Below are 72089 nucleotides of genomic sequence, written 5' to 3'. Positions count from 1 at the left end.
AATTTTAGGTACAGTCGTAGACTCTGCTACATATCCTACAATTTTAATTCCAGGTACAACTGTAGTTCAGGTATAACCAATAAAAATACCAGTAGAATTACCAGTGAAATTACCGAGATAACAGTGGCACAAAAAGCATATTTATCTGGTAGTGTTACCTGTTCTAGCTCATGATATCGGAAACACATGGATTTCCTCATGAATTTATGTCTTCGCTGACAGAACTCTGAGCCATACGAGTCAGCCAAGTAAGATTCCTAAGGACCATCCAGCCACGACAAAACAAGGAGGGACATGCTTCTATCCCTCAACTTTTTCTATTTCAAGTATTTCAAGTGAATAATCAGGTAAGCAACTAGCAACAAAAGCATAGGCATGTGAAATTTACCCAGAAGCCATATTTCCAATGGTTGCTAAAGTGGAGGCATCAAAGCAAAGCAACAGGCAAGTGTAGTTCACTGAGAAGCCATTTCTAGCGGCTGCTAAAGCAAAGGCATCAAAGCAAAGCAAAAGAAGATGCTCAGAACTTGTATTAATCATTTATCACTACATCCCTTGACCAGTTTAATCAGATATCTTAGAGTCGCCTTAATCAGAAAACCAAATATTTTTATTTCTAGGAAAAAAAACCAAATATTTATTATTTACTATCTGCAATTTTTACTATTTACTATTTATTATATGCAAAGTGCTTGTGCTTTTTCTTTGTAGGAAAAAAATAGATATTTACTATTTACTATTTCTAAATAGAAATGCAAAGGACAAGCTTATTCATGAAGCCGCCAAACCAGATAAAAAGACTCCTCCTCCATCATCCCTCTCTTGCAAGAATACCAAGACATTTTTGAAAATCCTCAGGGTTTGCCAACATCCCTTCAACTCCCCCTGCAAGAATACCAAGATTTTTCTGAATATGATCAGGGTTTTGCTCCTCTGTGCCACACTAAACATTAAATCGAGTTGCTCCTGGGGGTTGTCCTCCCAAACGCACCCCATAATCCTTTATTCCATTTGTTTCCCTTTTGCAGTTCATTAAAGAATGCATGAGTACAATATGTCTTCTTTCGGGCTAGCCCGATGAACCAACTTCTGAACCACCTACACAACTAAATAGTGCTTTTGTTTAGTCAAGACCCTATACAAATTCACTCTAAGAAAAAGGTGAAGAAAAAAGTTTGAACCTTTCTCCCTTTCTCCTTGCTTCTCCCGAGCTAACAAGAGCATAAAAAAGGAAATTCTAAACAAGCATTCTACAACTCATCCCCTGTTGAATCAAAATGGCTTTAAAGGGCGTTCACAAGCATTCTATGGTAACATCATCGCCTTGATCAATAGATTTATTTTTTTGTTGTTTCTCAATTTTTTTTTCCCTATGGTTGACCCTGAACCAGTGGTTCCAACAACAGTAGATCCAACATTTAGAGAGTGCTTCGTGCTCACGCTTTGCAACTCCATTATGTACAAGAGTATGGAACTCCACTTTGTTCAAGAGTATGACGACAAGAGCATTCAATTCATTAAAAATGGAGTCTGGAAAGCACAGTTCGTTACCAAATTGTTCAAGACTTTAACCTTATGTGATAACGCCTTTTCATAACTCTAAAGCTGCCACGAGACACCCATCCTAGATAAACAAAGATGATTGCCATGTGTCCTAATTCTGTCTTCAAAGAAGGCAGTCATCTCTTGAAGCTCTTTGTAACAAAAAAATGACAAACATGACCATAGCCTTACCCTTTACATGTTACAGTGTTTATAAAATGTAAAGAAATGGGCTCCATGTAGTGGGGGCAAGTGGATTGCATCAAGCCCGTGTTTATAAAATGTAAAGCAATGGGCTCCACACAGTGAGGACGAGTGGATTGCATCCAAGATCACATCCCTGTGTGCCCAATGGCTGTTCCTTTTTTAATTGACCACAGTTTTATTATGAAAAGGGCATAGCGAGCATTGCATGCAGGACACATGTCTACATGACATTTTTTTCGAGTTTGAATGACAGTCGAAGTCTATTAATTGTAACGCAGGAGTTTATGATTCACCTGTTGGAGCTTCTACATTTAGATAATTCGTACAAATGGCTTCAGAAGTTTACCATCATTGTTAGTATATGATTATGCTCCACAATCCAAACAATTCAGAACTCAAAGTATATATTCCATTACCAAGCTATATGTACAAACCTAAGATTAACCAATTATTCGATATCTGTCCCGTTGCAGGTTTGCAAAGAGACTATCTATAGAGAAGATTTCGTTTAAAACAATCATCCAATCAATACCCTTGCGCATTTAATGACTACTAATTTATAATAAGCCAGTTTGTCCCAAGGCTCGCGAAACAATGTCATTGTGAAACTGAAAACATTTGTAGCAATTTCATTTGGGGGTACTGAGGATCTTGTAGCATATGGGAATTGGTGTCCATTGCAGAGTTGGGGTCTGATACCAACAATAAGCTCAACGCTCCCATTGCCAACATGATGAAAACCAATTTATCTACCCAATTTACTTGAATTATTTTTCTGTGAAACCCTTTAAGCCCTTCTTGTTATCTTTCTTCTCAAACATTCACCATATCGCCATATATTCCATCTGTAGACCATCTCTTATGACCTGTTGTCGGTAATTGGTGGAAATACCCATATTCATTTCTCAAAATTGCTTGAGAAACATTCTCTTAGCATTTACCTCTGTTCTTAACTGTGAAAATATGCTTAAAACGATTGACCCACATTAAATTATGTTATTGTTCCACATCCATTTCTAAAATTTGCTCAAAACCGTTAACTCACATCCCTTTACTGAAAACTATCGACCGACATCAATTTCAGTCAAAATATGCTTCGCAGCAAGCTTCAGTGAGCCTCTGTATCTCGTTCCAGCCTCCCCAACACTGTTTGTAGGCATTGACCCACATTAATTTTTTGTATTTGTGTAAAAAATGAGTTTGCAACAATATTCTATAAGTCGTTTTCCTACTTTTGTATCGCTAAAATTTGTTGAAAGTAGAAACCATTTGTAAAACACATTCTCGAAGCCAAAAAATGTCTGAAAACATCATCTGAATCTATTTTTAATATGTCTATATCCACGCAGTAGTAACTAATTGTCAATTTTGAAGAACCAAAACCATTTGAGTTTCGAAAAAATTTCATTTCATTGACGAAATGCATTGCAGTTGGACATGATGCCATATTCAGAAATGGGTTCAGGGGAGGAGAAGAAAATCCCATGGGCAGAGTCACTAAAAGCTATTAGATTTCTTCCAGAGGGCACCATTAGCAAAGACCATTGCATATCATCCGGATCAAGAATCCGAAGAGGTAACAATGACTGGATTATCCACCCTTGAACTAGGAGGCTCTTCAAATTTAAACTCACACTGGACATGTTTTTCTATGTGAGCCAAGAAAGTGTCCAACTTGTTCATATTGTCCAGCATCTTCCACTGATTCAGCTGGAGTTCATTTAAGAAAGATATGACATAATTTCTATCTTCATTCTTCTCGCAGATGAAATATCCCAACAATCTCTTTAGCTTCCAATGAAGGGTGACAAATTCTACATATTGATCCCTTCTTCCCCTAGTGTGACTAGGGTCAGGAAGCCAGTAAGATAACTCATTAAGAACCTCAACGTGAGATTGAGCAAGATACCCCTTTGAAACACGGCCTTCCCACTTGCGAATGTCCTTTTGAATGATTGGTGGGGGGGTCACTGAATGGAAGGCTACAACAATATCCATGGCTTGAACCTCTACACGAGACTTATGAGGTTGGATCGATCCTCCTGCACCACAACACCCATTACCACAAGGACGGGCCATGCTACCAGATAACCAAATAGATCTTGAAAAAAGACAAAATATCATGTACCCACCACCTCATAGGTAACATAGGAGTAAAATATCCTCCTCCTTCGGTAGTGCAACTCATGTCACTAGAAAGATGCCAGACCTAAACTTCATAGTCCAAGCAACAAGCAACAACCATAGAGAAATAGTTACCAGGGATACAAACACCATGCATTGGGGATGAATCTCGGACCCAGGCCAACTGTCATTCTCCACTGTGACCAAGCCCTGACGAGTACTCACATTAGCCTGTTAAACCCCCGAGGTGGTAGAGTCTTCATGTAATACCCTTGCTGACTTATGATGTAAATATAAATACTTTGATATTAGGCTGGTGAGACGAATGTACATAACGATTAGGTTGATGATTCAGAGTCATTTTTGTAGGCCTGCGTGCCTATGTATATGTGTAAATGGATTTTGGGGCTATTTGACCCAGGGACATGTATGTTATGTTGGAAAAATGGTCGGATGGCCAAATTGTAAATATTGTAAACATTGTACATATTTTTATTAATAAAATAATGTTTAGTTGTGAATCCCACTACATGGAAAAGAGTACGGGGGAAGTGAAACTCCATGTAAAAGAGTATGGGGGGTAGTGCAACTCCATGGTAAAGGAAATGAATGGATGTGTTCGGTGTTGGGTGAAAGGGGCACCTGGGGCCACGAGAATTCTAGGAGTGTCACATGGCAGTGGAAAAGCCATGCATATATAAAGGTGTTGCATGTGAAGGCATTCATTCAGTCATCTCATTCATACCTTCATCCATCTTCATTATCCATTGATTATTCCATCATTTTGGGACACACACATTCATGCAATTACTCAATTGGATAGTGGATTCAGTTATGAACTAGTTGGTGAACCTGGTGAGGGGTTCTAGAATCGATAAGGGATTTTTGTTGGTGAGTTCTATGCTCGGACTCTAGAACCAACTAGATACTAGTGACCCATTGGTGAGCCTTGGAAGGTGGGCATCAGAAAGGTATTGGTAGGTTCCAAAGAAGGGTGCGCCACTTAGGTTCTGGAACTGATTGATCGAGTTATGGCCTCAAAGCCCTAGATGCAGCATGAGCTCCTAGAGCCCTATTAATAAAAAAAAATTGGCTAGTCATAAGGCTCCATGGAAGGTTGGCATCACAGAGGGACTAGTAGGTCCCGGGGAAGGGTGTTCCACTTGGGAAGAAAAAAACACTAATTCAGTTATGGTTGTTAGGTTAGCACCTTGTTCATGGACATGTTGATATTTTGGTTCTCATCATTTCCTATGGACTTGCAATCCCACCTCTATTGAGATTTGTAGCTTGGGAGGTGCTCTAAGCCATAGGGTTTGGGTTTTTTGAGGAATTGGCACCACAAATGGACTTTTGTGGGCTAAGAATACAAGCAAGTTAGCTTTGCACCCAAGGTTATGGGTGTGAAACCAGTAGGATTTTTGTTGATTTGACGCTTGGAGATGAAAGAGCACCCTTAAAGGAGCAATGAGAAACTTCAAGCACCAAGAGAGCATGTGCCAAAGTGGAGAAATGATTACTTTTTGTATGGATATGGGTTTCTTCAACAAAAGACAAGTTGACCTAGTTTTAGGACAACCCAAGAGAGGGCTATTCATTTTCACATACCTATTCATATAAATAAAGGATTGTGAGACTCCATTTTAGCATCCAAGCAAAAAAGAGAAACTCACATGGGGAAAAATAATCCTGTCTTTGTCATAGACCTTTGGAGCTTAGCGAAGAAGATAGATTGATTTCTTTTACGACTCATTTATCATAACTCTCTAAGCCACGTAGGATGCATATCATGCCAAGTGAAGGAGGAGCAGTTATGTGCATCATTTGTGGAGGTTTTCTCTCATAATACAGGTCGAGAAGCTCTATGACCTAAGGATATAGGGTTGAGCCACTATAGTCTCAATTGGGAGGGCTGAAAGGCCTAAACAGGTAGTTGTAGCAATCTTTTAGGGAAGTTGGTTGTCATAGTTGTTGAAAAAAATCCCTAATTTCTATTCTTGTATCAATGGATGTATGAGGGCCATTATCCATGGTATGATAGCCCTATATAGTTGTATTACAATTTGTTAATATAAAAAATTGGGTTATTGAAAATTGTAAAAAGTTGTCTATAACGCGCACTAGTAGATTTACTGTTCTTTATATTTAGTTGTGCAAAATAATTTGTTGTGGTATTTGCAGAGGGGGCTTTGCACCCAAGGTTGTGGGTGTGAATGCACTAGGAGTTTTGTTGATTTGACCCTTGGAGATGAAATAAAACCATTAAAGAATAGCGGAGAGGAAAGGTGATCACACTATTTTAATTTACGCCATCCGTGGGCGTTACTTGTCGACATAAAGAATAGCGGAGAGGAAAGGTTATCACACTATTTTAATTTACGCCATCCGTGGGCGTTACTTGTCTATGGATCGTGTCTCCCCACCCGGCAACATGCCAAACCAAGCCAAGCAAAGAGTGGCATTTTATATATAAATTCAATAACTCAGTCTGTTGCTTCTACCGACATGAAGCAATTAATAAGATTAGAGTCAGATTTAACCAGCACTGCAACTTGTCTCTGCACATGCACATAGAGGGCACGGCAGCTAATTCACATCGTTTCAACTTATAAAAGTGATAAGCAGTCTGTCTTAGGGGCAATCGCATTTATTTATGATATTCCCACTGAATAATGCAGCTGGTTGGCCACTGCAAATGGTATCCAAAAAAACTCGGGCAGGAAGCCAAAGGGAGTGGCAACATTAATTTTGTACTCGACATATCTTATTATCGGTGATGCCCGTAAAGAGTGCATAAGGTGACCAGGGGACAAGATTACTCCATCGCCCTCCCTCCATGACATTCAGAGCATTAATGACGATGCAATGATTATATTTTATGATAAAAAAGATGTCTATTTAATAAAAAGCGAAAGGGCCTGCTGTTCTCTTGGTAAGGAGCCGCATGGTTTTAAAAAGCGCGGAAGAATTCTGCAAGATTTCTATTTTATATAAAAATTATTGGTGTAAGTTGAAATATTTTGGAATTGATACGCCTTATCATATTATTAGTGAACTGCAGAAACAAAAATGTTAATGCTCTATAAAATATTTATATTAATATTGATTTTATCATAGTTGCTTTATAGGTTCCAGATATAGTCACAGATATCGGCAGTTCATGGACCAATAATAAAACCCGTTCGAGATTGGAATCAAGATCCAGCGTCATATCTACCCGTTGAATAGCCCTTTATGGTTTGATATTTTGCTTTTTCTGTTAAAATTTTACTATATAATTTGTTTTTAAATGTATTTTCAAATTTATAAATAGATTAAGTATTCTTAAAATCCTCAAGATACTATTAGACAGATGATTTATTATAAAAATAAATAAAATTAGATATGATAATGTTTTAAAAAATTAAACTAACTTAAATACATTTTTAAAGTAAAATTTATGAAAGATTAGAGGCCGTGGTACCATTGGCTGCAACTGTTACTTTCACGTTGGGAAAGTTACTTTCACGTTGGGAAGGAATATGATATGTTCTTTCCCAACGTGAAAGTAACTTTAACCATTAATGATTATTATTTCACGAGGAGCAAACATCAAAGAAAGGAAACAACATATGGGGGCCCTCAATAAAACCAGGATCTGCAAAAGGCTATGGGGAAAGTAACTCTTCCTTTACTTTGATGGATCAACGAAGTGGTCTGCAAGATCATGGGTGCAAAACTTAGATAGATATTTCCAACTTAATCCCATGCGTGAGAGAGTTGCCATTAGATATGCCACACTTCATCTTGATGGAGAAGCACATGAATGGTGGCAACATGGGATGATGACTCTAGGACATAATCTCTTTTACGAAATTCACGCAAATATTGATAGAGATATTTGACAATGACCTTGATTTGTACTTTCGGATTTTAACCCAACTCCGACAGAGAGGAAGTGTTAAATCTTATATCGTAGAGTTCCAGAGGCTTTCAGTAATCGTCATCGACCTCTCAATGTCTCGGATGGTAATGTTGTTCATAGAAGGTTTGTCAGAACCCCTATGTGGTTGGGTAAGATCCTACCAACCCATGACCTTGCAAGACACAATTAGTAGAGCAAGGGATATGGAAGATGCAGTGCCCAAGGAAAGATTCCTACCCAAACCAACCATTTCTCAAAGGGGAAAGGATGTTAGGAAACAAAGGGAGTCGCCAAGGAAGAGCAAGTTGGATGATGAAACCATGAAAGATCTTAGGAGGAGAAGTTTATGCTTCTCTTGTCAGGAACCTTGAGCACCAGGGCATTAGTGTACTAAGGGAAAAACCCACTATATTGAAGTATTTTTTGAGAGCAAATATGAAGAAGAGGAGCCAGAGCCGGGTCAGGGAGAATCACAAGGCATGGGGGCAGTACAAGAGGAGACACAGGAAGGGATTATTGCTTCTCTTACAGAGGTCCCAAGATACCACACTCTTCGGGTCAAGGGCATTATACAAGGATAGAAGGTGACCGTGTTGATTAATGGTGGGGCCTCCCACAACTTCATTGATGCAGAATTTATAGCTAGAAGAGGATTGGAAACTGAAGAATTTGGAGGATTTACAGTTTTGATTCCTAGGAAGAAGGAGCACAACCGCATTCCATGCACCAAAATAGTCCCTAATATGAGTCTAATAATGGGAAACTACACGGTTACAAATAACTTTTTTGTTGTGAATTGTATAGACTCCCATGTAGTATTAGGGGTTCACTAGCTATATTCAATTGGGACTCATATAGTGAACTATCACGAAATGGAACTTACATTTACAGGTAAAAATGGTAAGAAGGTGATGTTTAGAGGAATGCATTCATACCCGCCCAAAATTGTGACATCCAACAGGATGGAGGTAGATCTTCGACATGGGGATATTGTATGGGTTGTGGAGTGTCGAATCATGGAGAAGAAACCAACAGAACAACATAAGGTTTATCCCCCTCACATCATGGCATTGCTGCAAAAGCACCAGAAGGTTTTTAGAGATATACCACAAGGACAACCACCAGATAGGGAATTTGAGCACATCATTGAACTAGAGGAAGGAGCCCAAGTTGTCATCATTACCCCTTACCAACATACCAAATCATATAAGGATGAGATAGAGAAGGAAATCCAGGAGTTGTTGACATTAAGACACCTTCGACCAAGATCAAGCCCTTTTGTTTCATCTGTGGTTTTGGTAAAGAAGAAGGATGGGTCCCTAAGGATGTGCATAGACTATCGAGAACTAAAAAAAGGACCATAAAAAATTGATACCCAGGATCGATGTGCTAATGGATGAACTGAAGGGGAACAAGTACTTCTCAAAGATTGACCTCCACTCACGTTATCACAAAATCAAAGTTCGATATTAGGACATTCCAAAGACAACTTTTAGATGCCACTCTCGACACGATTAATTCCTAGTGATGCCTTTTGGCTTAATTAATGCCCCTGTGACATTTCAGTCATGTATGAACCATGTGTTTAACAAGAAGCTACGCAAATTTGTGTTGGTCTTCTTCGATGACATATTGATTTACAGTCGAACATGGGAGGAACATCTACAACACTTGGACGAGGTTTTGGGAATACTAGAGGCACAACAATTCTATGCCAAAATCTCCAAATGTAAGTTTGGCATGACAGAAATGTTATATCTGGGTCACATAATCGGAGGCCAAGAAGTCAAAGTGCACCAAGAGAAGATTGAAGCCATTCTCAATTGGCCCACTCCAAAAAATGTAACAAAATTAAGGAGCTTCTTGGGTATTTGTACTTATTATAGAAGATTTGTTAAGGGATATTCACAGCTGGCAGCACCTCTTACTGACCTGACTAAAAGGGGAGCCTTTGTATGGACAAAGACATCACATGAGACATTTGAGCGAATGAAGGAAGTGATGAGTTCATGCCCAGTTCTAGCCTTGTTGGACTTCTCCCAACCATTCGTATTGGAGTGTGATGCTTTTGGGGAAGGAATTGGGGGTTGTTTTAACACAGAATCATCATCCAATTGCTTTTGAGAGTAGGAAGCTCTAGGATTATGAGTGCTCTTATTCCATTTATGACAAAGAAATGCTAGCAATTATGCATGTGCTAGCCAAGTTTCAGCCATATCTAGTGGGCAATAGGTTCAAGGTCAAAACTGATCATAATAGTCTTAGGTACTTCTTGGATTAGAATGGATTGAACAAGAGGCAACAAAAATGGGTTAGAAAGATCCAAGCCTATGACTTAGAGATCAAATACGTCAAAGGAGAAAACAATGCAGTAGAAGATGCCTTATCTAGGAGACCAACTACCTTCTCACTCATAAACATTGTGGAAGACTGGAAGTCCCATATTTTGGTGGAATACTCGAAGAACCAGTCATCCTGTGAGATTCATGATGGGTAGTCATTAGAAAACCGATATAGAGTTTCCAATGACATTATCTATTATAAGGATTGAATCTATATAGTACCAGAGTCCCAGCTAAAGATGAAGACCATACAAGTAGCCCACAACTCCCCTCTAGCACGACATGCGAGATTTTTGAAGACTTACAAAACCATTAGGGAGAGGTTCACATGGAAGGGACTCAAGAGGGACATTATCAAATACGTCTAGGAATAACTGTTAAAGCAATAAGGTTGAATATACACACCTGGCAGGTTTGTTACAACCGCTGCCCATTCCGGAACAAAAATGGGAGAGTCTCTCCATGGATTTCATTATAGGGTTACCCTCATCCCAAGGAAAAGATTGTATCTTCATGGTGGTAGATCATCTAACCAAGTATGCCCACTTATTTGTGATTTCCTCCAGAAGCTCTGCATCTCAGATAGTAGAAATATTCTTCCAAGGAGTATTCCTTCTACATGGTTTTCCAAAAACCATTGTCAGTGACCGTGATAGCAGGTTCATGGGAGCATTCTGGCAGGAGTTATTCAGGCTAGCAGGTATAAAACTCACTCCTAGTACAAGTTACCACCCACAACTAGATGGATAGACAAAATAAATAAATAAATGGGTGGAAGGTTACTTATGGAACTATGTCACAGGGAAACAAAGAGCATGGGTCAAGTGGTTGTATTTAGGAGAATATTTCTATAACACAACTTATCAAATGTCCATAGGGATGTCACCTTTCAGAGCCTTTTATGAATATGAGGCCCTGTCTTTTGCAGACACAACATTTGGATATAGCAAGGAACCATTAGCGAAGGATTGGATCCAAGGATGTTAGGATATTCTCCAGGCACTCAAGGATAACCTATAGACAACTCAGAATCGACAAAAGTTATATGCAAATCGACAAAGGCTAGAAAGGAGTTTCGAAGTGGGAGATGTATTTTACCTCTGGCTACAACCGTACAGATAGTCTACCTTGAAGTAGAAAGGAGCATAAAAGTTAAAGCCACAGTTCTACGGGCCCTATCGAGTTATCCGAAAAATAGGAGAGGTGGCATATGAATTGGAGCTTCCAGCAGAGAGCATAATTCATAACATATTTCATGTTTCTTGTTTGAAGAAGGCGGTAGGGGAGAACGTCAAATCATCACCTGATTTACCCCCATTAGATGAGGAGGGACATCTTCAACTAGTTCCAGAGGAGGTGTTAGAGGTTCAAGAAAGGAAGCTTCGAAGCAGGACCATCCGAGAATATTAGGCACGATGGAAAGTTTTGTCTAACGAAGACGCCCGCCGGGAAGGAGAGCACATATTGTAACATCCAACAATGAAATTCCTTGACGACGACAATTCCAGGCAAGGGGAATTGTAATATCCCCAATTAGTTGACCCAGTTGGACTGAAAAAAATAAAATAATAATAATAATAATAAATAAATAAATGATGGAATAAGGGGCGAAGAGCACATGGTTTTGGCTCGAGGTAATTCTCAATCAAGATATTTTCTTGTGGTTTCTTTCAAGCAATCAAGCTTTAAAAGGGTGGAGGAGGAATGATAGCGGACATGGATTTGGAATTTATCTTAACATTAATTTGAGAGCTTAAAGGAGTTTTCAACAAAGAAGGGTTTCAAGATATATCCTTCCAGCTAACTTCGGTGGGGTTCAACTTCACCCTAGTCGGCAAATCCAATTTCAATGGTTCTCGAAATCACCCTAGCTGGTCCAATTTTTATTTTATGCATTATTGTGTTTCTAGTTGTGGGTATTGGTTTCTTGGGTTCCTTTGCAGATCTCATAATGAACTTATCTGGATCAAAGTACTAGGCAGTGGATAGAGTTGCTTGCACACCATCTCATCAATCGTTAGGTACATAGCTAGAAGGTAGAGGCGCTGAAACAAGTGAAAATCAAATTGTGAGGCTGTGAGGCCATTCTCTGTGACATAGGAGATACAGTGAGATCATTCCTCCCATTTGCAGTGTGAGAGAACCATACAGGGAGTTGTGGAACTTGTTACCAGAGGAGCCATCGTTATCTGCCAATGCTGGATGGGACCCATTGAACAGTAATTTTCAGAATCAGGACATAACCGGTCGAGGGGTCAATTGATCTCCCTCTCAATCACTTGAGGGACCTACATGAAGAGTAAGAAAAGTCTCAAGGCCACAGGTGGAAGTATTGGAGAGTTGTGAGAAAAATTCCAGGGCTTGACGTGCTCGCTGTTGCTGCAAAAGAAAAGGGTCTGCACTAGTGGATTATTAAGTTGACCAACTGCGTGGTGGGTGAGATTCATATCCAATACGCTGTGCAGGAGCTCCAAGGTTGTGGTACCATACATCCAACACACCAAACATTAGAGGGCTACTAGACCATACATGTCGTGGGCCATCAATTCAATGCTGATTTAATTGCACATGATCGTGGAGTCAGAACACCATTAGCTCGTTATACAAGTATTGGGAGACATCATTATACTTAACAATATTTTCCCTCGGCTCATCAGAGGTAGATATCATTATTCCTGTGTAATATATCCGCATAGTATTCACCTTGGTGATATCCAATTGGAATTATGTGTTACCCTTGATATTGGTCATCGTATGGATGATATGGTGTTCATATATTAATAGCTCCCTTTGGTTGGATTATATCTTAATTGTCCCTTTGGTTAGATAGGCATATAAAGTTTCATGCTATTTTATTATGGCGCATCATGTGGCTTTATTACATAATAGTATATGGTATGGTCATTATCCTAATAAAATAAAATAAAATAAGTAATTAAAAGGGTGGGTTTGGAATATTTTCAAATATTTTGTTCGCATAATTTTACACATTAAACTACTATTTTCCTTTCAAAATCAATTTCTTAATATTGATAATCATAAGTTTCATATTACTAACATTTTTATTACCAATAATCTTAATACTATTCAATGTGTTGATAAATAAACAAACATGTTACAACATAACATAGTCACTTATCCTTTCATCCTTCATTCTAACAATTCTACCAATGCACTTGGCCCTTTGAATCCCTTGTGACACATATATACTATGTTTGGTTAGATATGAACTCACTAATGCATCTAGATCCTCCCTTATTAAGATCCCATTCACTACAACCTCTTCTCAATCCTTTGATGCATGTTAAATACTAAATCAAAGTGCTATGTTCATTGCAATTGTTAAGTCTAAGTATGAATTGTGGCTACTAAATCTATGAGCGTTGCAATATTTAAGTTTTTGATTCTAACAATGATCTCCATAGTGTTTGAATAAGTTTTCTAATAAAGAATTTAAAATAATTAATTGTAATTAATATGCAGTTTGAACAAAACTCTAAAATAAAATGTTTTAATAAAGAAACCAATACAATACAATGTTTTCTCTAATATCCATGTTACAACTTAATTATATGTGATCATTCATAATTTATTTAACAAGCTTGTTCCTTCAGCAATAGAATCATAACAAATGGTAAACCTAATTGCTTATAAATGGTTTGACATAATCTTATGTGTTGAGGTTGCAGATGGTAGTGATTATTTCAACTACACAAACAACATAAATCAGAACTTCATGTATACATGAAAAAATAGCAAGTGATTTGACATATCTCTTTTAGTAAGGATACACGTGCATAGACTTTCTAGTATTAGATTTGTGGTGGAGCTCGCCTCATCAGGCGGCTTTGCCAACCCAAAGACAATGGTTATTGACGCTCATATATAACAGAGATAGCATTAATACCATGGGGCGGAGTGTTATTATATGGCAACGGTTATGTGGAAACATAAACATGAATTATATGGCACGTCAATACACCATCAGAGATATGTAACCACTGGGAAAGCAGATCCGGTCACATGCCATGACACGGGTTGAAGCTGGGTTCCACCGCCAGAGTTTGGTTACAATATATAACACATATACACGTTCCGCTAACATAATAGATTAATACGATATCCTATGTATTAAATACAATGCTCCAAAATAAAATACAGTTATGACATATGGTTTTGAACGAGATGAAAATGCGCCACATTTTATTTGTTACAACTAAATGTCATCTTTTCCATTCAAAGCCCGGGAGGTCCGCGGGTTTGATCCCAGGACCTGCCCGTGGCCCTATAAAAAAATCTACCATTGCCCCATCAAAATTTTTTTTACAATATGTAATATTTGTGCCTGCCTTTTTTTTGGGCATAACTCGGTCATCCTTGGGGTTTTTTGAGAATGAAGAGTTTCGTTGGAGAGAAGAGGCCGAGGCCTTCATTATAAAAGTAACCAGCACTGCCTGCGTACACATCCAGATTGGTGACATTTTACGTAAAGAGCCTTTTTGAGCATTCCTAATATAATGGACGCCCATTGGAAGTGGACCCGGAGACATAGTCCAGGAGGGATGAACTTCGTCATCAATGTTTGTTGTGTTTTATTCTTTTCTTGTTGTTGCTCATGTTTATTTTCAGTTCTCAATTTTATTTTTAAGGCACTTAAAAACTCAATTTTCTCTCATTCATGCACATAAAAGCAAATCTTAATTAATGTTCGATGAAATTGTGAAAATAGTCATCCTGTATGTTTTCAAATCATATTTTGGTATCAGAGCAAGGCTGATCATGTATAAGCAGGATATTTGCCAATGTGAATGTTGACTAGATCCAGGTCGCAACGTGGAGAAGGGAAACTTGAAGAGTTAAATCCAGAAATTGGAAAGAGGAAAGTCTCTCAAAATATGGCAGGTTCAAATGAAGGAGAATCTCCTAAGACAAAGAGTGAGGAGAAATTTTAGCAGATATTCCTTAGTATGCAAAGGATGATTGCAGAAATTTATGAAGACTAGAAGACTAGAGATGCAACTTCATGTTCTAAAGGCACAAAAGTGAAAAAGTGCAAGGAAAAAACTGATGATAATGAACCTCCTTCTCCTCCATCTTCATCTTTTTTTTCTTCCTCATCCTCTTATCATTCTAGTTTAGATTCAGACTCACAAAAGAAACCAAAGAAATATCATTTTTTGAAGCTTGATGTTAAGTTTGAATTGCCAATATATGATGGTGAAATGAATCCTGAAAAGTTAGATAACTGGATAAAGCAACTTGAGATGTATTGTAGAATTCAGAATATTGTTGATGAATCTGCAAAAATTTAGTTAGCTACACTTAGAATGGGGGGAACACCTTTGATTTGGTGGGAAAGTAAAACTCAATCAGATTTGAAGCATAAAGGTAAAATTATCTCATCATGGTCTAACTTTGTTAAAGATCTTAGAAAGTAATTCTATCCTTTAGAATATATGCAACAAGGACAGAGTGTGCAAGAGTTTACACAAGTACTAAGGAAAAATGCATTAGCACTTAATGTTCCATTAAACACACAAGATACTTTGTTAAAGTATATTGGAAGTTTTCTTTCTTATTTGCGACATAAATTGCTTATGTTTAATCCAACTGACTTTGATGAAGTCTGTGTGCAAGCCATTCATATTGAATCAAGTGGCAGACCTTTTCAGTGAAACTTTTCAAAGAAACCATTCAAGCATTCATAAAACAAAGAATCCAAATACAACAAAGGGAAAAGAAAATCAAAGGGGAAGATATCGGCAATAGCTAAGACAAAATGAGAAAGGCCTACTTATACTCATTGTCAGAGGGTTGGACATGATAAGCCCAAGTGTTGGAAGCTTCATCCATAACTTAATCCAAAGTAGTTCCCTAAGAATAAGGGTGAGATGAGACTGAATGCTGCAGTCCAACAAGATTTGGGATGCGACTCTCGTAATGAAAATAAGATAACCGCTATGGTTTCGACAGATAATATTTCTTAATCTAGCTCTAGTTCTACTTGTTCTAAATCTTCTTCAAAATCTAATGATGTGATTGAAGAAAAGAAGAGAATTGAATTGTTTCATATGAGTATTATCTCCAAGAACACTAATATAGATACATTATTCAATAATGGATCATAGTCAATTCTAATATCTAAGGAACTAGTAAGGAAATTGGGATTAGAAACTAAAAATCATCTAAAACCATACCCTTTAGGATGGTTGAAAGAAAACACTCAAATTCAAGTCAAAAAACAATGTCGTTTAAGGTTTTCAATTACAACTAATTTTTTTGATGAAGTTGATTTAGATGTGATTCCTTTGGATATATGTGGAGTTGTTTTGGGTAGTCCTTATCTTTATGATCGAGATGCCATATTTCATAGAAAGGAGAATAAGTATCATCTTGTTAAGGAAGGAATTGAATACATTATCAAGGCACACAGAAAGAAGACAAGCTTGGATTTAATCAATGTAAATCAAACGAAAAGACTCATGAGTTCAAGTAAAAAGTATGTTCTCATGTTTATTAAAGAACAACCTAAAGATAAGTATGATTCTCGGTTTAAGGAAAAATTGGTTGAGATAGTAGATTCTTATAAATAATTGTTTAAAGAATCAAAAAGTCTACCTCCAAAACGAGAAATACAACATGCGATTCAATTACAATAGGATGCCCCTCTTCGACCTAGTTCTTCTCCATGTGGATCACAGATCATATTACTTCCTAAGAAAGACAGAACTTGGAGAATGTGTGTTGATTTTAGATCTTTAAATAAAATAACCATTAAGAACAGGTATCCTCTTTCGAGAATATATGGTTTTCTTGATCAGTTAAAGAATGTGGTTTACTTTACAAATTTGGATTTAAGAAGTGGTTATAATCATATTCGTATTGCAAAGAATGATTTATGGGAAATTTCATTTAAGACTAGATAGGGGCTTTATGAATGGTTGGTTATGCCATTTGGTTTATGCAATGCTCCAACAACTTTTATGAGAGTGATGAATAATTTGTTTCGTCCTTTTCTTGATAAGTTTTTCATAGTCTATTTGGATGATATTCTTATTTTCAGTTCAAGTTTGGAAGAACATGTAAAGCATGTCAAACAAGTTTTTGATGTGTTGCAAAGAGAGAAACTGTATCTCAAACTTTCTAAGTGTGAATTTGGAAAAGCATCCTTAGTTTATCTTGGTTACATAGTTGGAGAAGGTCATCTTAAAATAGATCTAGCTAAAATTGATGTAATCATTAAGTGGCCAAGAGCTCAAAATGTGACAGAAGTTAGAAGTTTCTTGGGTGCAATTCAATATTGGAGGAAATTTATTTCTCATTTCTCGTTTTTTGCATCAACACTTTATGCTCTAACAAGTTCTAAAGTCTCCTTCTAGTGGGGAGGAAAACAAAAAAGATATTTTGATACTTTAACGCAGAAAATTGTGACAAGTCCAATCTTAGCATTATAAGAACTTCAACAACCATTTGAAATAGAAACTGACGCTAGTGGGTATGCAATGGGTGCAATGTTATTGCAGAAAGGGAAGCCTATTTGTTTTCATTCAGAAACATTTTCTAAATAAGTTGCTAACTATCCAACATATGATAAAGAATTGTATGCATTAGTGGAAAGTGTTAAAAAATGGAAACATTGTTTAATGGGAAAAGAAACAGTGATTGATATAGATCATCAGCCAGTTCAATACCTTCAATAGAAAACTAAGTTGCAACAGTCTCAACATTATAGATGGATGGGTTTTTTGCAACAATTCCACTTAGAAATTAAATATATGAAAGGTACCACCAATAAAGTAGCTAATATGTTATCAAGACCTTCTTTGAATGCTTGAGTAATTCTTCAAAATAGTTCTTTAGCACATGAAATTTACATTGAAAAATATGCTAAAGATATTGATTTCAAATATGTTTATGAATCACTAACACATGGTGCTCAGGTGGAAGAAGTGAATTATAATGTTCATGATAGGTTATTGTACCATCTTGGCAAGTTGTGCATACCACATGGAGAAAGAGTGCATGTGATAAGGGAAGCACATTCTTCTCGTGTTTCAGGGGATTTTGGTGTAGGTAAGACAATGACACATTTACAAAGGTATTTCTATGGGCCTCAAATGAATGAAATAGTTTCCAAGTACATCAAAGGTTGTGTCATGTGTTCAATAAGAAAACCAAGCAATAGAAAGTTAGGTTTGTATATTCCTCTTCCAGTTCCTTCTAGACCATGTGACAATATATCTATGGATTTTGTAGGAGGACTTCCAATGTCTAGAAAAGGGCATGATTTTTTATATGTTGTGATTGATAGATTTAGAAAAATGTGTATTATTGTTCCATGTAGAAAGCAAGTTACTGTTGAACAGACTGCACAGTTTTTCTTTCAAAACGTATGGGTTCATTTTGGGTTGCTTATTTATCATTTCAAGTCAGGATTCTCATTTCATTGGTGATTTTTGGCCCACTTTGTGGGGACTCATGGACACTAAGTTGAAAAATAGCACAAATTTTCATCCACAAACCGATGGGAAAACAAAGGTGGTGAACTAAACAGTGGTACATCTTCTCAGAGGTGAATCAAGCATCCTAAGTTGTGGGGTGAATCCTTACACTGTCCAGAATGCTTACAACTGGGACTTGCATTCTTCTGCTGGTAGATCTCCTTTCCAGACATGTTTTGGGTACCTACTAAAATCACCAATGGACTTCATGTTTGGTGAAGAATCTCAGGAGGATGGACATGGAGATGTTGACAAAGCGACCAGCCTCATTCAAAGAATCCAGAAGATTCATGAAGCAGTTTAGGATCAATTGGAGAAACGTCAGGGCAAGTAAAAAATGCGCCATGACAAGCTTTGGGTGGATCATCGCTTCCAGGTTGGTGATCAAGTATGGCTACACATCAGCAAAGAAAGGATGAAAGGTGAAGTTAAAAAGTTGAAACCTATCAGGTATGGTCCATTTAATATTGTTGAAAAGATTTGGAACAGTGCATTCCGATTAAATTTGCCTCCATATATGCACATATATTCAATTGTAAATGTTGAAAAGTTGAATTTGTATGAACCTCCAATGATCATGGATCTAGAGGAAAATGCTCGAATTCCTACTGTAGATGATTTTGCACCGTATGACTGAGTTACAAGAAGATACCATCTTAGACATGAAGGTCCGCACTTCTAGGTGAGGATATGTTGAGTATCTTCGAGTGGGAATCAAAGGCATGAATCCAAGCAACAAGGTGGATGGAGATCAGAAGGGTGAGGGAGTTGTACCCTCACCTAATGTCTACTTAAAACCAAACTTTTGGTGGTCCAAAAGCTTCCAATGGAGAGGAATGATCCAGGAGGATCTTCAAAATGCTCAAAGTTCAAAATTATCAGATGCTCACAAAACTATTGCCAAGTCAAAGAGCTTGTCGCGTTGACTCTGACAATGTATTCAGTTTCAAAAATGGCCTTCGTATGGGTGAGAAAACACACTCTAAATTTTATGGTAAACAGGTAAAAAAATGAGCTTTACAGGGCAAGCGACAGCTCCACAGTGAGACACATGACGGTCAAAGTCAACACAGGTGGTCAAAGTAAACATAAGTACAATACAAAAGTTGGATGGGCAGGGTCGGGGTCGAACCTGCGACCTCTTCCAACACATTACAAAATCCTGATCCTTGGCCTACGGCTTCACTTTGTAATACATTGGTGCATAAGTAATATTAAAGTATTATGGCATGTGGCAAATGGGGGTAGGGTGGTAGAGCCCGCCACATCCGGCGGCTCCGCCAACCCAAAGACAATGGTTATTGACGCTCATATATAACAGAGATAACATTAATACCATGGCGCAAAGTGTTATTATATGGAAATGGTTATGTGGCAACAAAAACATGAATTATATGGCACGTTAATACACCGTCGGAGATACGTAACCACCGTGAAAGCAGATCCGGTCACATGCCATGACATGGGTAGAAGTATGGCTCCACCGCTGGAATTTGGTTAAAATATATACCACATATACACATTCTGCCAACCTAATACATTAATACGATATCCTATGTATTAAATACAATGCGCCAAAATAAAATACGTTTCTAATGTATGGTTTTAAACCATATGAAAATGCGCTACATTTTATTTGTTACAACTAAATGCCATCTTTGCCATTCAAAGCCTAGGAGGTCCGTGGGTTTGACCCCGGGACCTGCCCGTGCCCCTGTAAAATGATTTACCAATGCCATGAAGAGGGACTTATATGGTGAGGCGGAAGACTATGTAATATTAGTGTTTGCAAATGCCTTTTTGGGCATAACTTGGCTGTTATTGGGCCTTTTCTAGAACAAAGAGTTGCGTTGGAGAGCAAAGGCCGAGGCATTCATTCTGAAAGTAACCAGTAATGCCTGTGTGTACAATCTAGATCGGCGACATTTTATGTAAAGAGAATTTTTGAGGATTTCCAATATAACGGACACCCATTAGAAGAAGACCCCTAGACGTAGTCTGGGAGGGACGAACCCCGTCATCAATATTTGTTGTCTCTGCTTTTTTTCTTGCTTTTGCTTATGTTTATTTTCAGTTCCCAAGTTTATGTTTAATGCACTTAAAAACTCAATTTTCTCTTATTCACGCACATAAAAGCAACTTTATTTTCTTGTGTGTTTTCAGATCAATAGGTAACAATTGTCAAGCTTTAAGATTTCGGGTGCCCCTAGGGATTTTGATAGTGTTGAATCCATTTCCACTATCAAAAACATAATTCAAATTTTTGAAAGAAAAAGATTCATAATTTTAACTTCTAATTAGTACTTCTAATTCTTTTATTATTATTAATGATAAAACAATTAATATTATTATATAAATTTTTAATAAATAACAAATCGATCAAGATCAGGATGTTATTATGAAGATTGATGATGATGAGTTATTATCAAGATTGATGATGATAATGATTAACGTCCACTAACACCAATGTGGTTATGTTATTATGAAGATTGATGATGATGAGTTATAATCAAGATTGATGATGATAATGATTAACGTCCACTAACACCAATGTGGTTTATCGGATCTCAAGAAAAAAGAAAAAAAAAGATAGTTAAATTCCCCAAACTCGCTTCCATCCTTAGCTTCTCCCCCATGAAGTTTGAACCCCAAACCTGCCTTGAACTAAACCTTAATTAGATCAACTAATCTACACCTCATGGGAAATTTGTTAAACATGTTATTGCTGTAATTTAACTATGATGATAATATATTAAAGATATAATGTTTTTATTTACTTTTCATCATTTTAATGTTTATTGTACTTAAGAGATTTAATCCCTCTTGGCTCTGGGTAGTTCTAGAGTTAAGATGGATCTAGGGTGGCCTCGATCCATCTTAAATCTTGATTTACCAAATGGCGAGATGGATCAAATCTCTTTTCACTCTTAAAAAAATTTGTACCTCAAAAGATTTGATACCTATGGGTAGATCCAAATTTAAAATAGATCTTTTATTTTTAAAATGAAAATAATTATTAATACAAATTTATTTATTATTTTATTAATTTTATTCGAATTATTTTAAATTAAACTATATTTATAAATTAAAATAAAAAAAATTAAAGGAATTTAATTTAATTTAACTTTTCCTCTTGTAATTTTAATTTAATAAATTTTAAATTTGTAAATTTTATAAAATTTAAATTCAATTAAAACTAAATCTCATATTACATATAAAAAATAAATTTAGTTCAAGAAAATGGAAATTTTGTTAGAGATGATTTTGGTATAAATATTTTTATTTATCATCCATTTTCATTATATAATGTTATTTTCAAGGTTTTCATCCATATACACATACTTACTCATGGACTTGATGAATTATAGTATTTCTGGTCAATGTTATTTCAAAATATTTAAGGATAAAACATCACAACATTTCTTCCGTCCTAAACTTAATAATTATTAACTTAATTAATTAACTGATTAATTTTTAATTTTTATGTAATTTTACAGATAAAAATATTTTAATTATTTTAATTTTAGATTAGAGAACTCAAGGTTTATAGTAGGCTAGTTTAGTAAAAATCTACGGATAGCATTGCTAAAATTATTAGTGAATTGGTGATTATTTGTAGATTGGCTTAAAGTTATCTAAACAAACATTAGGGCAGTGGCTTGGGAAGTTGATAGCACAGTATTAAATACTCACTGACATTTACTTATAAAACAAATATAACTATAAATCTCCTCCACAGTTATAATTTTCACTCTCGCATAACTAACCTAAGTACGTGAAATTTGTGTCCGACCGGAATGATCTCTCTTACCCAAACCTTTTGGGGTTGACAAAGAACTTGTCTCCAGCTGGAATGATCCAACCTTTCACTAAGGTAAAAGCAAGAGTGATGCAAACAACATTATTACGATCGACATGAAAAACACATAAATTGCCGTTATGCAGCGAAGCCCTAGCTTTCTCTACACCATCACTCCGCCCTCCATAATCCAAGGAGGAATTTGTGAAATCATGGATAACTTCTCACTCACTGCCACCGTGGCCTTGTACTTTGCACCGTTAGGGTCTACCACCAATGAGAAGGAAGAATTCACCGCCTAGCTATTTGGTTTGAGATATCCAATTTGGCTTTATGTATATTAATACAACTCAACGAACTCTACACATCCGTCCAGATCAGAGAGCACGAGGATAGATACCAACCCATCGTCGACAGAAAAAATAGCGGAGAGGAAAGGTGATCAAGACACTAATTTAATTTACGCCATCCGTGGGCGTTACTTGTCTATGGATCGTGTCCCCCCACCCGGCAACATGCCAAGCCAAGCCAAGGAAAGAGTGGGATTTTATATAAAAATTCAAGAACTCAGTCTGTTGCTTCTACCGACATGAACCATTTAATAAGATTAGAGTCGGATTTAACCAGCACAGCAACTTGTCTCTGCACATGCAAATAGAGGGCACGGCAGCTAATTCACATTGTTTCACCTAAAAATGTGATAGGTGCTCGTCACCAAGGCTTTGTTGGGTTGGTAAAAGCAGTGTGTTGTTATTTTCCTCGCGAGGGTTAAAAACCTAGAGAATGAAGAATATGTAAGGGTAGTTAAAGAACTCACCTAGTGTCAGTCTAGAGGTATATAAATCTCTATATTGATCTTCTTCCACTCATGGGACACTTTTTCTTGTGCTTAGAAGCTCACAAGGATCACACTACTCCCTCTCCTAAAGTTTGCTTGGAGAAAACAGATACAAGGCTAAAGAATGAAGAATATATAAGGGTACTTAAAAAAATCACCTAGTTTTGGTCTAGAGGTATGATATGCAAATTTATCTAGCTCTATCCATTTGTTAAATTCATAACAAGATAGATCACAATGAGCTAGAAGATGAGAAATTACGAAATCTCTCTCCTAGTGTGAGGTTTCTTTCTGGTCATCATTGATTCAAATCTAAGTAGGGGATGGATATTTAATACAGGCCCAAGTTCTTTAATTGGGCCATCCTTTTCATGAGATATTGGTTGACCTAAAAATGTGATAGGTGCTCGTCACCAAGGCTTTGTTGGGTTGGTAAAAGCAGTGTGTTGTTATTTTCCTCGCGAGGGTTAAAAACCTAGAGAATGAAGAATATGTATGGGTAGTTAAAGAACTCACCTAGTGTCAGTCTAGAGGTATATAAATCTCTATATTGATCTTCTTCCACTCATGGGACACTTTTTCTTGTGCTTAGAAGCTCACAAGGATCACACTACTCCCTCTCCTAAAGTTTGCTTGGAGAAAACAGATACAAGGCTAAAGAATGAAGAATATATAAGGGTACTTAAAAAAATCACCTAGTTTTGGTCTAGAGGTATGATATGCAAATTTATCTAGCTCTATCCATTTGTTAAATTCATAACAAGATAGATCACAATGAGCTAGAAGATGAGAAATTACGAAATCTCTCTCCTAGTGTGAGGTTTCTTTCTGGTCATCATTGATTCAAATCTAAGTAGGGGATGGATATTTAATACAGGCCCAAGTTCTTTAATTGGGCCATCCTTTTCATGAGATATTGGTTGACATGATTTGACCTTAGAGTGGTGATTCCTTCAATCACTTTAGTTTGGGATTTACTGTTTCAAGTTTTCATTAATTTTTACTAACAATTTCAAGTTCAATAATATAAATTACATATATAGTGAATTCATTTTATTAATATAGTCCCTTTTAAGAAAATGGTTATTTATAGAGTATATAACATAAATTACTTGTATTTATAAATAGAGTGGTGTTCACATTTTTAAAACCCAGAAGCAAATGTGCTAAGTCATAACATGCACAACATAACACTATATTTTTTTTTAAAAGAAAGATCACCCATTTAGTTATTCGAGAAGCCAAGAATAAAAACTCACGATATAGTCACTTTGGGACAACCTCGTAAACAATTACTTGGTGTGATCTATCACTAGGGCAGTGCCAACTAACAATATTGTTGTTATTACCTCATTTCATATTTTGAGAAGAAGCCATTGTGTATAAAACAAACCATTGCAATGGATTTTGAATTTTGGGAAACCACCTTGTCTGAAATAACTCTTGGAATATTGAAGGTTCTTAGGCCATAAATTCCATATATTCCCCTAATCATATCTATCTACAAACCATCACATGAAGACCATCACTATTGACAGAATTTAAAATTTATACATTACATAATACTTGTAGTAAACTACAACAATAAACTTAAGGCTTCAAAACTAAAACATACAACCTCAAAAACAAAACCAAAATTTGTAGATATCAAACAAGAACCAAAATTATAGATAAAGAAGAAGAGGTTGCAAACATGTATTTATTTATTTACAACATAGTTTCGATCATCCATTCCTCTTGAATGGAATAGATATTCGAGAGTATAGATAATACATGTATTTCTATGAAAACATGTTGTTCTACTACTCCATGAAACAAAATTGCAAAATTGTAGTTGATCTAATCAATTAAGCATATATCCTCCTAGTACACTACAAGAAGAAGAACAACCACCATTGAAGCTGATGCTAAGTACCTAGTGCTAAGTAGTACCCCTCCTAGCTTAGATTCATGCTAGTAATTCTTCCATATCATATTATTTGATTTGATTTTGGTGGGCTTGATTGGACCTTCATATCCTCAAATCACAACCTTTCAGTTCCCCAAGGATTCGGGAATGCCCAAAACACACATCTATGAATAGTACTCCAACAACAGATTTACATTATAAAACAAGCATTTGGGTTTTCATCACTAAAAAGATGAGGAGGATGAACATGCTCAGTGACATATATGGAAATAGGGGCTTCATTTTTCTTGATTTCATCCTTCTTGTTCTTACCATCACCTTTGGATTCATCACCTCACTTCTTCGCATTATCCCCTCCCCTTTTGTTTTCTCCATCATCCTTCTTATCCCCACCACCACTTGCCTTTTTCTCTCCTCCTTCTTTCTTTCCCCCCTGCTTCTTATCCTCTTCTTTCCTATCTCCATCCTTCTTTGGTGGAGCAATCTCCACATGTCTCCTCTTCTTTTTGTGGAGATATTCCACTAGATTATTGGGATCTATGGTCCCCTTCACATTCACTTTATGATTCTTCATATCAGGTTCTACAAATTGCACGCAAGTAATCTAGTCATTCACCTAATCCAATAAATCAAGATACACTTAAATCAACTAAAACGGGATGTCTCTTAACACATAACACTAACAATTTATTAGAATATTATTATGTTTAGTAGCACTCATAGCCTCAAAACTATTTCCCACCATATTAAAATATATAGGAACTGGATAATACTATGTAGACAACATGCGTACATATTCTTTCCATAAAATATTCAAATACTTTTTCTGAATTACGACTTCTGTGATACATATTGAATTAAGAAAATGATTTTTTCAGTAGAAATCACATCAAAATTTTTTTACGATGTGTTTTGAACCATCCAGTGTTGTTCATCGTTAGGAAAAGATGAAGAAGTAGATCTTGGCACACACTTGAATAGAGTTCAATGTAGAGACCCTTCATTCAAATAACAACTATAATAAATGGCTAGTTTATAAAAATATTAATGAATTTAAATCATCAAATATATTAAATAAAATTTATGAAATAGGTAAAGGTTTGAAATAACGAGCATTCAAAGTCAAACAAGGAGCGAAGTAACAAAAGAAACAACTAGTTTAAAAATAAAATTATTTTATTTACAACATTTATTAATGGCACTCACTAATATTAAATAAAATCAAGAGATAAATTATATATGGACTAAGAAAAAACAATTAGAAGCAAGGATTCCTGCCAAAAAATAAAACCATGGAGTCAAGACCTAAAAAATGGAGGCAAGACCCTATTATTCACAAAATAAATTAATGAAAAAATAAAATCAAATTAAGAAAGACAAAGAATCAGGGTCAACTATAAATTAAGGGGTTAAGGAACTATAAATAAATCAAGGAGCCAAAAAATGAAAAATAACCAAAGTATAACAAAGAAAATATACATAAAGAAAATAAAAATAATTAAAAGAGCTTAGAATGATCAAGAGGATAAAGCATAATAGATGAAAAATAATTAATGACCGAGCAAACAACAAAGGAGATATAGAAACCTAAATAGAAAAAGAGAAAAAATAAAATCAAAGGGACAAGACGAGGACCCAACTTCTGCTAATATTCCAACCATCGTCTCTATTCAAATTAGTAGGCCTTTTTTCAATTTCTAAGGTCTCCTTGAATTTTTTATGATGGAAATGAATAATATTGGCAATGACTTGGGCCTCTTCAATGCAAATGTGATGCTTAAATTTTTCAACATGTTCTACCAAGGTAGAGGAGCGGGTCCTACCATGCCTAATGTCAGTGGCATGCTCACAAATCCTCTAATTGATAGAGAGACTAGTCCCACCCATGTAGGGAGTCCCACAGGATCAAGGGATGATGTAAATCCCTTTCATATTTTTACGGTTCACAGGATCCTTTATTGATCTTAGGGAGCTTTGGAGGGTGTTTATAGATCTAAAGGTTGAAGGAACCTTATGCCTTCTTAACATCTTCACAATACTGTTAGTGGTCCCTTGTATAAAAGCGAGATGAACAATTGAAAATATATCCTTGGGTTCAATCTTAACCTTAGAACCTTTTTTAGCTTTAAGGAATGTCTTAGAACACTGGTGCCTACTAGACCCATTATTCAAGAAAACATACAGGAGGTGCACTTTGTCATCATTAAGATGGTTGCCATCAGAAACTCTTAAATCTCTAGCGGCTAAAGTGTTGAGAACACCAAGCTTTGAGCTTGGGAATGATGAGAACTAGCATGAAGATATTGCTCCGTGTGATTTTTCTTCTGAAAGACTCGATGAGAAAAAGAGCTATCCTCATTCCTTGACAGAAGAATGTCAAGGAAGGGGAGACTACCATTGCTTTCGAATTCCATGGTGAACTCTATGGAATTGGTCTTATTATCAAGATGAATAAAAAAGAGGTCCAACTCTTCCTTACCATGGGACCAGATGACACAAGTGTCATCGACAAACCTCTTCCACATCTTAGGCAGAAGACGAGAAGAGGCTAAGGCCTTAAATTCAAAATCGTCAATAAAAATATTATCCACTACAAGGGATAAGGGGGAATCCATGTTAACACCATAAGTTTGCTCATAGAATTCCCCATTAGTGAATCCCTCTATAAAAAAATGAAAGAAGTTGATCTGCATTCTGTGTAATAATTTTAATGTAATTTTTGAATTCTTTTGGTAGCGTAGTTTAGTAAAAGTCGACGAATACCATCGTTAAAATTTGTAAGTCGACGGATACCATCGTTAAAATTTGTTAAACCAAAATTATTAGTGAATCCCTGATTATTAATAGATTGTCAAAAAGTTGGCTTGTGCAGATTGATATCCCAGTATTAAATACTCACTAACATTTACTTACAAAACACATCTAACTATAAATCTCCTCCAAAGTTGTAATTTTCAACTCTCGCATAATTGCGATGCAGATTTGTGTCCCCCTAGAATGATCTGTCTTTTGCAAAATTTTTTGGGGTTGACCGAATCTTAGGCCTAACGAGGGTTAGTTACAAAGAATTTGTCTCCAGCTGCAATGACATGTCTTCATGAAACTTTTGGGGTTGACCAAATCTTGTTTGCAGAGGTTGGATGATTGGTCTGAGTGTCATTAAAATACAAAGATTTCATATCAGTCCCAACTTTGACGAAGGTGTTGCTTGGACTGTTAGGCTCTACCACTTAGAGAAGTAAGAATTCACCGCCTAGTTATTTGGACTCAGATATCTGGTTTGGGTTTTTGACGGCAAAGTGGCGATAGCACAATTGAAGCGACGCGGGAGTTCAATGTCGACGGTGGCATTAAAATAGACAACAAATATTAAACGTATCAATACCATCCATTCAATCAGTCATTAACATCCTATTCAATTTCATTTTTTTTTTAAATCTTTTTCTTCCATATTATTGAAATATTAAATAAAATAACAATGTGAAAGGTGTGTTAAAATAGTTATTTAATTTCTGTATGGAGATTTATCTAAATTAGTGCCAGTTAACTGAGTATTGAGTTACATCGAGTTAAGCTATAGTTGAATTTAATGTGTAGTTGTATGTCAAGTTACTTAAGGTGAGTCGCTAGTTGGAAACATATAAATATCCTTCACTGGGTTCATTGTAATCAATCAAGTTTTGTGTGATCAATACAAGAGCCGCAACTCGTGTGTTTCGTGTGTGAATTTTGTGTTTTGGCTCTTCTTTCTTTCCAACAAATTGGTATCAGAGTTGAGGAAGGATCACAAGGTCCGTGGTGCTTGCAGAGCCAGTGAGAAGAGGGCCAAGAGAAAAAAGTTGATGATTTAGAAAATAAATAGCGTTGCAAATCTGTCGAATTGTTAAGAAGTGCAATCCACACTTTGTTAGTGCAAAAATTGCGCAAATATCGTTTAACTATGATTTTGGAAAAAATCAGATTAAGTGGGTGAAGTTTCTGTGGTTTGGAGTGCGATTCCGAGAAAAATCGGGTTAAGTACACGAAATTTATGTGGTTGGGCGTGCGAAGGCTCGTCAAGTGTTAATAATTGTGAAGCCATGAACATTAAGTGGAGTTGACCAAGTCCCGTCAAGTGTTAATAAACGTGAAGTCCTGATGATGAACCACACTTGTTGGTTCGAAACGCGTCAGCCAAAAATTTCTCTTATGTGATTTCTACCGAAAGACTTTGCTTAAAACGCGAAGTCGTAATCATAAATTGGAGTTGACCGAATTCAAGTCATGTGGCTTTTAAAATGATTTTTTAAGGTGTGGAGATTTAATATTACGGTTCTTTTGTTTTTTCAAAGGAGTGATTTTTGTTATATGATTGAGGGGGCCTTTTAAAAGGTTGTCTTGGTTATGTATAAAGGTTTTTTATATAATTTTTTTTTAAATATATATATATATATATATATAATAAATTAATCAAAGTTTTTTTTATATAAAATAAATATTTATAGTTTTATTGAAAGATATTAAAAAAAGGGGAGTTTTGCAAAGCTTGTAAAATGAGAAATATAGGGTTTCATAAAAGAATTTTTTGAAGAAAGATGGTTTTTTCAAATTTCCAGCCCCAGTTCCCACTGTTTACAGGGAAGGATTATGATGTGTGGGATATTAAGATGGCGACTGCGTTGCGGGCTCATGATGTTTGGGATTATGTCCAGTTTGGATTTTTAGAACCTAAAAATGAAAAAGAAGAACTAGCCCTCACTAATGCAGAGAGGGAATTATGAAAGAAAGACAAAAACAAGAATACACAAGCATTGTGGTTTATCCAATAGGGATTTGACCGAGCAGTGTTCCAAAATATTATGATCACATCTTCAACAAAGATAACATGGGAGACCTTGGTGACAAACTATAAAGGTATGGCCAAAGTCAATATTGTTAAGTTGCAAAATACTAGAAGAGATTTTGAAAGTTTGCAAATGAAGGAGATAAAGGACGTCAAGTATTTCATTTATTGAGTCATGACTGCGTAAACTAGTTAAAAATTTATGGTGAGAAAATTAAAGATCAAACAATGGTTGAGAAAGTCCTCAGATCTTTGTCTACCTAATTTGGTGTTGTGGTAGATTCCATAGAAGAAGCCAAGGATTTGGCATAATTAATAGTTGATGAGTTGATGGGATCACTTCTATCACATGAGGCAAGGATAAATAAAAATAAGAATCCACTTTAGAAACCACTTTCAAAAGTCAGGTTTCTATTTCAAGAGACAAAGATCGAGGCAAAAGTAGAACGAGAGGCAGAGGATGAGGTAGAAGACATGGTGGTCAGAGAGATGGTTGACAAGAGCATGAACATGAAAGTGGAAGCAGCTACAGAAGCTTCAGAAATAATCAAAGAGTTGACAAATCAAAGGTGAGATGTTATTATTACAATAAATTTGGTCACTATGCCCGTGATTGCAGGAAGAGAATACCTGATCAATGAAACCAAAGAGCTAATGTCACTATAAAGAGTATTAACTCCATGTTCCTAGCTCTCAATATGATGCATGAACCTTATGATAATGTGTGGTGATTAGATAGTGGTTGCAGTAACCACATGACAAACAACAAGAATTTGGTTGCAAATTTGGATTAATCTGTGAAGATAGAGGTAAATTTGGACACTAGCAAGATTGTGGATGTAGATGGAAAAGGAGTGGTCAACATTCTGACCAAGCAGGGGGATCCGATGAAAATCTAAGATATATATTATGTTCTTGGTCTCAAACATAATTTGATAAGTGTTGGTCAATTGACATAGAAAGGATACAAATTTATCTTTCAAGGACTAGAGTGTGTTATATATGACAGGTCCCCAATCACGTAATTGATAGCAAAGTTACAAATGATGAGAAACAAACTATTTCCTCTAGCCATGAATTATAGTTATTAGGCCAGTTCGTTTACAATTTCATGTTCTAATGATTATTGGTTATGGCACTTTCGATTTGGACACTTGCACTTTTTTGGTTTAAGATTGTTGCAGCAGAAACAAATGGTCAGAGAATTACCTCCCATCAAAGAACCTGCTAGTACTTGTGAGTGTTGCATCTTGGGAAAGAAATACCGTGAAATTTTTCCAAAGGGACTTGCATATAAAGTAAAGAAACATCTTGAGCTAGTGCATACAGACTTGTGTGGACCTATTGGGAAACAGACGATTGGTGGAAGTTGTTATTTCCTCACTTTCATTGATGACTATAGCAAGAAGACTTAGGTTTATTTCTTAAAGAAGAAGTCTGAAACTTTTTCAAAGTTCAAAGAATTCAAAGCCTTAGAAAAGAACCAAACTGATCGACAAATCAAGGTATTGAGGTCAGATCATGGTTGGGAATATGATTCAAAGGAATTCTATGATTACTGCAAACAACATGTTATCAGAAGACAATTTACAACTAGGTACACCCCAGCAGAATAGTGTAGCAGAGAGACAAAAGAGGACAATTATGAACATGACAAGATGCATATTGAAAGGAAGAAACTTGTCTAATGAGTATTGGGCAGAATTAGTTGCACGTGTTTTTTATGTGATAAATAGATCTCTTACAAAGAGTGTGATGAACATAGTACCAAAAGAAGCATGGTAAAATATGTCTTATATCATATCTCATCTCAGAGTATTTGGATGTGTAGCTTCTACACATCTTCCTAAAGCGCTAAGAGACAAGTTAGATGATAAAAGTGAAAAATGCATATTTATTGGTTATAGTGAGCAATCAAAAGCTTACAAATTGTATAACCCTGTCACCAAGAAGACCATAATTAGCAGAGATGTTGTGTTCAAAGAACAAGAGTCATGGAATGGTAGTATAGACAAAACAATTGATGCACAAGTGCCACTGATGGAAGAAGATGATGTAGCAGAAAATGAGCAACAAGAATCACAGGTGAAGACACCAAACAAAGACACACCAACAAGGACTCCAAGATTTTCTAAGCAGCATGGATCTTCAAGTAGATCAACAGATCGAGATTCTCCCAATAGTCAATCAGGTGATGAATCAAGCAATGGTAAGAGAAAGATGAGAAGTCTGAAATATATTTATGATGATTTGGATGTTAGTTCAAAATTTGCATTGTTGTCATTCCAACCTTCTTCGTCTGAAGAAACTATCATACATGAAAATTGGGTGCAAGCCATGGATGAAGAAATTGAAGCTATTCAAAATAATAATACATGGGATTTGACAAAATTGCTAAAGGACAAAAATTACATTGGTGTGAAATGGGTGTACAAGAAAAAGTTGAATGATAAAGGTGAAATTGACAGATTTAAAGCAAGGCTTGTAGCAAAAAGGATTCTCGCAGCAATCGAGAATATATTTTGGAGAGACATTTGCTTCGGTAGCCAGATTTGATACTTAAGAGTAGTTATAGCCATACTAACTCAAAATTATATCAAATGGATGCAAAATCAACCTTCTTGAATGGAATTCTAGAAGAAGAAATTTATGTGCAATAACCTCCAGGATATGAAGTTGAAGGTAAAGAAGATAAAATTTATAGGTTGAAGAAATCATTGTATGGATTTAAGTAAGCTCCTAGAGCTTGGTATAGCAGAATTAATAGCTACATAATCAAGAATTGATTTTGCAGAAGAAACATTGAGGCTACATTGTACACAAAGGTAAATGAGCATGGACATATTTTAATTGTTTTCTTATATGTTGATTGCATGATTTATACAAGTGACTTCAAATTGGATGAATTTGTGAATTTGTGGAATCATGGATAAATTCCCAATCAATGCCTCTGTGCCTCTGTACTTTTCACTGTTAGGGTCTACCACGAAGAATTCACCTCCTAGTTATTCGGTTTGAGATACCCAATTTGGCTTTATGTATATTAATACAACTCAACTAACTGCAAAAATTTGTGTCGATCAGAGAGCACGAGGATAGATACCAAAGCATGGTTGACAGAAAGAATAGCAGAGAGGAAAGGTGATCACACTACTTTAATTTACGCCATATGTGGGTGTTACTTGTCTATGGATTGTGTCTCCCCACCCCGCAACATGCCAAGCCAAGCCAAGCAAAGAGTGGCATTATATATAAAATTGAAGAACTCAGTCTGTTGCTTCTACCGACAAGAAGCATTTAATAAGATTATAGTCAGATTTAACCAACACTGCAACTTGTCCATGCGCATGCACATAGAGAGCATAACAGCTAATTCACATTGTTTCAACTTATCAATGTGATAAGAATCCTGTTTTTGGGGCAATCCCATTTGTTTATGATATTCACACTTAATAAATGCCCTGCAATCTGTATCACCAAATGCAGCTCGTTGGAACATTATATGGTTGGCCACTGCAAATGGTATCCAAAGAAAACTCAGGCAGGAAGACAAAGGAAGTAGCAACATTAATTTTGTACTCGACATCTCTTGTTGTCGGTGACGCCCGTAAAGGTGCATAAGGTGACCACGGGACAAGATTATTCCATAGCGGTCCATCCATGATATTCATAGCATTAATGACGATGCTATGATTATATTTTATGATGCAAAGGAGGATGATCTTAGAGTATGTGGCTGTCTATTTGATAATGAGAAAAAGGGTGTATTGTTCTATGGGTAAGGAGCTGAAAGGTTTAAAAATGCGCGGAAGAATTCTGCAAAATTTCTATGTTATATAAAATTTGTTGGTGTAAGTTGAAATATTTTGTAATTGGTACACCTTATTATATCATTAGTGAGCTGCAGAAACAAAAATGTTATTTCTCTATAAAATATTTATATTAATATTGATTTTATCATAGTTGTTGTATAGGTTTGAGATATAGTCACAGATGTGCCAGTTTATGGACCAATAATAACGGAGTTTGTTCCAGATTGGAATGAAGATCCAGAATCATATCTACCCATTGAATAGCCTCTTTAATATATGTTTGATTAAACATTTTGAAAAACTAAGGTTCGATTTTTTTAAAATTTCGAATGAAAAATTTGGTGAAAAATAAGATAAAAAATATATAATTGGATAGGATAATGTTTAAAAAACTTAAATTTATTTTAAAATTAAATTTAATAAATATTTAATTTTTTAATGTGCAATTTTCTTAATTATTTAATATGATGAAATTATTTGAACATATTTGTCTATTAGCTTATCTAGAAAAAATAATATATATTTTTTATTTAAGGTATTTTTAATATATAATAAAAAAATAAATATTTTATGTAAAAGAAATATAATATTTGGTTAAACATATAATTGATGCTCTTTTAACAATCTCAATACCACTACTAGGTGTTTTTCATGTTTCTCTTTATTCTTTGAATATATCAATATGTCATCAACAAAGGCTATCACAAACTTATCCAGATAAGGGCGCAACATATTGTTCATCAAAGACATGAAGGTGGCTAAAGCATTGGTACGACCAAAAGGAACCACCACAAACTCATAATGTCCATACCTCAGGTGAAATGCAGTCTTGTAGATGTATTCTTCTTTGATGTGCACTTGATGATATCTGAATCTCAAATCAATCTTTGAAAACACTGCATGTCCCTTTAGATGATCAAACAAGTCATCAATCTACAACAATGGATACTTGTTCTTGATAATCCTTCTTCAATTGTCTGTAATCAATACACAACCTTAGAGTAATATTTCTTCCTCACAAATAGTATTGGTGTACCCTAAGGCGACACACTTGGCCTAATGTACCCCTTCCCAAGCTTCTCCTTAAGGTGCAACTTAAGTTCCACCAAATATGGAGTGCTCATCCTGTATAGTGCCTTAGGTGTTGTGCTGCTCCTGGCATCAACTTAATAGAAAAGTTAATTTCTCTATGAGGAGACAACTCTGTAATCTTTGCAGGAAACACATCTTGAAACTGCAACAAAAATGAATACCTCTTCAGGGCTTCATCATCCTCATCCTCTTTCCCTTTGACACTGAAAATATGAACTGCAAAGAATACAAATCCCTTCCTGCAACTGTGTTTTTCCTACATATATGTAACCATTTTTACTGATGTAGGCTTCTTCCTTCCCTGCAAGAACTTGTTTTCTCCATCATAATCTAGGCACTCAATATCCTTGTCATAGTAGTCCACCTTAGTCCCATGAATGAATAGCCAGTCTATACCTAAAATCATACTATATGAACCCAAAGGAAGCACATTTAGATGTGCTGAGATAGGCATACAATTCAATTCAAATGCACAAGATCTCACCCAATGATGAAATTTTTTCTTGGTCCCCGTAGCCAACTACACCAACCAAGATTATGCATTCACTTATTTACTCAAGCAACAATTATCCACAAGGTCAATATTGATATAACTATAATTTGATCAAGGTTCAATCAAAATCGAAACAATTTGATCACAAAGCTTACCTTCCATCTTGACAATGGATGCCTAATGAACAATCTTCTTGTTATCCACCACTTCATAAATATGAGGAATACTTTGATCAAAATATCCAACTGTCTATACATCCCAAGCACAATAAATCTAATGTTTGTCACCCTAATGTGATGGACAATATCTCCTAAAATGCTCGTCACCACAAGTCCAACACCTCAAAGTATTCCTACCATCGCCCTTGTTTTGATCCTCAGGTTAAGACCCTTATCATTTCTCATTTGCATTGAAATTCTTATGAGGTTCCACATTCTCCTTATCACCTGCATCATGAGGTATTCCATACTTATAAGTCCATTTTCCTTTAGTATTCTCATTACCTTTCCAATGATGCTTAGGCTCAAACTTGTGCTCAGACTGCTCATAACAATGTCTCACCTTCCTAATGACTTCATCAAATGACCGAGGCTCATCATACTCAATATTATCCTTGAATGTTAATGGAAGTCCATTGATGAACCTTTAGACCTTTGTCTTCTCATTCTTGAGGTAGGGCACATACTTCAACAACTCCAAAAAAATAGTCGTATACTCTTCATTTGTCATGGAACCCATATTCAGTTCATAGAACTCCTTGGCTTTCTCATCATGATACCTCTTAGACAAGTACTTCTTCTTGAAGATTCTTTTAAACTCCTGTCAACTCTGCTCCTCTTCCCTAATGCTTCTGACACACTTAACATCTTTCCACTAGATATCTGCTTTTCCTTTCTAACGAAATATAACTACCGTGGATTTTATGTTTTTTGAGTAATCATGCAATCTAAATAACTTATTCATCCCAAGAAGTCATTCTTTTGCATATTCTAACTTCTTCGCATCCTCATCAAAAGTAGGAATCTTGGATTTATTGAACTCATCTGCCACTACCCCGTCTCACTCCTCCTGTAAGGATGATGGTGGTAATGATAATGATGTCGGTAATGATGATGATGACTCTCAGAACCAAAGCTAGAATAAAATCCATGAGTGATAGTCCGCATCTCAGGTGTATCCAAAGATCTACCACCTCTGACTGTATCATTTATGTCCATCATGTATCTCCTCTAAGACCTGCTACCATATGCCCCATTTGTCTTCTCCTCCTATCCATCTCCATGAATTTTCCGCAGCTGTCCCTGCTTCTGCAAATTTGAAAGACTTTGAAGGATGATTGCATTAACTTTTTCTTTCTTTTCTTGATCTCTCGTAAGAATTTCTTGTGCCTTAATAAACCTATCATTATTTTTCTTGCAAATTAATATCTCTACCCTCAACTCATTAGTGTATTTGCTAAATCAGGAGAGTACTCTTCTCCATGTTTCTCAACCAACCTTTCCCATTCCATTGATTTCATATCAGTCCTGTAAGGGGAGTCATGTGAACTGTAGTCCACGACTCTACTCTTCATCTCTGACCTTTTATTTCTTGCAAACATACAATGTTCAATAAACCAAATAAAAGACATAATAAAAGCATACCTCATTGTATCTCAGGGAAGGTTATACATCTGCACAAGTCAATCCAGATTAGCATGATACAATATCACAAGCATATCAATTATTGCATAAGTAACATAACCATAACCATAACCATGCATGCATAACAAACACATTGACAAATGACATGCATGCATAACAATCAAATATATCCCATCTAGTCCAAGTGTTTGAACCTAGAAGCTTTGATACCACCGTGTAACACCTCCTCCCACATTTACTCACCTTGAAAGGCTCTCTAGGGTAAAAGTGAGTTGAGTGTCACTATGATATGAACCAACCTCCAAGTTCCAGTTATGGAAGTGGGGCCTACAAACTGGAAGTAAACTGACACCCCTCAGATACTAAAAAACACTTAGGAGCCTACTAACCACCCCAGATGATCAATCCTTGAGGTATAACTTCTTTTCATTAGGTTTACTCCCCAACCACACCCATAAAACTACATGCATGTGGTTGGGAGACTATAACTGCACCCAAAACCCTGTCTTCATGTGGTTATGACCCAAAATCCTTTATTTTGTGCACACGACCGTGATATTTATGCCACTTTTTTAGGCTAGTATCTAGACCACTTCCTAGAACTTCCAGTAACTTTCTAGAGTCATGACAATGATGATAAAAACTCTAAATAATCAAAGATTGAGCAATACCTTGACCAATACATGCCTAATGCAATATAAACATTTCGTCAAATAGGTAGTGAACATAGAAGCTACAGTTCATGAATGCATATCTCATCATAAAATTATTAACCACATTTGAGAATTTTCAAGAAGGTCTAATGCCCTCTCAAGGAATCTCAACAACAATTTTTAGTCGATGAATACATCAATGATCTAGGTGGATCTCTAGACACAGTGGCATGGAAAAAGCTAAAAATTCAAAGTGGTGGAAAGTCGATGAACTTGACATCAGATCGAAGTGCTCATCGCCATGGTTCTAATGGTGAGAATGACACTCCAATCCGAGTCCAGATGAAGGAGATAGAAGCAGTCAAAGTTGGGTTGAATTTTGATGACTGTGCAGGTTTAACGAGGACACAATTTGCACTTTTCTGGCAGATGGAATCTGGGCAACTCCATCCAGATTCCGAGCAAAATCATGGCCTAGTTAAAAAGGCTCCTAGGGTCCAAAACAAAATTTTATTGTCTTCTGTTTATTCTCAGAATAAGGTTGGGATTGTCAAATACAGGGGGAGGATTTGGATCAGGATTGGCCCTGGTATAGTGAGTTCTCCCTGAAGCCAGATTTCGAGCTTTTTCTACTTCTTTTCTTTTATGAAATTTTGAAATAACTTCTAATAAACTCTTTAAGATGCTTAAAAATAAAAATTTGAATTTCTCAAAGGTTTATTAAGACTGGGGTTTGAGTTCCCTAGTATGGTCACCACTATGTTATCACTCAGATTTTCCCTAGAAGTTATGGAAGAAGGAAGAGTCCGAGGTAACCACAAACCTAATCTTTTAGACTCAGGTTCTAGCCAACCTAAGTCCAGAGAGGGCTCTCTCTTTATAATTTAACTTTGTTTTGGGTAGATTTCAGGCTAGTTATTAGTGCTCAAGGTGTTTTGTTTTGATTGGGTGGTGGAATTAAGAAAATAGATGGGCAGAGCAAGTATTCAGGCCATTGGGCTATGGAGTCAATCAAGAAGGGTTTAACTGGATCTGATCTATCACTAAGGTAAGAGTCCACTGGGCAGGCTAGCACAACAAAAATAAAATTTGCAGGTTCAAATGGATGAAAAAGTCCTAACCAGGGCAAAGGGAAATGAAGAATCCTTAACTGGGACTAAGATGAAGGAAGGATGATCATTAGTAAAGGGCAATGAAGAATCCTTAACCGGGATTAAGATGAAGGAAGGATGATCAATAGTAAAGGGCAATGAAGAATCCTTTACTATGGACCAAAGGGGGGGTAAACCATGGAAGTAAGGGAGCAATCAAGAATTCCCATACCAAGATAGTTTAGTAGAAAAAATGTAGAAAGTAAATAGTTAAAACAGAGAGCACTTAAGCTAATTTTGAGATATTATTCCTTTTTTACTTTACATATTTTATAAGAAACATATATGAATATTTATAACATGAAGAGAGACAATATTTAAACACAAAGAGTTAATACTTATTTTTTCCAACTGTGCACAAGAATCCAGTGAAATGTCCTTAGCTTTATTTCATATCCAGCAAAACCAGTCCAGTCTTGAGTACAATAGCTCCTTGGCTCAAAAATAAAATGTCTACAGAAATGTATTTTAATCCACACAAAATACTTCAAATGAAGAAGTATTTATACAAAATATGTTACAAAATATCTCATAACCATATGAGAATTATTCTAGGAAACAAAAAATATCTTCAACACGAAGATAGAGACAGATGGAGAACTGTCTTCTTGTTGTCCCTTTTATTATGACTGTGCTGGCTATTGTAACTCGGATTTGGCTCTTTCAGTTGCTTTGTAGTTGTGTGTTGGAATCACTTTCTATCTTCTACCTACTGATACTCTTTACATGTTCTTCTTTGACTTTGTATTACCTATGTTACCTGGCAGCCATGTTTTACTATGTAGATTTACTGTAGTAACTTTATAGTAAATCAGTAAGTTTTGTCCACCATTCACTGTCAGGTAACTTCATCCTTATCATTTTTCTGTATATCTCGTCAGCTTTTGTATACTTAGCAAAGTTTGGCTTGCTTGTAAATAAGTGCTTGACCTCATGCTCTATGTAAAACAAATTTTCAAGACTGTCATATAGTACCTTTCCAGTGGGCAAAGATTTCACCCCTAAAGTACTAGCTTGGTTCCTGGCCAGCTTGTTTAATCTTTCAATATAATCCTCTTGAGTCATCAGCTTGTCATGTATTACCATAGGACTGGGAAGTCCTTTTTCTCTTAAGATGCCATACTTTATCATAAAACTATCAATGTCTGCTTGGATGCTTTGACACCTTTTCTCTAGATTTAGCATTAGGTTCCTTTTGGTGAGAACCTTCTTTATTTCAATGATGGTTGTTGTTCTATCATCAATTTATAGTTCATCAAGTTGGTACCTGTTTCTGCTGTTCAAAAATGTGATCAATTGATTGGCTTCTTCAGGTTTATCTCCCAATTCTTCTCTTGTCTTGTGGACTGCTTTTGTAGCTACTTTTACTAGTTCAGTCTGTTCAAAAATAACTTGAATAGAAGGCCAAACATCATTGATGTTGGCCCAAAGAATTTCTTTCATGTCTCCCAATGGCTTTTGCAATGTCAAGTCATTTTCAAGGAATTTTATTCTTTCTACCATTCTTTGGTTCTTCTGAACTTCTTCCTTTTGCTGTATCTGGGCAAGTTTACAGTTAGTTTCCAGATTTGACACTTTTTCTCTAAGTTTCTTAAGTTCAATGGCCTGGATGCTCATTTCCTCCATGGCCTTTACCAATTCAACTGTTTGTTCTATGGAAGTACCTACGCTTGTAGATGCCCTTGTGCTTGCTGAGGTACCCGTTACTGGCAAGGCTATAGCTGGTGGAAGTGTGGGTGCTAAGGCAGTAGCCAATGTGGAGGGTACTGCAGTGGAGACTGTAGGAATTACAGTCTGAGGAGTGGTGGCCAACTCACTCTACTTAGACTGTATCAAGTTATCTAGCTCCTTTTCTGTCTCTTTTAATTGCTCATTGAGCTTGAGGACTAAGTCCATAAGCTCTTCCTCCTTCTGTGTTTCCAACACTTCAGCAGTCTGAGGATGATGTAGTGGGGGAATTTTGAGCTGCTTCTTCAGTGCAGCTATATCATCATTTTTCTTCTTGATAAGCTTTTCTGCAGCTTTCACATCCTTGGGATCATGTCCCAGCTCTATGACCAAGTCCTCTAAGGACTTTATTTTGGTGTCCTTGGCTTGTGAAGAGGCCTTCTCCAACTGGAATTGTGTTGATATATTATTCAGTGAATTCTGGAGTTGGTGGGCTGCAATTGCCTTGTTGGTCAAGGTGGAGTAAACCATTTCACCAGTTTGCTTATGTAACTCAATTTGGTCAATAGGATGGATATCCTTTGCCAATACTTCAAAATCTATTTTCAGATAATCTACCATTGATCTGGGTTGCTGTATAGTTGGTTTCAAAAAACTCATTTGCATTTTACCTTCCTTTATGTCAAAGGCTGACATTAGCCTTGTTTGATTTGTTGGAGCCATTTTCAGGTAGTGTGCATAACTTTGGACCTTTAATCTTTCATTTCTTGCCTTGATTTCTTTGTATTTTTCTTTGATATCTTGGCTCTGACCAGTAGGATCCCTGAAGGAGGATACTTCCACACTCTGTTGCCTTTCTAGCATTTGAGTCTGTGAGGTGGAAGGTTCTTGTGTACCTCCTGAAGGAGTGGTATGTCTGCTTTCTGCTCCTACAGTTCCTGTTGTCTCCTCGGTAAACTCCTGTTCTGAAAATGGGTTCAACATTTTCCTCTTGACATAGGTCTAGGAAATAGGTTTACTAGAGGGGGTGGCCTCCTCTCAGTCTCTTTTTAGGTTCCTTTCCTCATTTAGAGGAGTCTGCAAAATGGGAGGATTGCTCATGATTTGCTGTAGTTGAGCAAGTTCCTATGAAATCTCAGGCTGTTCAAATTATTCTGGCTGCTTTGTTCCCTCTGAGTGCTTTGATTCTTTTGGTTGCTCTAAAGGTCCTTCTTCTACTATTTTCCCACTTTGTCCTTGTGATTTTCTTTGAGACTGAGTTTCTCCTGACACCTGTACAAATGAATCCTCATCAAGTTTTCTATCTAAATCAATCAATACATTGTTGACAACAGTTTTTGTACTATCCCGGTCTACCAAAGTGTTTTCCACCCATTCAAACTGATTTGCATATTGTTCAATTTCAGGGATTCTATGGTGGATGTAAGGAGATAATTTATTATTTTTCCTCCTATTGAAAATGAACTCTAAGGGGTCATAATTCTAGATGAAACTTTGTTTCAGTCTCAACCTTTGGAGGATTTCCTCTGCTTCCTTCCTTGCTTCCCTACTGTTACATATGAAAGGACCAAGATGATCTTTTATCCTAAGCTGAGCTTTCTTCTTGGCTTTCATAAAATGTACCTCATCTGAATTGATCATTTTTTTGTAGTAATCCAAGGAAAACAATCTCATAGGGAGGTATCGGGGAAGTTTGTAAGGAGCTAGCTCACATCCATAGATTGTGATTTCAGTGTGGTTTTGGTACAAGTACCAATCCCCCACTCTATACTGTTTTGATAACTGAAGGATCCTCCTGATGTCTGCACTGATTCTGCGGGGAGGGCTTCCTAATAGAATAGTTGATATTGGGTGCACAAAGAGATCTATGAAATCGGTATAAGAGTATTGCGAGTCAAATTGGTGGATCAATGAAGTCCAGAAGACCACTGATCTGGGGTTACCTCTGGTATCAAGATTTTGGAGGGTGATTGGAAATTTATCAGCTTGATAATACAAGAAAAAATGATATAGAACTGAAGAATATTTAAATACTCTTTCATTTTCTAACCTCATGAACTGATCATGCATTTTATCAGCAATGAACTTAGCATAGTCAAACATGATGGCTGGTGGTTGGCCAGGAGAGTAGATGGACATAAAGGCTATAATGATTTCATCAAAAAACTCACTTGTAGTATAACCTAACACATTGGATATCATGTCTATGATGTCTCGGCCAAGGTCAGAGAATATAGTCCACAGATAAGGAGGAGAGTCCTTTGGAGTGTATTTTTCTTCCCTGATGAAGGTCTGGTATAACCAAGCAAGCTGGATTGAGGTGAGTGTAGGGTATCTATTCAGCAAATCCCCAATAGAAAGAGGAGTTAGGATTTGGCTTGGTTGTAATTGCAGCATTTCATTTATGGACTCAGCAGTGATAGTGAACAATATAGACTAGTTAGGGGTTCTTACTGCTCTTTGGTTGGGATCATAGTTCATGTGGTAGTAATGTACAATCTCTGGGAAGATGTGAACTCTGGGGAATTGGTATTTGGGTAATCCTGATTCCCAAAGCCCTATATTGTCTGCATGGTTCAGGTACTGGTCTCTGTACCTGCAGAATAGTTTCAAAGGGGATTTTGAGACAGAGGTATCTTTAATCTAGAAATCTTTATCAGCCAGTGGGAGATGATCTAAATCCCTATGAGGAGTAGTAATGGGCATGATATTCAACGCAATTGGGGCAGACATCCTTGGTTCTTGTGGATTCAAGGATGGGGGTGAAGGGATTTTAGTGAATTTTGGGGCAACTGGCCTAATTCAGGTGTTTTTGGAGTCACCAGGCAATTTTCTTACTAAATTACTTAGGAATTGGAAGCAATTTAGTCGAGGTTGTGGAACAAAACAGGGTTTCTCAGCGAATTGGGATAAATACCTGGTTTTGGTTTTTGGACGGAGTAATGGTGATTGCGCATTGTTGGTAGGAAGCACATAGGTCTGCAAGGTGGTTTGGAGTTCAGCAGGTTCAGTAAGTTGGCGGTTGGTAGCAAGTTGACGGTTGCATGTACTTTGCACTTTGCATGGAGGTCAGAATGTTCTTTTTCCACGATAAAATGAATAAAACTATGAGTTTTTTGGTTTTATTTGTAAATTCAATGACTTTGACGAGTACACGGGGAAAAAGACAGTTGGCGCCAACAGGGGATGTGACATTTTGGCATGTAGTGGAGGTGGTAAGTGGAATCCATCGCACCACTTTTTGGGATAGAGTGGTTTTGGGGGAAGGCTACCCGATGCCATTCATCAGGCGCCACGTAGCAACAGGGTGAATAGTGAAACCACTCACATTGGGCGGGTAAAGGTCGGCCTTCAGAGGCTGCCCGATATGAGTGTCGACTGTTGGATTTGAAGGGGTCAGATCGCACGGTGATCAGGTGATGATTTAATGTGAGGTTTAATGGAGGGGCCCGACGGGGTTTTAATGAGCAGAAGGATTAATTAATTGCGGATTAGGGAGGCTTAATGACGTTGGGAGTGATTTGATTGGTAGGGAAAGATTATTAATTAATCACTGATTGATTAATTAATTTCTTTATACGGCGGTGGGTCATGGTTATTAATTAGTCACTGATTGACTTAATTAATCCCTTTAATTAGTTTATTAGTAAGGCTTATATTTCAAACCTTGGGGCGGGATATTAACATATGGGATTTATAAAACATACGGGAAAGGGGTTTTGTTCGGGATTTAATAAATAATGTTAGAAGTTAATATGAAACAAAAGCGGAAAATGAAATGTGCTAAGTATAATGTATATAGAGTTTATTTGCTTTTCACATTAAACATTATAACTTAGGCTAAATGCATATTTGTGGGTTTTTGTGAAAAAGAGGGGTTTTACATGGGGGTGATTACTTTCCCTAGGCAAATGATGGTTTTACCTTAGGAAAAGGGATTTTTAAGGGGAAAATGAATGAATTGAAGGGGGTGAATGTTTGTGAGGGGGCTTTTAGTACTTAGGACCTACAAGTTATTGGGTCGAGGGTCCGGTCCCTCCAGAAGTCAGAGAAATGCTCTGAGCCCCTTTAACTTAAGGTTTTAGGCACTTTTGACTTTGCTTATGGGAAATTAGTAAAATTAAGGGTGGAATGAATGGGGAAATTAATCACTTGAATTTGTATAAATGCCCAATTAACATCCATGCTTTAGTAACTCGATGATGAAAGTAAATGATATGATCTTAACTGATCATTCATCATAATTCTGCAACAATTCAACTACTTACCCACCTACTCATCCTACCATTTTTCTACTCTTTATTAGGGTGCACTTAAGCTGGCAAACCCTTATCAAAACTTTTTTATTTTTATTTTACAATGGCAATCTATCTAAGTCTATCCTTATTACATCCAAGGGCTCAAATTAAACTATTGAACTCCTTTTATTCACTCTACCTATCTACTTATCTTCCAAGGTTAAACAGTTTGGTCAGATTTTATTCTCTATCTCTAAACATGAAATTCAAAGCATGGAATAACTAAGATTAAACCGTTTGATTACCATGGATTGTGGCATGAATAACAAGCTACACACAATCATTATTATGCATAAAAAGTAAATGGTAGTGGAATTTGGGCTTGCACATTTTCATGGTCTTTTTCTTTCCTTGGGGTTCACTTTTTCATGTTTTTTGACCTTTTTCATTATTTTTGTCCTTCGATTTTTCTTTTAGGACATACCCTCTTTACATTTTTCAATTTTTCTTTTATTTTTTTAATATGGAAAACATTTGCAGAAAGAAAAGGTATGTACATATTACAGATTTGGCCTCAGCCATTCAAAAATTATGAATTCTATTGGTATAGGAAAATAACACTACCTTTCAAGTACTGATTTCTGGCTCACCCTTTAAAACACAATTCTACCACTCCATTTTATTTTGTTTTGTCAAGAGAATTGGCAGGACCTTCCCATCCTCTATTTTACATCATCAATAACCATCCATCAATGATATAAATAATAACATATACACAACAAAGGCCAAATATGTGCTTTTTGTATACCTATGTTCTAGGACTCATTTGACCTTACTGGTTCAAAGATCTCACCTTGGAAAAATAACATCCATGTAGAATTTACAAAACTCTTTTAAATCAATCTCCAAGTAAACCAATCAAAATATGAACATCCTTTTAATCAATAAAATCTCTGACTTAAAATAAAATTGGCCTAGAATTGAATGTTATATCAACCATGTCAAGTAACTAACGTTGGGTGAGAAATACAGGCCATGCATATTGGATTAGTGAAATAATTGATCTGATAAAGCTCAAAATCAAACAGATGACTTATAGCTAAGAAACACAAATAAATGAATTAGAACTAAGACATGAGGTTGCCCTTTCAACCCCGACATTAAATAAGTCTTCTTTATGTCACAGACCATTAAATTTTTTTTGATAGCAAGTGGAAGTGGCATTAGCCTCTGATAGTCCATGTCCACAACTACTTCTCAAGATCCGCTCCACTACCAATATTTGGGGCTAGATAAGATACATGAAAAAACCATCAACATGAAAATGAAATCTACATCCTTGTAAAAAAATGGGAGGAAAAAAATCCACAAATTGAAATAGAAATTAGGATACCTCATTCTTGCAACATGATTATCTTGTCATGAACAATAAAAAAAAAAAAGGAGAAATGTGATTTTTGCCACATTTTGACAATGAAATCTTTTGCATATTCTATGAACAATTGATGAAAAAAGTCGGCTAAAGCTTGTCAACATCAAGATCATAGTAAAACATAAAGGAACGGCTCCAACACATATATAATCCTAAACATAAGTATCTATACCTATAAGTATTTGTTGAGGACATTGTATTTTGTGAAAATATGGAAGTCAAATCTTCGAAATAACACAATTTATGGTACCACTGCCTTATGAATTCCATTCATTCGAGTATTTATGAAGTCCATTAAGGAATTTCTTCATAGTTCATAGTTTAAACAATTAACATGTAGCCTAAAAAATCTCAAATTTGAAAAGGAGATAACCCAAAGATGTAGAGTATATATATCACATTTATATATCCTAATTTCCATACATGCAAATGACACTTTTTAGCCTACTATTGTGAATGTAGCACAAATTCCTAGAAAAAAATATTGATGGATATTTTGCTAATATAGAAGTTTTATACATGCATTTATTTAAACAAATAGCTTGCAATCTCAAAAATATCTAAGGATGCACACAATACATTGCATCTTTAGTGCTTGTGTGTGAACTTGAGACAACAAAGTCCAACATCTAACAATTTGCCTACAATATGCACTAGCCGAATAGGTGAACAATAGTATTGTAGGTATATGTTATGAATATATGTATTGCGGGCCAATAAGAGTATGGTTGGAACAATCACGTCCAACCCTTCCAAGTTTTCCTATAATTTGCACTAGTTTAATAGGTGAACAATAGAACTGTAGGTGTGCATTCTGCATCACTTACCTAAATCCAATACCTTCAGCATAGAAATTTCAAAGAATATGTCTAGAATTGGTAGGTAATTTTCAAAATGAAAGGGTTGGCTTGATTGTTTCTGGAAAAGACTAGATTCTTACATTGTTCAATGTAAATTCATGACACTTTCCCAAGCTTATATGGAACAAAAGGGAACCAATCTAGAAGGTTATTTAAAGAATTCTTACTTAGCTAGGGTAAAATGTAAAAACTTTAATAAATTCAATGAAGAGACTGTAGAAATGTTCTTATCAAACCACTAATTAAAACAAAGCTAAGAAATATTGCTTTGTAAAAGAGATATTCATGGTCAAATTAACAAGAAAGTGACCTTTTAGCATAGTAAATTCACTAGCATTGTTGTTACAATATTTGGCCCAAACAATAAATGAAAAAGACCCATTTTCAATTTAGTGGGAGCATGTTGGGCAAATAATCTCACAATAATACCCATAATTGAACATTCTGACCCACTAAATCACTTTTACATCCTTTTGAAGTCCTTCAGCAAAGTACTTAAAAGTTGTGAACAATGTCATAACAATACTTCTAGCTATAGAACAAGCATTTCAAGCTTGCCTCTGTTTTATGATATGGATATTTGTACTTCAAACAGAGTTATGTGGCATATAACCACTTTCACCCTTAAGAAAAAATGTGGTTGTAAATGCATGGTGGAATCTCTTAGCACAAATATGCTCTTAGTATGGTATATGATTCTCATACTAGTGCCATGTTTAAGGGTTCCAAAGACTTTAGACTTTAGCTATGATATGGTGCACACTTCGCTTCAAGACAACATATTCTTTTGGAATTTCATGTTGGGAAACCTCCAAATCTGTTTCCAGGAAAACTCAAGTTAAATGGAAAATTTTTGAATAATGGTTGTGATTCATATGGATGCACATTAACATATATTTTTTTTCCTAAATTTGAATAATTTATGTATTTTTTGGTGACCTTTTAGCATAGTTAATGCACTAGTGCTATTGTTACAATATTTGGCCCAAACAATAAAAACAAAAAAAAACCTATTTTCAATTTAGTAGGAGCATGTTGGGTAAATAATCTCACAATAATACCCATCATTGAACCTTTTGACCCACTAAATCACTTTTACATGCTTTTGAAGTCCTTCAACAAAGTACTTAAAAGTTGTGAACAATGTCATAACAATACTTCTAGCTATAGAACAAGCATTTCAAGCTTGCCTCTATTTTGTGATATGGATATTTGTCCTTCAAATAGATTTATGTGGCACAGAACCACTTTCACTCTTAAGAAAAACTATGGATGTAAATGCATGGTGAACTCTCTTAACACAAATATGCTCTTAGTATGGGATAGGATTCTCATACTAGTGTCAGGTTTAATGGTGCCAAAGACTTTAGATTTTAACTATGATATGGTACACGCTTGTCTTCAAGACAACATATTATTTAGGAATTTCATGTTGGGAAACCTCCAAATCTGTTTCTAGGAAAACTCAAGTTAAATGGATATTTTTTTTGTATAATGGTTGTGATTCATATGGATGCACATTAATATATATGTTTTTTCCTAAATTTGAATAATTTATGTATTTTTTGGTCAACCAGTTTTTTTATCTGATTTTTATCTAGTTCCGATTTGATTTGACAACAGAAAGAACTCAGGAACTTTAGAGGATAAATTAATATCCTCCCCAACCAAGTTCAATTGCCGCTTGTGATGTGATTGTTGTTCATGAGGCAATTGTTGATCCATACAAAAAATGTATATATTCTTGGAATATGATCTAACTATGAATATGGAAGTGTTAAGCTATCTTTTTTAGGACATTGTATTTATGAAAATCTAGAAGTCAAATCTTTGAAATAACACAATTTATAGGAGTGACAAGGTATGCTAGGCAGTGGTGAGCTAGAAGTCAAATTTGAAATAACACAATTTTTTACAGTTGAGAACTTCATATGTGTGTAAGAAGTGAAATCCATGAACATAATCACAACTCATCATATAATGCTCTAAGATCTCCAAAATCCTATATAGAGAAAACCAATAGAAGCCTTAGCTCTGCCAAATATATTTCAAAGATATATTCAAAAAGATTGATTGTTGGAGTATCTTTGGTGGAGCTAGGGTTTCTCTTGGTTTTCCCTATCTAGGGTTATTGAAAGCGTGGAGAGTTATATGATAGGTTGTGATTGTGTTCATGGGTTTCATTTCTTCTTTATATATATGAAGTTTTCGGGTGAATGCTCTAAGAAACACTAACACCTTAAGACAAAAACACATAAAGTACAAAGAAGACTGAACAAGAGAGAGAGAGAGAGAGAGAGAGAGAGAGAGAGAGAGAGTAGCATTGCTCTTACATCTCCAACCCAAGTATGAAAAGGAATATCCACAAGTGCATGATCAACTCTAATAACAACTTACTCCTTCCTCTATTTATATGAGAGGTAAAGGGGCTTTACAATAACAAGTGGACCTAGTCCACTACAAGCAAACTTGCAAGACAGAAGTAGGTCCACCCATGTGAAGCACTCTACTCTAAGTGACATGTGTGAGGCTCAAAGGTGACAATGATTAATAAACAAGGCCTCCATGGCATAAGCACTACTCCCTAAGGTCCAACAATCCTCCAAAGGTCCAAAGCTATAATGCATCTCCATAGTCATGTGTCTCCTTAAGGACAATGCATATCCAAGGTCATGTGTCACCTTAAGGACTCCCACACCTACATATCCACTACCTCAACCCAAGAGTCCACATGTCAAGTGTGTTAGAGTCCTATAGTGATAGGATTCATAATTTTGAATTGGTTGAGGTTAACTCTTGTAATATTTTACATACATTTCCTTTCTGCAAATGTTTTCCATATTAAAATTAAAAAATGTAAAGAGGGTATGTCCTAAAAGAAATATGAAAGGACAAGAAAAATAAGAAAAGATCAAAAAATACAAAAAAAAATATGAAAAAATATGAACCCCAAACAAAAGCAGATCATGAAAGTGTGCAAGTCTAAGTGCCATTATTTCTTACTTTACTGTCTTGAATAAATGTTGTGTGCAACTTGTCATACATGCCACAACCCATGATAGTCAATCTGCTTAATCTTGACTACTTCATGCTTTGAATTTTATGTTTATAGTTAGAAAATAAAATCTAACCAAAAACTTTAATCTTGGCAGATCATTAGATAGGTAGAGAAAATAAAATGAGCTCATGAGTTCAATATGAGCCCTTGGAAGATATAAGGTTATAAGTAGATAGTTTGTTTTATAAAAGAAAAGGAAAGAAAAGGCTTTGCTAGCTTAAATGCACCCACCAAAATGAAGAAGAAATGTTAGGGTAGGTAAAGGGTAAGTAAAGAAAGGTTGCAGAAATACAAGTCATTTGGAGCGTAAGCACTATTATCATGCTTAACCATGTGTTTCAAGTGTGCAGGAGTAGTTATAAATGAAAAAAGCATGCTCATAAGATGATTTTAACTAACTCCCCTTCCTTTCACAAACTTCTCCCTCTCATTTCTTATTAATTTCCCCATCATCCCTCAAAATATCCCTTTTCCCCTCCATTTTTACCCTTACTTCATTATCCCGTATTTTCCCCTAGAATTTCCCTTTAAAATTCCTTCCCCCTTGCTAAAATCATCATTATGTTCCATAAATCCCTTTTCCTAGGGTAAAAACCCTTTTTCCCCTTTTGTGAAAAGTTATTTTCCCCTTTTCTAATCTAAAAAACCCATAAATCAACTTATCCTAAGTTGAAAACCCTTTCGCTTTGCAAAAACCCGCCCGATGGATCATTTAAGTTAATCCACCGTTTTAAAAGTTAATTAAACGTGGCTTAAGTGTGTTTGATTAGGCGGGCCCCTCTTTAACCTTTCCCCCATTCCCCTCCACTCATATTTTCAACGCGACCATCGTTCGATCAACACCCATCTCATCTAACGGTTATCGCTCCATTTCGCGTGCATTCCACTGCCAAGCTTTAACAACCTGATAGCGCCTTAAATGGGTGGTTTTGGCCAGACCCACTTTAGCAATGTGTCACCATCAGATCATTTTGCATCCCCTCCAAACTTTACCACCCTGTCCCCAAAAGTGGTGTGAAGAGGGGAAAAACCACCCTCTCGATACTAGTCACTGTTCATAACCATTTTTCCTGTTTTTCCCATTTTTCACCCAATAAAGCCCCAAGAATTCCATTTTTATGTTTTTTCTACCATCTACACATTGAAAGCCAGAGCTTTCATGTGGCCCTGAAATATACAACCGCAAACTGACTACCAGTCTCCATCTTGCCTCCAGCACTCGTCCAGAGCCAACATTTGTCATATGTGACCTAAAACCTCGACCAAGTTCACAACACCAACCTTTGGTTTCAGGTATTCTGCAAAATACACCAATTTGACCCTTTTTAACATAAAAGTTAAAGTATTTCAAACATTCAGCTCCTAACCAAACCAGACTAATGTCTGCATTTGATATTGAGGAGGGAAAGATGCAAATGTCATATATGCATCCAACAGTGCCACAACCCAAGTCTGCAACAGATTATAAGAAGGCCACATTTGAAGTATTGGCAAAGGACATCCATCTCGTGGACCAAATAGAGTTTCACAAACAAGCTAGAGAAATGATATAATCCACCTTTACTAGTAAGGCCATGGATGCATACAGATTACAAGAGTCCTTAAATAATACTATTGCATAGTTTAAACTCAAAAAGGCATCCTCCAGTGCTAAAGATACAAGGATCAAACATTAAAAGACTTGATCATTGAGCTGGGCCATGACCCAAAGGACATAAAGGCTATTGAGAAGTTGATAAAAAAGAAGAATGAAGACATTGCAGCCCTAAAAAAACATCACAAACTGCCTCAGTCATAGCATCCTCAAACAAAACAAGTCCTAGACAGCCAAAATTCCCAGGAGGAACTGCTTGACTTGGTGTTGCAGTTGAACACCCAGCTAAAAGAAATGGAAAAGTTGACCAAGCAAGCTAGCCTCTAGGAAAATGTAACCATGGTCATCCCAACTGTCACCACATAGGTACGATCAACATTGGCTGAGAAATTGGCTCCTACAGCTCCATTGGCTATTGCATTGCCTACAATAGCACCATCTACTTCAGCAACGGGGTTGACCGCAGAGGATTCTACAGTTAAAGAAGCCAATAGGTTGGTTAAAGCCATGAAACAGATGTCCCTCAAAGATGTAGAAATCAGGAAACTGGAAGTGAAAGTGAACAGTCTGGAGACAGGCTGTAAACTTGGTCAAATTATGAATAAGGAGGAACAACACAAGTTAGCAAGATTAACTGAGAGGATAAAGAATCTAGAGAAAGAAATGACTCTTGGTGAGCCATTGGGACAGGGAAAAGAAAAAATGTGGGCCAATACCATTGACTCTTTCAATGATATTTGGCCATCCATTCAGGTAATTTTTGAGCAAATTGATCTGGTTAAAGAGGCCACAAAGGCAATTTAAAAGGGTAAAAACTAGGATCATCGACTTTTTGAATTCCAAAAAAAAATATGAACTGGAGGAATTAGATATCAGTGATAGGATAGGGACAATCCTAGAAGTAAGAAGAGTCCTTACTAAAAGGAATTTGATGCACAACTTGGAAGACAAGTGTCACACTATGCAGCTTTCTATTGATAGATTTAAATTTAAATTTGACACTTCGATGCAAAAAGGTTTACCAAGTCCTTTGGTAATTAATGACAAGTTGATGACACAAGAGGACTACAATAGAAAGCTCAGGGAAGTGGCTAAAACTCAAGTCAACAATGCAACCATCCACAACACAACAAAACAAGGGATGCCCTCTGGTAAAGTCCTTTACCAAGCTTTGGAGAACTTGTTTTACCTCCAGCATGAGGTAAAACACCTGTTTGTAAATAAGCCTACATTTGTTAAATACACAGAGGTTGATGAGGTCTTCAGGAAGTTGAAGAACATTCAGTTACCAACTGAAGAGAGATGGGAGTAACTAACTGACTTACTTTAATTCAAAGTAAGTTCAACAATTAACACAGTTTGGTAAAAACAAAATGGTGAAAGTAAATGGGCAGCTATCCCAGTCAAAGAGTATCAGAGTCAAAGAGTATCAGTGAAATAAGATAAGTCGAAGAGTATCAGATGACAACTAAAAGATCAATCAGCTAAATATAAAAGCAAATAAGATATAACAGTGCACGAAATCAATTAGTTAGAAAGGTGGCATTACCTTTTTAGAATTAGATATTTTTTCCCTAAAATAAATCCCAAGTCAGTTTGGGATATTTTGTAAATAATTCTGTATAAATACTTCATAATTCGAAGTATGTAGGGTGGATTCTACTAGACATTTCTATAGACTTTTTGATTAGAAAACCCAGAGGGTTATTGTATCATTTGCTGAGCCAACAAGCTGGATTGATAAATAAAGATCAGATATTTCAAAGGATTCATGTGTTGAGCGAATTTCAGACAAGTATTCTCATGTGTTATTGTTATTTTTCTCAAGTTATTCATAATCTTTAATGTTTTTCTAAATCTAAATGTTATAACTGGAATAATACTTCAGAACTTGTTTAATTACACTCTGTCTTAACAGTTATACATTTAAATGTTTTCTGCTGACATCTAAGTTAAGGAATTCTTAATTTCTCTTTGGTTTAGATTGATTTCTTGAATATCCAGGTTAATAGGATTCTTAATTTCCCTTTGATCTCGATTACCCCTTCATTCATCATTCATTATTCGGTCTGAGAACCCTTAATTTCTCTCCCACCCCTAGTGAAAACATTTCACCCCTCTGTCTCAAAGATCTGAAAAACACTCTGCTATCTTGCCCTTTGAACATTCCCTTTAGTGAGTTAATCTAGTTTTGCTTCCTTATTGTTCGACTCCATATCCCAATGGTCTAAAAGACATCATTCTATCCATTTGTCTAGGTGATTCCACCACACAATCTTAAATACAAATAAAAAACCCCTTGAACAATAATAACTAGTCTAAAAACATCTTAACTAAAATAAAGTTAAATTTTAAAGAGAGAGCCCTCTTTGAGCATCAGGAAGGCTAGGTCCTGATCTTCAAAACTAGTTTGTGGTTACCTTTGGTTTTTCTTTATTTTTACTTCGAAAGAATTATCAGAGTGATAACAAAGTGTAAACGTCCATGCAAGCAACCAAGAAACCCCATGCTATCTAGGGCTCAATAACCTCCTCTAAAATACCGAAATCTACTCCAGACACATAAAATCCCTTCATGCATCAACGACATGATGTCACCAAGCTCCATACTTATCAAACACTTCGAGGAAGAATGTCTTTCAAATGTCCAAACAAGGTCTAGCAAAAAATAGTAAACCACCTCCAATGTCTAATTCCATCATGGAAGAGCATGGTCCAGCCATACACCATGCACCCCACATATTTCATTGCTTCTTTATATATATGAAGTTTTCGGTTGAATTCCCCAAGAAACACTAACACCTTAAGACAAAAACACATAAAATACAAATAAGATTGAACAAGAGAGAGAGAGAGAAAGTATCACTTCTCTTACATCTCTAACCAAAGTTTGAAAAGGAATATGCACAATTGCATGATCGACTATAATAACAACTCACTCCTTCCTCTATTTATATGAGAGGTAAAGGGGCTTTACAATAACATGTGTAGCTAGTCCACTACAAGAAAACTTGCAACACACAAGTAGGTCCACGCATGTGAAGCACTCTGCTCTAAGTGATATGTGTGAGCCTCAAAGGTGACAATGATTAACAAGCAAGGACTTCATGGCATGAGCACTACTTCCCAAGGTCCAGCAATCCTACAAAGGTCCAAAGCTTCAATGCACCTCCATGGTCATGTGTCTCCTTAAGGATAATGCATATCCAAGGTCACGTGTTGCCTTAAGGAATCCCACACCTACATATCCACTCCCTCAACCCAAGAGTCCACATGTCAAGTGTAAACGTCCATGCAAGCAACCAAACAACCCCGTGTTATCTAGGGCTCAATAACCTCCTCTGAAATGCCCATCTCTACTCCAAGCACATAAACTCCCTTCATTTATTAACAACATGAAGTCACCAAGCTCCATACTTATCCAACACTTCGAGGAAGAATGTCTTTCAAACATCCAAACAAGGTCTAGTAGCAAATAGTAAACCACCTCCAATGTCCAAGTCCATCATGGAAGAGCATGGTACAACCATACACCATGCACCCCACATATTTCATTTCTTCTTTATATATATAAAGTTTTCGAGTGAATTTTCCAAGAAACGCTAGCACCTTAAGACAAAAACACATAAAGTACAAAGAAGATTGAACAAGAGAGAGAGAAAGTAACATTGCTCTTACATCTCTAACCCAAGTATGCAAATGAATATATGTTTGTAGCCTTTTTAAAGTTATGCATGACCACACTAAGGAAAGGATTTAAATGAACAGAACAAGAACAGAGAGGCAAGATGAACCTCCCAATATGGGGGAACCACATATTGCTGTATAAACATTCATTTTTCAAGAATTAGCTACAGTGACAAATAATTTTTGGCTTAAATGTCTGTTGGGTGAAGGAGGCTTTGGTAGAGTTTATAAAGGGAGGCTTGAGAGCACTGGTCATATTTTGGTTGTTAAGAAACACGATAGGATGTATTGCAGGAAAATAGGCAATTCCTTGTTGAGGTTTGATGTTGAGTCTTCTTCATCACCCAAATATTGTTCACCTTATTGGATATTGCGCTGATGCGGATTAGAGGCTTTTGGTATACGAGTACAAGCAATTGGGATTGTTGTAAAACCATCTCCATGATCTCCTGATTGATAAGGAGCCACTATATTGGAACACAAGAATGACAATAGCTACAGGTGTTGCAAGAGGGTTGGAATATTTGCATGACAAAGCCAACCCTCCAGTCATATATTGTGATTTTAAATCCTCTAATATTTTACTTGACGAGGGATTTCATCCAAAGTTATCATATTTTGGGCTGGCCAAACTCAGACCTGTTGAACATAAGACTAATGTTTCCACATGAGTAATGGGAACATATGGATATTTTGCACCAGAGTATGCTATGACAGGCCAACTGGCAATCAAGTTAGATGTTTACAGTTTCAGAGTGGTCTTGTTAGAGTTAATAACAAGGAGAAAAGCAATTGACAATTCCTAGTCAACAAAGGAGAAAAATATTATTCTTGGGCACGACCTTTGTTCAAAGACCACAAAAAAATTACACAGATGGTTGATCCAAAGCTTAAGGGACTCTATCCTATGAGAGGCATGTATCAAGCACTTGTTGTGGCAGCAATGTGTCTTTAGGAGGATGTTGCCACTCGACCCCTGATCGGTGATGTAGTAACAACTCTTGGTTACCTTGCATCCCAAATGTATGATCCTATAGTGAATCTTGTTCAAACTAATCAGTATACACCATCGACTCTTTCCCATGAGAAAAGGAACAGGGAGAGGAAGTATCTTGATGGATCAAAAAGAGGAACTGATAAGTTAAGTAGACATGGAAGTAACCAGCATGAACTATGCCTTGCAAAGACTTCCATTGAATGTCACACTGCTCCTGTTAGGGATTCAAATACCTTAAATGAGTCTCAAGGTTCTCAAGAGAGCAGTGGTAGGGATTTTGGAGATTTTGACAAGTCTGATGGGATGAGGCATAGCCTTAGAAAAATTGGGAGACCCAGCAGAGACGGGAAGCGAGTCTTAGCTGTCAGTCGAGATCGTGAACATGCAATTGCTGAAGCCAAATTGTGGGGTGAGAATTTAAGAGAAAGGAAAAGGAGCAATGCCCTTGGTGGGAGTGGGACATATGATTTTCACCGAGAATCTGCTGGAGTCACACATGAACTATTAAGTTTTTGCAAATCTTTCATCTTCTTTGGCATAAATTCTTGCAGTTTCTGTACTCTGATCCGAAACTGTGTATTTCATGTGTAAAATTTTTGTTTCAATCATGAAAGTTGTAAAGTGACTTTACAGAATTTAGATGATGCAGTCTTGCTTGGAATTTGAATGAGTAGAGTGAGAGGTTCAAGGGAGATTTTGAGGTTTTCCTAGTCCTCTATGTATAGGAAGGAAATTGTTACTATCAAGCATTTATGTTAGTAGGAGGTTTGTAAAGACCTCAACAAACAATATTAGCATAGTCAGATTCTTTTTTAAATGAAAACAAAAAAGGATATCTTGTTAGCCCACAAATACTTACAACCAAACATGGTTTCCAATGTCATTATACCCAAGCCTTAAAATCTAATTAGATAGAACTAAACCAAAAAAGTACATAGAGTGTGCATTCCTTGAACTTATCACATGCACCAAAATGAACACCAACAAATATTCACATAGGAGTTTCATCAGAAAGGATTTTATTACCTCAAGGAATCCCTTTAAGACAACCTTTCTTGACATTTTTAGAGAAACAATCATTGCAATTTCTACCTCCATGAATAAACAAAGAATCGCTAAACTCAATTCATGCCCAAGGGCACCCATTTTTAGGTTCTATCATGCCTTGTGACAATGTCAAATGCCCAGGGCCATTGCAAAACAACTAGGCTATCAAAGAAAATAATTAAAGACAAATAATGGGCACTAAATGTTAACAGTACCAAGCCTTAAGCCCTAACAGAACACACATAAAACCCCAATTCGGAGGTATTCATCCTATGTCCTTGCTAAAAAACCAACACCAAGTGATCCTTCCTTCTATCACATTCATTTAGAGAGATTATCCATTCTTCCACAAAAATATATAATCTACAAACAGAGCAACTTGGAAAATATAATTATCGAAATAAATAATGATAGATGCTCTATACCTTTGCTTATACTACACGTGCATTGAATTTGACCTATGCTTTCCTTGACATTGTAGGGTCTCATGATTTTGAAGCTTACATAGTAACAACCAACTTTGTATTTTGTTTCACCATGATAGTCTATTGTTATGAAATATTTTCAGTAAATATTGCACTCAAAACCTGGTAGAAATCTTAGCATCCTTTATTTTTCAATCTTGACATTGAGCCCCATAGATTAAGATCATCCATGCACATATGTTATGAGGTACAAAATTATGGGATATTTCTTAAATACAACCTAGCCTTCTTATATGTTGTTAAATAAGAGAATTTATCCCTCTTCCACAATAATTATTGGCAGAGGAACTATTCCATCTAATTGAGAAACCATGGAAAGATACATCAAAACACTGAATTTAACCCAAAATGCAAAAGTAGCCTCCTATGCAAGAATTTGGGTGGTTTCCTATACAAGAATTTTGAAAAAGGCTAGTTTCGAAAAGCTACTTCCCAAAAAATTCTAAAATTTGAGAATGTCTTTGATATGCACAATCTTCAACGAGTATAGGCACCTACAATGATCTTGTTGAATAGCAAGAAATATAGAAGAGGTAACGAAGATAAATTCATTGAATCAATGACCAGGAGTTTAAAAAATATATATATATATATATATATATATATATATATATCTATATATATATATATATATCTATATATATATATATATATATATATATATATATATATATATATATATATATATATATATATATATTTAATACCTCATTAAAAATACTAGATTGCAAAAAAAAAGTGGCTTCATTAGATGCGGAAAAAAAGAGTGAAATAACAGATTTCAAATCATATTCTCTAAAAGTATTCCAACTATCTTATGTTGTAATTGATTTTTATTCCAAAATATATGGTGTAGACACAGTGCTTGATTTCATAGTTTTTGTATCTATAACTTGTAAATTTTAATGTTTTCTTCATGCCAAAGAAAGATTGGAGTTAAAAGAGTCATCACTATCCTAAAAGATTTGTATAATAGTGAGTGTGAGAAAGAAGAGCCATATTTTAGAAGGGTCTATACACAATAGTTTCCAACAATTTCTAACAGAGTTGTTGGTAAAATGGTCAAAGCATTTTGTAGTTTGCAACCATTTTTTGTATTACTTCCGAGTTTCTAAAAAAGTTAAGTGGGTTCTGAAAAAGGTTGTTGGATTCCTCCTTTGTGTTTCATGTAGATTCAATTTGAATCCGTTACTATAAAATTTTGTTAGACACCTAATCTCTTAGGGTTGGTGGGGAGGAATTCCAATAGTCATTTGAGTCCAAATGACCTCTTGGAAGATGAAAACCAAGGGTCATAGAACTATGTATTAATATGTACATCTTGTGAATATAATAAATCCAGACAAGTTATTCAAATATTTCCTATCAACTTTGTGTGTGTTTGACCTGGTACCATTGTAGGTTCCTCTCTAGCCTACTTAAATGTGTGAAATCCATTAGTTTTGTGGCCTTAATATGGGCACCCTCACCAAAGTGTGATATATTTTTGCCTTTCTAATATATCACACTCTACTCTTCTAGCTACCTGGCTGGCTTTCTTTCCCCTTGAACTGTTACTGGATTCTTCTCAGACTGAGATTAACTTTTACCTGATATTTTACTTGATCAGAGATATCACTCTGATTTGCTAGCTTTCTTTCTTTCCCCTTGAACTATTATTGGATTTATTTTTTCCCCTTGATCTATTATTGAATTTTCTTGTTTCCCCTTGAACTTGGATTCTACTCATACAGGGATTAACTGTTAGATGCGCAGAGAAATGAGTTGTTTTCCATGCCATGTATATACAAAGGACGTAAAGGATGCACAACACTGGAAAAGGTCTAAACTCAATGATATTAAGAGCAAATATGACTAGGAATAGCCTACTGCATCTTCTAATCATCTTCCCAAAGCCTTTTCGGATAGACTGGGATCATAGTCCTCCCATGGGAACATGCAAGATGAACCTCCCAAGATGGGGAAACCACATATTGCTGCGCAAACATTCATTTTTTGAGAATTGGCTGTAGCGACGAATAACTTTTGACCTGAGTGGTTGTTGGGTGAAGGAGGATTTGGTAGATTTTATAAAGGGAGGCTTGAGAGAACTGGTCAGATTGTGGCTGTCAAGCAACTTGACAAGAACAGATTGCAGGGAAACAGGGAGTTCCTTGTTGAGGTTTTGATGATGAGTCTCCTTCATCACCCAAATATTCTTAACCTTATTGGATATTGCGTTGATGGGCATCAGAGGCTTTTGGTATACGAGTACATGCAATTGGGATTGCTGGAAAACCATTCCCATGATCTCCCGCCTGATAAGGAGCCATTGTATTGGAAAACACAAATGAAAATAGTTGCTCATGCTGCAAGAGGGTCGGAATATTTGCATGACAAATCCAACCCTCCAGTCATATATTGTGATTTTAAATCCTATAATATTTTACTGGATGAGGGATGTCATCCAAAGTTATCGGATTTTGGGCTGGCCAAACTCAGACCTATTGGAGATAAGACTCACATTTCCACACGAGTAATGGGAACCTATGGATATTTTGCACCATAGTATGCTATGATAGGCCAGAGGATTGTCAAGTCAAATGTGTATAGTTTTAGAGTGGTCTTGTTAGAGTTAATAACATGGAGAAATTTGTTGACAATTCTCGGTCAGCAAAGGAGGCTCCAGAGGAAGTTCCATTAAATCAACGACCCCACCCAACAGAAAACATAAAGAAAATGAAAGAAATGAAGAAAAAACCTACTTCAGAGGAGGACCCATGAAATCAATGACCCCACTCAACAAAAAATCTAAAGAAAATGAAAGAAATGAAGAAAAACCATACCTCATAGCCAAACATTGTGCACATGCAGAATTGTAATGGCTGATTTCAAATGAAGGAACCATAATTCAACCCTGTACATTTTGCGCCATCCTGAAATAAAAATAACAATAATATTTGAAAGGCTTGCCCCCTCTCAATAGAAAACCTGAAGAAAATGAAATAAATGAAGAAAAACCCTACCTCATAGTTAGACATTGTGCACATGCAGAATTAGAAGGTAATGGCTGATTTCAAATGAAGCACCAAAAATCAACCCGGTACATTTTGCGCCATCCTGAAATAAAAAATAACAATAATATTTGACAAGGTTTCCCTCCCCACGGTTACACTAATTTGATATAGAAGCCAAGAGTTGCAAGAGTTTTCTAAGGTGTGTTTTGAGGAGACAATTAGAACCATATTAGACTGCAATGGGTTGTTGCATGGGTTCACCCATAAATATACTCTCTAAGTTAATGATTGCAATATTTATTATATAAAGTGTTTATGATATATGATTAATGATTTTTTTTGTTGGAAATAGGAAGAGAAAGATGAGAAATGTGAGGAACGAGGTTTGTTGTAAATCAATTAAGAGGAGAGGAAAATGTCTCCAAATAATAGGATTTTTCAAGTTTCCTCTTTAATAGGACTAAATTTTAGTTGGAGCTAGAGAGTTCGCCTCAAAAAGATTGATTGTGTACTCTAGAAATAAAGACCTAACATAGCCAAGTTAGTCCATTAGATAGATTCGCCTTGGACAAAGGTTGCAAAGGCTAAGGTGCAAACCTCCCCTTTTTAATGTGGGTTTTAAACCTTCCAATTGAGAAAACTAAAAACAAGGTCAAGATCTTGAAAGGAGGTCCTTGATTTTACCAAAACTCAATATCAATGCTTAGTCAATGGTGTGATTATTTCTATTAGGGTTTGGCCTTGAACTTTGGGATCTATCTTTGGGTCTAGTTATCAATCTGTCATTTCATTCATGTGTTGAGAAGTTCTTAAGGTCTATAGGGGATAAGATGGTTATTTTCCAATACCCCTCCCTTGAAACCCTATAAAGATATGGTGTGCCCCATTTTGTTGTTGTAGTATTTAAACCATAAGCTCTTCCTATGAGGATGCCCCTATAGGGAGGGTATGTAAAGGAAGTGAAAAAATAACAAAATTGGATCCTTGTGTTCTATATATTTATTAATACAAAACCATCTTCAATGAGGTGGAGATCATCTCCAAAAACTTGGTCCATGCATAGGTAGGTTCAAGAATCATTTCCTTGGTTAATGTTTCAAATTATTGATGTCCTCCTACCTATCAGATTGTTAAGTATGTTCTTTATCACATTTCCTAACATATCTTTTGGGTTGGATTTAGAATGTATCTTACAATCAATGTATTTTGCCAAAATATTTAGAATTTGAAGCATATTCACTGCTATCCTATGACTTTATTTACCCACTCTATAACTCATCTTTGAGAAGGAGTGCCCTGGGTTCTCCCCCAGGATTGTGGTTTACTTGGAGTTGATTGGTAATAGATATATAACTAAGAATGGAAGATACATACATGCATATGGAGCTACTAAACTTGTAGGGCCCACTTTAGAGTCAGGTTCCACATTAGTGATTTGGGGTCTTGTAGATTCGATTGGGAGCCCATTTTGATTACATAGCTCCATCCCTTTGATGTTACTCTAGACATTGGAAGCTTTCCAACTGTGTGAAAATCACCTCAAACGAAGTTCGTATGTGAAAGTTATGTCTCTTGCAAGTTGACCTACCTTATTGACCACCATGGCAATGAGTGGATGCCATGTCAACCCCCATTACTCACACATGTGGGGGTGTTCCAAAATAGAAACACTAATTGAAGATTGAAGCATGCAAAAACCTTAACCTTGATGTTGAATGACTACAGGTTGTGTTATACTAGGTTACTAGGAAAGGAAGGGGCTCCATTCTTTTGGCATTATTATTATTCCATAGTTGAGGATGGCATCAAAGAATGGGATATCGAGCATAACATAAGAGGAATAATATTTTTGTAGTAATCTTTCATGCCACAATGTCCATGCCCACTCCATAGTGAGTGACCCTTTCTTTGTACTTATATTTCATAATTGAAAAAGAGAGACTAGAGCATATGCCTCACCTTCTAGCTAGGATTTCTCTCGTATTAGGTTTCCCAAGTCATATATTCTATTAATTTGTGTGGATGGTTTTTTTATTTTCTTGTTTATTCCATTTTGATTTCAAACATATCCATAATTTGGAGTGATACACTAGTAATATTTAATTTAATATCTAAGATAATAAACTACGTAATAAAATATTTCAAAACAATGTAAGAACTAACATGACAAACTATTCTAATATAATATCCACAACAATTTAAAGATCAATGAAATTGTTCTTAATGATTGTCAATCATTGGATTGACAAACTCACAATATGACCTAGAGTTTCCTACCTATGAGCACTCTCCAGTGAAAACCTTATCGTGTTGTGTAATGTGGTGTGTGGATGTTCTTATGTTTGGCTATTTATTTTTTTCTCGGTATTTGGATTATTAACCAAAGTAATAAATAGCATGAAGCATATGCACTGTAGATTTTAACCCTATACAGAAATTACCTGCATACGAATTCTTAAACAAAGAAAATAAACAATGCGAGAGCATAACCCATAAAAAACATATGCACAGAGATTTTTCCCTGGATCCCAAAACTGGGACTACCAGCTTGATTTTTCATTATGTTCCCTTCAATCTTACAATACATATTTATACATGCCGAAGCATCCAATACCATGGACCGAAAACCATCACGTCCAAAAAACATGTGCAAAAATCATGCACAAAACCATAGGTTGGTCTGCCCAACCTAACATATGGTCCAAAACCAAAATTTTCCGGGGCGCTGCCCTGGACCCCATAAAGTGGGGTTACGGGTGCCCTTCAAACCCCCTATTAACTACGTGGAAAGAATATAACACAACCCAACAATCTCCCACTTGTTGTTTTCTTTCCACAGGGGGCCACAGGAGAGCTTAGTCATTTTTCAGCCCTGAGATTCTTACACCAAGAGAACTTCTTAGAGCTCACAGATTTTGTCAATGCATCTGCAGTATTCTTCAAAGTGTCCACCTTTACCAGCAACACCTTTCTTTCTTCTATCATATCCCTCACAAAGTGATATTGAACATCAATGTGCTTTGTCTTTGAATGATAAGCAGGGTTCTTTGCCAAGAAAATTGCACTTTGGCTATCACAGTCTATTCTTATAGCTCCCTGTACTAACCCCATACTTGAACACAATCTCTGCAACCAAACTGCTTCCTTGCTTGCATGAGTGGTTGCCATGTATTCTGCCTCTGTAGTTGATAGTGCCACTACAGATTGTTTCTTACTCATCCAATTGACTGCACCTCCAAATAGGTTAAACACATACCCACTTGTAGATCTTCTCTGATCCAGATCTCCAGCCCAGTCTGCATCAACAAAGCCATGAATATCCAACACTCTATCCAATCCTGGTCTTCCTTGGTAGCACAAACCATAATCACTAGTGCCACGCAAATACCTGAAAACCCGCTTCACTGCTGCCCAGTGCTCCTTCCCAGGTTTTGACATAAACTTGCTCAATACTCCCACTGCATGTGCAATGTCTGGTCTAGTACAGACCATTGCATACATCAGGCTACCCACTGCACTTGCATATGGAACACGGGACATGTCCTCTTCCTCTTCTTGTGTCTTGGGACACTATTTAGCAGATAACCTCACACCTACAGGAATAGGAACCTTCATCGGTTTACTATCTTGCATATTAAACCTCTGGAGTATTGTCTCGACATACTTCCTCTGGTTTAACCAGAGCTTCCTCTTTGACCGATCTCTTTTAATTTCCATGCCCAAAATATAGTTTGCAGCACCAAGATCTTTCATGTCAAATTTGGAGGACAATTGGGTCTTCAAATCCTGGATAATTTCTTTGTCATTTCCAACCAGCAACATATCATCCACATACAAGACCAGATAAATAATACGGTCACCAATTAATTTAAAATACACACAATGATATGCTTCGCTTCTGGTGAAGCCAAGTCCCCATATAATTGTATCAAATTTCTGATACCACATCCTTGGTGACTGTTTTAACCCATACAGAGACTTCTTTAACTTGCATACCAGTTCTGTCTTACCCTTCACCGCAAAGCCTTCAGGTTTCTTCATGTAGATTTCCTCTTCCAAATCCCCACGAAGAAATGTTGTCTTCACATCCATCTATTCTACCTCAAAATCAAAAGCAGCAGCAACAGATAAAAGTAATCTAATAGAAGTTACCTTGGCAACAGGAGAAAAAATATCATCAAAATCAATTCCTGGCACCTGGGAATAACCTTTTGCTACCAACCGATATTTGTAGTTCTCCACCTTTCCTTCTGCATTTGTCTTCTTCTTGAACACCCATTTGCTGCCAATGGGTTTCCTTCCAGCCGGCAACTCCACCAGATCCCAAGCCTCATTTTTGTGCAAAGATGCCATTTCATCGACCATGGCCTCTTTCCAGAGTTTTCCATCCTCTGAATCCACGGCTTCCTTCACAGTTCTGGGATCATTATCAGTAACAGAAAAAGAAAAATTTGAACTGAAAGCAGATGGACTATACCTTCCTGGGTGCCTTCTTTCTCGAACTGATCTTCTCACAGCCGGAGTTTGTGGCTCTTCATCTTCTGATTCCTCCTCTGCTGTAGAGTCTGATTCTTCCTCCTTTGGCTCAAACTCTATCTTCTCAGGTTCCTTTGGTTGGACTTCATGTTGAATAACATCTTTTACCTCTCTAAACACCACATCTTGGCTGTACACAACCTTCCGTGTGACTGGGTTCCAAAGCTTATAACCCTTTAAACCATCCTTATACCCAATAAAGATGCACTTTTCAGATTTACTATCCAACTTGGTTCGTTTCTCCTTTGGAACATGTACATATGCATCACATCCAAATACCCTCAGATGTGAAAGAGAGGGTTTGTTACCAGTCCATACTTCTTGTGGAGTCTTATCCTCCAACGCTGATGAAGGTGACCTGTTGACCAGGTAACATGCAGTATCCACTGCCTCTGCCCAGAATTCCTGTCCTAACCCAACACCACTGAGCATGCTTCTTGCCCTTTCCATCAACGTCTTGTTCATTCTTTCCACGACTCCATTTTGTTGAGGTGTATATGGAGTAGTCTTCTGCTGTGCTATACCACACTTCTTATAGAATTCTTCAAATTCCTTGATGCAAAATTCTCCACCATTATCTGTCCTCAACACCTTTATCTTCTTCTCTGTCTGATTTTCCACCAGAGCCTTAAATTCTTTAAACCTGTCAAAGACTTCGGATTTCTTCTTAAGGAAATATATCCATGTATTCCTTGAGAAGTCATCTATAAATGATACATAGTACACAAACTTACCCAGTGATGGAACCTTCACAGGTCCAAACACATCACTGTGCACAAGCTCTAATATCTGTTTCGTCCTCTTACCACCAGAGGGGAAACTCACCCGATTTTGCTTCCCATACACACAATTTTCGCAGAAATCAAAATCCAGAGAGCTATCATTCATACCTTCTACCATACCTTTACCATGAAGTATTCGAAGGCCCTTCTCTCCAATATGTCCAAGCCTTTGATGCCACAACATGGTCTTCTCTCCAGAGACCACTAGATTTTCTACTCCATTTTCAGGAACCATAGAACTATTGCACCCATCAACAACAGTGCTACCTTGCAGCTTGTACAGAGTTCCAATCCGAACTCCCCGCATCAATATCAGTGCTCCTTGAACCATCTTGCAAGTATCTTTCTCGAACACCGTCTTTACACCTGCATCATCCAACTTGCTTATAGAAATCAGATTTCTGGCCAATGCAGGAATATGTAGAACACCCGGAAGTGTTCTAACCCTTCCACCTTGCAACTTCAACTTTACTTTTCCCTGACCAATGATTCTAGCCTTCCTATCATCTCCTAAGAAGACATCACCACCATCGTATTTCTCATACTCGCAGAACCACTCTCTATGGGGAGTGAAGTGAAAGGATGCACCTGAGTCAATCAACCATGCCTCATGATCTATATGTGTACTTGAAGAAGCCAAGTACACATCCCCACCTTCATCTGAGGTGGTTTTCGCCTCTGCAGAAGGAGCATCATCATATCCCTTTCCTTTATCAGGAGCTTTAGATTTACAATCCCTTCTGAAGTGCCCTTCCTTTCTGCATTTCCATCACACCACCTTTGTAGGTTTTCCTGGAGATTTAGATCTCCCCCTAGATTTAGATCTCCCACTCGATGACTTATTTTTGTTTCTGTTCTGGGACCGTCCTCGTACAGACAAGGCATCACCATTTTGGTTGTCCATATTTTTCCGTCTCATCTCCTCCGTTAGCAAGGCTGAGACTATTTCATCAAACTGCAAAGCAGTTGCATTGCTACCTATTGCAATAACCAGACTATCCCACGAATCTGGTAGAGAACACAACAGACTGATGCACTTATCTTCATCTGAAATTTTAATATCAACAGATAATAACTGACTTACCACAGTATTAAACGCATTCAGATGCTCTGTCACCGAGTCTCCATCTTTCATCCTCAGGTTATACAGCTTTTTCCGCAGGAATAGTTTATTCACTAGAGACTTAGATTGGTACAAAGTCCCTAACTTGACCCACAAAGCCTTTGCCGTAGCTTCCCCTGATACATTCAACAATTCTGAATCTGAGACACACAATCGTGTTGTGCTCTTTGCCTTCTGATCCAACTTCTTCCATTCTTCATCGGTCACTCCCGATGGTTTAGTACCCGGATCTGCCGCGATCCACTGATCTTTATCCACCAACAGATCCTCCATCTTGAGTTTCCACAACTCAAAATTCTGACCATTGAACTTCTCAATCTCTATCTTCCCACTGCTCGCCATCTTCTTTCACCACCAGAATCGATCTCGCAGATCTCCCACTGAACAGGGTCTACCATAGGCCCGAGCGAAACCCCTCATCAACAAAGGTGTCCCCTTGAAGCCAAAACAGTTCTGATACCAAATGTAGGTTTTAACTCTGTACAGAAATTACCTGCATAAGAATTCTTAAACAAAGAAAATAAACAATGCGAGAGCATAACCCATAAAACACATATGCACAGAGATTTTTCCCTGGATCCCAAAATCGGGACTACCAGCTTGATTTTTCATTACGTTCCTTTCAATGTTACAATACATATTTATACATGCCGAAGCATCCAATACCATGGACCGAAAACCATCACATCCAATACCATGGACCGAAAACCATTGCGTCTAAAAAACATGTGCGAAAATCATGCACAAAACCATAGGTGGGTCTGCCCAACCTAACATATGGTCCACAACCAAAATTTTCCGGGGCGTTGCCCCGAACCCATAAAGTGGGGTTACAGGTGCCCTTCAAACCCCCTATTAACTACGTGGAAAGAATATAACACAACCCAACATGCACAATAGTTGTTGAGTAGATAAATAATATATATTGTTTATGCATTGGGTAATTTTGACTTGTTCATTATAATGTGTTTAGGATCCCACGCTAACTCCCCTTATTATGGGAATAGACTATCACGTAACGAATTAGGGTGATATTTATTGAATAATTATCATGAGGTAGAATAGTGTTAAATCAATAATTGTAGGTGGTATCATTGAAGAAGGTCCACTAGTTAGTGGTTGAGGCCCCACTAAGAGAATTCCACTAAGTGGTAAGGGTTTTGGTCAATTATAAAGTATATATATTAGTGGAAGCTATGTAAGCAATTGCCATGTGAATATTATTGTATTTGGAGTTCTATTTATGTTTGGGGTTGCCCCCTCTAGGACACAATCGAACATTTCACTCAATTCATAATATTAATAAAGGTTTTCTTAGTATTTTTATCTCCCAATTTTGGTTTTGTTTACTTCTTGCAATTATATTTATGTCTATTTTGCTCTAAATATTATATTTCAACAAACAAGGAACACCACAAGTGGTATCATAACACTTTGTTGTGCTAGCATGCACTCTTATTTTAGAGAAAAAAAGAGAGCAAGAATGTGTTTTGATGTCTCTAAATATCATGATGTTGTCTTTTAATAGGTAAACCAATGGTTGGGGAAGAATACACATAGAAAATACAAGTGACATGACTTGGTTGGACACCTTTCTAACATCTATTAGTCCCCCTTTGCATAGTATCATATTGGAAAACACTTGTATATGAAGTTGTATTCCACATATCCTTAGGAAAATTGGAAGCCCTATAGGAACACTTAAAACCAACCTAACATAATCATATCATCCATATTGTTAGCATCAGTTGTTTGGACACCATTTTAACCTTTGTTGGTGTGCCTTTAAGTAGTATCCCAACAAACATCACTTGTAGAGTTGTCTTTTGCATGTCCTTAAGGATAGTGGAAGACCCTGAAGAACACTTGAAACTAGCATAACATATTCATATCAACCATCTGGTTATAATACATCAAGAAAAACATATGAGGATCTCAATATTCCATACCAAGGAATTGAGTAGTACAACGAAGGGTACTATTTTTCCTCCTTAGTTAGTGCCATGGAAGATTTGACCAAATATTATTATCAAAAACTCTTTGGTATATCAAAGAGCTAGAAATTGATGCTTCTTTTCCCCTAAGACCCTACAAACCCTATATTCTCCTTGAAAACCTTAGCCTCTATAACAAAAGAACAAATTTCCTACATAATTTACAATGTTATGAATTTGAGAAGTCCACCAATTCAGTGACACTCCAAACAAAGTTTTAGAAAATTAAATTCCTATCACAAAAGAGTCCATGTGTGGCATTGATCAACATGATTTCACTCTCTAGTAAATATTTTTTGGTGGACCCAACAATATAATTTATTTTGATCCCTCTCCACAGATTTCTCTCAAGGCATTGATTATGTTGGGCTATATCTTACACAATATTTCTAATGGCCATGTGGTCCCATGAAAAACACCTACAACATGTCATCCATAAATGACACAAATTAAATGGCTCAGTCCTCTCATAGTACATTAACACTCTCACTCGGTCACTCAACACACCATAAACCAACATGCCTTCCCTCACTATGCAAGTTGGCCTTTATTTTGAGAAGATTACGAATTTGAGTGTAAGCATGATGAGGGTGTCATTTTCTCAAGATAAGTCTCTGATAAGGATAAGCACCTTAATGAGAAAGAAAATCACAATATTGATGACTCACTTCTTACCATTCCCACACCATAAAACAAACCCTAAAAATGTCATTCTTAAAACATCTTGTGTAGTTTCCTAATGGTATTCAAGTAGAATCTCATAATTACTGATGTCAGTAATGGTGTGATCATTTTTTTATTATCTTAAATGAACTCTTTCTATATATTCACCCCATCAAACATAAATGATCAATTCAAAATGAATGGAATTGAATGAATAAGAGGGTTTGTTGGGGAGTGTCAGCGAGTGTTAGGCGTACCAAGGAGGGAGTGACAAGGCATGCTAGGGAATGTTAGGCCATGTTAAGAAGACTCAAGGTGTGCTAACATGTCCCAAATAGTGCCAAGGCATGCCAAGACATGCCATGTGCTACGACATGATAAGATGTGCTAGGTGTTAGGGTATGCGAATGTGTGTCAAGGAGTGTCGAGGCAATAAAAGGGAACACCAAGTTAAAATGAAAAGAAATTAACACATAAGAGGGTTAATAAGTCAGGACCTTACCTTTTCAAGAGGGGAATGCTAGGCATACCAACACTAGTGCCAATACATGCCAAGGGGCAAATTCCGGTGTGTCTTAAGTGCCAAATCATTCTCTATTAATTCTCTCTTAATTGCGAATAATTGATCTCAAATAAATTTTATCTTAAACCATGGCAAGGCATTCCAGGGCATTCCAATGCATGCCAAGAATTGTTAGGTTCCACCATGTGCCAAGAGCCAATATGTTCTAGGGAGTTATAGGGCATGCTTTGGAGTGGATAGGGCATGTCAGGGAGTGAGAAGGTGTGTCAAAGACCGTTAGTGCATGCTAGGGAGTGCTAGGGGTACACAAGGGAGTGCTAGGTCAAAATGCATGGAAATGAATGAATAAGAATGTTTTCTAGGGAGTGTCAATGAGTTCCAGGTGTATGAAGGATTGAGTGTCCTAAGAGAAGTTCAAAATAAGAATGATATGAGGCTAGGATGTGGTTGCCACAAGGAGCTAGAAAAAGAAATTTCATGAAAAGGGAGACTTTGGGTTGGGCACAACATTGTTTTGTCAAGGACTTGTTTGGGTTTTCAGGTCGTAAAAAATGTAAGGCTATCTATAAGGGCATGATAGCTAGGGAATGTCAATGTGTGTCAGGGAGTGTTAGGGAGTTCCATGGACACAAAAGGGAGAACTTGTTCAAAATGAATGGAAATGAATAGATAAGAACGTGTGATAGGGATTGTCAATGATCTTTAGGTGTGTTAAGGAGGGAGTGACAAGGTTATATGTTAGGAAGTGATAGGAAATGTTAGGGAGTTCCAAAGCATGCCAAGGAATGCAGACAGTGTTAACATGTGCCACATAATGCCAAGGGATTGTTAAATGTGCAAGTCATGCTATGGCATGTCAAGATGTAAACTATGTTGTTCAGTTGTTTTACGTCCATTGTTAGACGTGAGCCTTGACTTGATAACTTGTAACCTGTTAAGTGGGATAAGCTCAAATTGGACATGAGTAGCCTAAGATGAGTTATAGTCACTTCTTAGGTGAACAAGGAATAGTATAGTTGTAGTAATCATAACTTGGTCAAGTTGTTGTAGTTGATGAAGGACTTGGTTAGGTTCCCAAGTCCCAAAAAAAAATAAGGGTAGTTGTGAGGGCATGATAGCTAAGGAGTGCCAAGGCATGCCAAGGAATGAAAATGCATGCTAACATATGTGAGATAATGTCAATGCATAGTGAGGATCGTTAAGGAGTTCCAGAGCATCACAAGGGAGAACTAGGTCAAAATGCATGGAAATGAACAAATGAGAGTGTGTGCCAAGGAGTGTTAACAAATTCTAGGTGTCCCAAGGACGAAGTGTGCGAGGAGAAGTTCATAATAAGACTTGTAGGAGGCAACCCTATGGTTTTTATAAGGGGCTAGACAAAGCAGTTTCAAATAAAGGGATACTTTGGTTTGGGCACAACATTGTTTTTCCAATGCCTTGGTTGTGTTCCCAAGCTACAAAAAAAGTAAGGTTATCTATGAGGGCATGACAACTATGAAGTTCCAAGGTGTGCCAATGAATGAAAAGAAGTACTTACACATGCTAGACAGATCCAAGGTATGTTAGGCATGCCAA

General features: G+C 36.6%; 1 protein-coding gene and 2 pseudogenes across 1 annotated transcript; 2 read left to right on the top strand and 1 right to left on the bottom strand.

Moving 5' to 3' along the window:
• Positions 1 to 25356: 25356 nt before the first annotated feature.
• Positions 25357 to 25740, bottom strand: LOC149217599 (uncharacterized). Its single transcript, XM_089390300.1, has 2 exons — positions 25566 to 25740; positions 25357 to 25484 (listed from the first exon to the last, which is right to left on the bottom strand). Exons 1-2 carry the CDS (start codon positions 25738 to 25740, stop codon positions 25357 to 25359), a joined length of 303 nt encoding a protein of 100 aa, XP_089246426.1.
• Positions 25741 to 43198: 17458 nt separating this feature from the next.
• Positions 43199 to 56956, top strand: LOC149217598 (putative serine/threonine-protein kinase PBL7 pseudogene; annotated as a pseudogene).
• Positions 56957 to 59833: 2877 nt separating this feature from the next.
• Positions 59834 to 60660, top strand: LOC149217597 (serine/threonine-protein kinase PBL27 pseudogene; annotated as a pseudogene).
• Positions 60661 to 72089: the final 11429 nt, after the last annotated feature.

The sequence above is a fragment of the Pinus tabuliformis genome, chromosome 1_1, assembly GCF_031772625.1.
Source record: "Pinus tabuliformis cultivar Carrire ecotype Pingquan chromosome 1_1, CPIR1, whole genome shotgun sequence".
In the NCBI taxonomy this organism is placed as follows: Eukaryota; Viridiplantae; Streptophyta; class Pinopsida; order Pinales; family Pinaceae; genus Pinus; species Pinus tabuliformis.
This window is presented reverse-complemented; position numbering and strand designations above follow the sequence as displayed.

Bases quoted from the DNA above. Each gene is read 5' to 3' on its own strand.
- LOC149217599 (XM_089390300.1), bottom strand. From the start codon at position 25,740: ATGAAGAATCATAAAGTGAATGTGAAGGGGACCATAGATCCCAATAAT. The intron at 25,485-25,565 runs GTGGTGGTGGGG...ATGAATCCAAAG, and splicing joins AGGAGGAGAGAAAAAGGCAA to GTGATGGTAAGAACAAGAAG.